The sequence below is a fragment of the Medicago sativa genome, chromosome 4, assembly GCF_051527215.1.
Source record: "Medicago sativa cultivar Bolivia chromosome 4, Bolivia_mono, whole genome shotgun sequence".
NCBI lineage: Eukaryota > Viridiplantae > Streptophyta > Magnoliopsida > Fabales > Fabaceae > Medicago > Medicago sativa.
Window position 1 is genome coordinate 51,020,045 of NC_140752.1, and position 50,572 is coordinate 51,070,616.

At 35.3% G+C, this 50,572-nt stretch overlaps 3 protein-coding genes and 2 long non-coding RNA genes across 6 annotated transcripts in view; 3 read left to right on the top strand and 2 right to left on the bottom strand.

Moving 5' to 3' along the window:
* LOC146929657 (uncharacterized) overlaps positions 1-3,868 on the top strand; it is a 4,262-nt gene extending 394 nt beyond the window's left edge. Inside the window, exons 2-7 of the mRNA XM_085707380.1 lie at positions 1-561; positions 603-1,283; positions 1,416-1,623; positions 1,768-2,306; positions 2,631-3,461; positions 3,573-3,868. The exon at positions 1-561 is cut by the window's left edge and continues 124 nt beyond it. Of these exons, the coding sequence (XP_085563506.1) occupies positions 1-561; positions 603-1,283; positions 1,416-1,623; positions 1,768-2,306; positions 2,631-3,461; positions 3,573-3,868 (3,116 nt within the window). The remainder of the gene's footprint in view (positions 562-602; positions 1,284-1,415; positions 1,624-1,767; positions 2,307-2,630; positions 3,462-3,572) is intronic.
* Positions 3,869-6,981: 3,113 nt separating this feature from the next.
* On the top strand, positions 6,982-11,736 carry LOC146929658 (uncharacterized). Its single transcript, XR_015006099.1, has 3 exons — positions 6,982-7,139; positions 7,227-7,331; positions 11,478-11,736. It is a non-coding gene; the product is annotated as an uncharacterized LOC146929658 (long non-coding RNA).
* Positions 11,737-15,246: 3,510 nt separating this feature from the next.
* LOC146929659 (Zim17-type zinc finger protein) lies at positions 15,247-21,931 on the bottom strand. Of its 2 annotated transcripts, none has more exons than XM_085701459.1 (3): positions 21,566-21,931; positions 19,283-19,411; positions 15,247-15,676 (listed from the first exon to the last, which is right to left on the bottom strand). In XM_085701459.1, exons 1-3 carry the CDS (start codon positions 21,818-21,820, stop codon positions 15,569-15,571), a joined length of 492 nt encoding a protein of 163 aa, XP_085557585.1. In that variant the 5' UTR covers positions 21,821-21,931; the 3' UTR covers positions 15,247-15,568. The 2 variants fall into 2 exon arrangements, with proteins under 2 accessions (XP_085557585.1, XP_085557586.1); XM_085701460.1 differs by having other exon boundaries at positions 15,247-15,669; positions 21,566-21,898.
* Positions 21,932-32,517: 10,586 nt separating this feature from the next.
* LOC146929660 (uncharacterized) lies at positions 32,518-34,956 on the bottom strand. The gene is made up of 2 exons (XR_015008283.1): positions 34,802-34,956; positions 32,518-32,728 (listed from the first exon to the last, which is right to left on the bottom strand). It is a non-coding gene; the product is annotated as an uncharacterized LOC146929660 (long non-coding RNA).
* A 968-nt stretch (positions 34,957-35,924) lies between these two features.
* LOC146929661 (uncharacterized) lies at positions 35,925-41,285 on the top strand. The gene has a single exon (XM_085701461.1). The coding sequence runs from the start codon at positions 39,534-39,536 to the stop codon at positions 41,022-41,024; it is 1,491 nt and encodes a 496-aa protein (XP_085557587.1). The 5' UTR covers positions 35,925-39,533; the 3' UTR covers positions 41,025-41,285.
* Positions 41,286-50,572: the final 9,287 nt, after the last annotated feature.

A 50,572-nucleotide genomic window follows, 5' to 3' on the forward strand; every position in this document is an offset into this window, starting at 1 on the left:
GTATTTCCTTGTTTTGGCGGAACACAATTAATTGTAGTATTGTTAGTTATTCTGCTAATCACATAAGTGCTAAAATTGAAGAAGCAAGTCGTGGGGTTTGGATATTCACAGGTTTTTATGGATATCCAGAAGTCAACAAAAGAAGAGACTCTTGGAATTTTATTCATGGTCTGGCTAGACAAATTACCTTACCTTGGTGTTTGATGAGGGACTTTGATATCCTTCATTCCGATGAGAAGAAAGGGAGGGCTACTAGACCCAATTGGCTCATTAGGGGCTTTCGACAAGCTGTGCAAGATGTTGGCCTCATCGATGTTCATATGGAGGGTTATCCATTCACCTGGTTTAAAAGCCTAGGTACCCCTCGTGCTGTTGAAGAAAAATTGGATAGGGCTCTAGCTACAAATTCTTGGATGCAGATGTTTCCTAATGCTAAGTTGGAAAGTCTTGTTGCTCCGTCTTCTGATCATTTTCCTATTGTGTTGGATAAAATCCGGTGGCATGTTCCCATAGTAGTAAAAGAACCTTCAAATTCGAAAATGCTTGGAGAATTGAAGATGGGTTAAATGATGTTGTTCGCAATAGTTGGTTGGGGAATGCAGGAACCAATGTTATCAATAAGTCGTCTGCATGTGCTGAATATTTGACTCATTTGAGCAAATCTCATTGCAATAAACTCCAAGTTGATATCGAAAATTGTCGAAGACAACTGAGCAGAAATCGTGGTGCCAATGGAATCCAGGAAGAAGTCCAATTTGATAACTTAAGGCAAAAACTTAATCATCTTCTTGTACAAGAAGATATGCACTGGCGACAGAGAGCCAAAACTCATTGGTACCGTGATGGAGATCTAAATACAAAATTCTTTCATTCTGCAGCTACCTCCAGAAAGAAAGTCAACAAAATTCTTTCTCTTGAAACTGATGAAGGAATCCGTATTACAGATGATTCGGGAATGCGAGCTATCGCGAAGAATTATTTTGATGAGTTGTTTGAAGGACATGAAAGTGTTCGTTCTCCAGTGATCAATATGCTAAACCAGGTGGTTGATGAAGATGATAATGTTCAACTAACAGCCCCTTTTTGCAGAAAAGAATTTAAAGAAGCAATGTTTGCCATGCAGCCTGACAAGTGCCCGGGACCTGATGGTTTTAATCCTGGTTTCTATCAACATTTCTGGTCAGTGTGTAGTGATGATATATTTCATGAGTGTTGTCAGTGGGTGAATGAAGGTCAGTTTCCCCCAACCTTGAATTCAACAAATATTGCCCTTATCCCAAAAGGTACAGAACAAAAAACTATGAAAGACTGGAGACCCATAGCTTTGTGTAATGTTCTTTACAAGTTGTTGTCCAAAGTTTTGGCAAATCGGCTGAAGTAAATTTTACACAAATGTATTGCCAATTCACAGTCAGCTTTTGTACCTGGTAGATCCATTTTGGATAATGCGTTAGTGGCTATTGAACTGGTTCATTATATGAAGAGAAAGACGAAGGGCAATGACAAAAGTGTTGCACTGAAGTTAGATATCAGCAAAGCGTATGACATAATTGATTGGTCTTATCTCAAAGATGTTAGGTTCAAGATGGGGTTTTCTGGAAAGTGGATCCAATGGATTATAACGTGTGTAGAAACAGTTGACTATTCTGTCATTATGAACAAAGTGATGGTATGACCTATCATTCCAGGACGTGAGTTACGGTAAGGAGACCTGTTGTCACCTTACTTATTTATTCTTTGTGCTGATGGTTTATCGGCATTAATCAGAGATGCAGAAGTTAGAGGGGTTCTTCAAGGTGTACGTGTTTCTCGTATGGCTCCGAGGGTATCCCGTTTACTCTTTGCTGATGATTGTTTCTTGTTCTTTCAAGCAGAGGAAAGTCAGGCAATTGTGATGAAGCAGATTCTAAACCAGTATGAGGAAGCGTCTGGTCAAGCTATTAGCCTTCCTAAGTCTGAAATTTTTTATAGTAGAAATGTTCAAGAACCGCTACAGCAATCCATTACTAACATATTAGGAGTACGTGCCGTCTTAGGAACCGGCAAGTATCTTGGGGTACCATCTATGGTAGGTCGTAGCAAAAAGGCAACTTTTGCTTTCATCAAGTATATGGTGTGGCAGAAAATAAGTAGCTGGAGCAGTAAGTGTTTGTCTAAAGCAGGAAGGGAGGTCATGATCAAATCGGTCCTTCAAGCAATTCCATCATATGTTATGAGTATATTCAGGTTACTAAACTCACTCCTGGATGAAATTGAAAAGATGATGAATGCTTTCTGGTGGGGTCATGGAGGCACAAGTAACAAAGGTTTGCACTAGTTATCATGGGAAAAACTTTCTGTTCAAAAAAATCATGGAGGAATGGGATTCAAAGACCTAGCGGCTTTTAATGTAGCAATGCTTGGTAAACAAGGATGGCAACTTCAAACGAATGCGAATAGCCTTGTTTCAAGAATCTTTAAAGCTCGTTATTACCCAAATAGCAGCTACCTGGATGCTAAATTGGGGCATAACCCAAGTTTTGTCTAGCGTAGTATCTTTAGTGCCAAAGTGGTTGTACGACAAGGTGCACGATGGAAGATTGGTTCTGGTTTAAATATTCCTATTGTTAATGAGCCTTGGATTGGGACAGGATCTAGTATCCCTCCGGTTGATTCTGATATGATGGCTCTTCAACCTTATTCTGTGGGGAATCTCATTGATCAAAATGAGAAAGTCTGGAACGAACCGTTGGTTCGTCATATCTTTGCAAGTGAAACATCCCAAAATATTCTGAACACTCCTCTTCATCAGCAGGTTCAGATGGATAAGTTGGTCTGGAAGTCGGAGAAGAATGGGTATTACTCTGTCAGAAGTGCTTATCGCATTTGCATTGAAGACGTTATAAACAATGATCACTTGCGAAAACCAGGGTATTGGAGTGGAATCTGGAGGTTAAAGGTGCCTCCTAAAGTCAAGAATATGGTGTTGAGAATCTGCAGAGACTGTTTTCCAATGCGGGTGAAGCTGCGTAGCAGGGGGGTTAACTGTCCATCAAATTGTGTCATGTGTGAAGATCCTCATGAGGATAACTACCATATTTTCTTTCACTTCCAGGCAACCATTGATGTCTGGCTTGCAGCAAATGTGTGGCATTTGATTTCTCCATCTCTGAACAAGTTTGATAACGCTCCAGACATCATTTTTAACTTATTGCAGAAATTATACTCAGCACAGATTGAAATCATCGTCACTATAATATGGAGCATATGGAAAGCTAGAAACCTCAAGTTGTGGCAACAGGTATCAAACTCGAGTATTACAATTTTGGAAAGAGCTAAACACCTGTTAGAAGGTTGGAGGAATGCGAATTGTAAGCAACATCTGACTAGTCAGAGTAACCTACCTGGTGCGCCAAGCACTTCCCACCAAAATGGGGATGTAAATCTCAATTGGAGGAAACCCAGAAGGGGAAGATACAAATGTAATATTGATGCCACTTTTTCAAATACTAACAATGAGGTAGGATTTGGAATGTGCATCCGAGACTCAGATGGGAACCATGTCCGTTCTAAAACAATGTAGTTTACTCCAGTTTGTTCTGTCGATATTGGGGAGGCACTGGGTTTATATCATGCAATTCGGTGGATACAAGAGCTTCAACTAACAAATGTTGACTTCAAGGTTGACTCAAAAAGAGTAGCCGATTATTTCAACAAAGGTCGTGGAGATGTCACCGAATTTGGTTCTATTATGGATAGTAGCATTCAATTATGTAGAAATTATTTAACAAACTCTCATGTCGAGTTTACTAGGAGGCAAGCGAATGAGGTTGCGCATGCATTAGCTGTAACATCTCGCTCATCAGCTAAAGGAAACTTTATCCGTTAAATGTATCAGAGGATTCAGGTTCATGGAAAGTGATTATGGTGAAGAATGTTAAGTACGACGGATGATATTTTTATGTAATATTAGTCAAGCACGGACTTATGTATCAGTGTCAGGCAAACACGCGATAAGGCGAAGGGCATTTAAGTAATCTCGCACAAGGGAGTATATAAGCAAGTTTGGCCCCAAATTATTCATTTTCCACTTCACTTTCTCTCTCTAGGTTTTGAGAGAAAGAATTCTCTCCTCTCTCTCTCTAAGATGTCGCCCATCTCTCCCTCTCTAGGCCATCAAAGCTTTCCAAATCATGCAAGAGGTGATCAAGCAAGGATCTTATAAACTTCATGGACAAGAAACAACAAAGAGAATGGTTTTAGCTTGGATTCCTGGCTTAGGGTTTGAACTTGGGAAAGCTTGGAACTTGAGGAATCACAAGGAATATGTTAGGTGAGTTCTTAGATAGAACCCTCCCTTGGGATTATGTGCTTATCTTGCAAGAAAACATGAATTATGTTAAGATTAGGAAAAATGAGAATTTTATACCCTTGCCTTGATCTAGTCTTGTACATGTTAATATTGTCATGAAAGATGTTTTATAGTGTTATGTAAGTTGCTGGATGTTTATAGTGCATTGCAGGATCAAACTGGATGAGTTTTGGGTCAAAATTGGAAATTTTGTACCACAGACCCGAAGAACTGCGCTATTAGTGAAAATTTCGCTAATAGCGAAATTCTTCAGCAAGTGCCACGCCCCAGGTGCGCTAATAGCGCAGGGCTCTGTGTTGGCCAACATGCTTTTTGGCTGTTGGCTCATTGTGGGGTCGGTGGTGCGTTCCGATGCTTTTCTTCCAATGTTTTACAACTTTATAACCCCAAAACAACATCTAGGCAATGCACATAACATCAAACGATTCTTGAAATGGAAATCATGGCAATCTTAATATGAATGGCAAGGGCGGTTCAAGAGAGTTTAAGCCGATTTATTCGGGTAGTAAGCACTAAGAAAGGGAAAAATTAGAGCCTTGACATAGTAGTCGAGAATTAACAAGTTTAGCAAGAATTTCTAGGATGTTAAGACGCGAAGTATGTTATCTTCGCACATGATCAAGAATGATATAACAAGTATGTTAAGTTGTGGATAGGATAGTTAATCTCTCCACCATGAATAAGTAGGTATAAGCATGAACAAGTACGAATTACCGCTAATCGGATCGATCAAGGTTCCGAGGTAAACATGTATGCATAATAGGTTTAACCTTCATAAACGACAAGACCATGGCTAATAAGTGTAGGTGGCATGTCTCTTGCTATCCACATCAGGGGGATACAAGGGGTTCTCATAATGAGAACGATTCAAGCCGTAAGGGACCCGCATGTCACTGAGTAAACAAGACGTAGGTGTTCGTGTCTCTTGTTATCCACGCCAGGGGGATACAGGAGGTTCTCGACCTAAGGGGAACGGTTCAAGCCGCAAGGGACCCGCACGACACCGAGGGAGTCCGATGTACGTACATCGGTCATGTATGGGATTGTTTTCGGGGTTACTCCACCCGGGACTATCCGTAAAATGAATCAAGATAATGTTTGTATGTTCAATGCTAACATAATGAATGAACTTAGATACGTTTATGCATGATATGCATATGATTATGTTATGACATGTAGAATGAATCCATGCACGTTTATGTTAGAGAATAAGAGCACTAGGTGCTATAAGACAAGTACAAGGCATGGAATAGAGCAAGTAAAGAACATGATACCAATGACGATCTTAGGTTTCCCCTAATCGTCCGGTTTAAAGTCGTGTCATGATAAGTTATGTTTAGGCCTCGATACGTAGAGCGTATATTTGCCAATGCGGTTTTAGGTTCCCCTCGACCGCCATGACACGTATAGGAAGTGAAGCCTATAACAGGTGAGATAAGCCTATGACGGGTCTAACATGCACTACCGTCTAGGAAACATGACCACACACGTATAGTCAACCGCCAGGTTGTATTGTAGACACGTGGTGACCGTAGGTTTCCCCTGAGGTTACCTATAGCTTAGGATTTAGGGGAACTCACTGAGACATTATGGCTCATCCCAATCCTTATTTGTTTCAGATATCAGGTTGGACGTCAATGTAGTAGCCGGATGGATTTTTCAGCAAAAGCTCGTTCGTACCCGAAGCATGAAGAATATGGGTCTCAAGGATGTATTTATTTTTTAATTAGACAAGATATGATTTATTGAAATTGTACGAACGCATTTTGTTGTAAATTTTTGATGTATCCAGTACTAAACTTAACGCACGTGCTAGACTTTCTAGATACGTCTGGTATGGGTGTTAGTAGCTCAATTGGTAGTGGGAATGCATTGAACTAGTACTTATCCCTAGGTACTAGGTTCGATTCCCACGGGAGGCAAAAACACTACTAGGGGGTAATGATTAATCTTGTGAGTAATAGTGTCGGGGGTCGTAAGGCGAGGCCGGTGCCACAGAGGTGTGCATGCGGGACCCACCCTGCAGGGCCGTTACATTAGCTAAGGCAGCCACATCTAGTGCTAGCTTCCATGTCTTTGATGATATTCCAGCATGTATTACTGATTTAATTCTTAATGAAATGATATAAGTTATTTTCTCTCAAAAAAAAATCCAATACAAATCAATTTTGCAAATCAATTTCGCAAGACTAAAACGAAACAACAAAGATTAAAATTTAAAAAATTATATATTTATAGGGACTAAAACTCGAATGTATGATATTTGGTATGATCATTAGCTTATTTAAGCATCAAAATACTTGAAAGAGGCTATGTTGATTTCTCAACAAATATTAGCCCTGAGTTAATTCAATGAAGAAATAAAACAACAAAAAATGTATGGTAAATCAAGGAAATGAAAGCATACTCACCTTATTAAATTTAAGAACTAAAAATCAATAAAATATATTAAATAACTCCTAAAATTAACTAATGACCAAAGACAACTAATATTTTATGAAAGATATATTCTATTCGCAAAAGGGACAAACATGATACGCAAGTGTGCTTTAGTGATATCTAATAGTTATTCGAATTATAATGAGGAACTTTTTTGGAACGGATAAATTGTTAAAAATTATTTAATTTATGTAAACAGTGCATGAGGTTTTTTCCTATAAAAAGTGATCAAACAATTTTATATTTGTTATATATAAATGTGAAAAAATGGTTGAAATTCTCAACTTTGTTTATTTTCTTATCCTTTTTGTTTCTCTATTTCTTGTTGTAGTCAAAGGTCATGATCAAAGTAAGTTCATTGTCAAGTTTTTGTTTATCTTATACACAATATTTCACTCTTTTTTGTAATATTTCTTATCCTTATTTTACATTACAGGGGAGTGTTATACTAACTATGATTGTTGTGTAAAATATTCTTGTCCTTATAAACATATGGTGAAGTGCGTTGGTGGTTATTGTTTGGGCTTTCGCAATGACTAGGGTAAAAAAAAAATCTCTATTAGATACGATTATTTTATTTTATTTGATCATTATAATGTTGCTACTCTTATGATTTATTCCAAACTCTCATATATTACTATAACCTTACAATTTCTTTGATAGAAATAGAACCATGTTAAATGGAATTGTTTTTGGAATGGCATATATATATATATATATATATATATATATATATATATATATATATATATATATTGATTAAATTGAAATTTGTACAAGGGGTACTTCAAGTATACAATAATCCAATAAAATTAGAATTGGGTTATAGATTTTTTTTTTGGAATGGAAAATAAATGATTGAGTTTTGCAATTTAGGGTTTTTATGGACGATGTTGTTGTATAACTACCATTTAGTCACATAATAGTATCATCTTAATGAATTTTTGAGATTCCCAACATTCAAAGTTGAAACTTAAGTAACTAACCTAACTTGTACACATATATAATCACTATATATGGAAAGTGAAGAGGAATTTAAATTTTGAATATACAATTAATAAGTAGATAGGAATATTTCAAAATATATATTTTATATCATAATCTGTCCAAAAAAAAATTATATCATAACCTTGAGGTGTATTCTGATCCATAGAATATCACGTGGTACACATGAAACCATATAAGTGAAAGTAAATGGCTTGAAAATACACCCTACAATAAACAATATAACTATCCTCATTCTGCAAAAATGACAAATTCACAGTTATTTTCGAAATGAGTGTAATGAAGTACTCCTTCTACGATCATGAACTCTTCCTCGACGAGATCTATAGATAAAGATAAACTACAAGGTAAAATATATATGATTAAGAATCTTGAAACATAAAAATAATGGGATAGAAGTAAGTAAAACACATAAATAAACCACTACACACCAGAATCCATACATCTACGACTCAATCTTATCATGAATCTTCATTAAACCATCTTTCAAATCATTTCTAGCGATTTAATTCATGTTAGACTAAATTTTAACAATGAAACTAGTCAATCATGATGCCAAAAATGCTCCTTGCTACCGACGTGCAAGGGTCGTCTTACTTTTCTTGCAGTCTAAATCTCATTAGTCGCTCAGAGTCCAATATTTGGGCTAGAATAACCCACTTCAATGTCATTTAGTCATGCTTACAATATAATTTTCTTCTAAAAGATGATACCAACCATCAACCTTGTGCACCCATACACAAGATAATAGCATAAACATAGACATAAGATGCAAGCTCAATCAGTAGCTTTCTCATTACCCCTGCTACGATCCACTTGAGTATCTGAAAAATAAATAAAAGGATTGGGACGAGACATAATGTCTCAATGAGCTCCACCTATCCCAAGGTACTAGTGGTCGAGGGGAAAAACTAGGACCACATGTTGTATTCCTAACATATTTCATATCATATTAAATCATATGATGTTATAAATAAAATTATGTTAGCATGTAACAAACATTATTATCTAAGTTCATTTTACGGAATGGATCCGAGTGGAGTTACCCCGGACGCATCCCTCTGCTAACTGGCTAAATTCCCTATCTGAGGACTATAATCGGACTCCCTGTTGTCGTCATGAAGGTACCCTAACAGACTGACCTATCCAAAATAATCTAGAGCTTATCCAAGCCACAATTTAACTATTTATACATATATTTTCTGATAAATTCTAATTCAAGCTAAACATAAGTTAATCATGTATTGTTCTTATGGTTAGTAATTCCCGTGTCTTTATTCTTTCTTAATATCAATTATATCACTCATGTTACAATGTGTTCATGGACCATGCTTAATCCTAGTATACATTAAAAAAAATCTTTTAGAACTGTAAATACGTATTTTCCAAGAAAAACGATGATTAATACAAAATTCAACTCATGGTACCTCGCCTAGTAAGTTTCATTTTGTTTAGCGAGACTGACACTCCAAAACAGGGTTGTACAGCTAGCTTAGAGAGACATCTCCTCGCTTAGCGAGGAAGACAGGTAGCAAAAGTCAAGCTCGCTTAGCCACGCTTCAGCTCGCTTAGCCACGGTGACATAATAGAAAAATGGTACAAAACATATTTTTCAGCTATGTCATTAGTACCCATGCTTCTAAATCGTACTTTTATAATTCCAAATTGGTTTTTACTAATTAATCATAAAAGTGTAATTTTCTCACAAATCAATACACTATCCAAGGTGGGTTCTAGTTCTGAAGGAACTCGCCTTGAAACTGTGATATCTTTCTAAGCTTCCTATTCAAAGCTAGAGCACCCAAGCTTATGTTCTGATCCAAACTCCAATTCCTTGCTTCTACACCATAAATGAATCACTAAAACTTCACTTAAACATGCATGCAACAACTTAAACCATTACAACTTGTAGTATTCTCTAAGTGACCAAGAGGGAGGCACGTCTGTTCATGAGAAGGGAATGATGGAGTATTAAACTGGCATTTTGGGACTTATATGTGGTGGGAATTAGTTTAGGACCATTGCATGTTGAATTAACTAAGCTTATTTGGATGATTTGTGAGAGTTGAGGGAAAAAGGGTGAGGCCGAGGGAGAGAATAGAGAGGAAGGGAGGAGAGCTTATGTTAGTGAGAGAAATGGAAGGAGGAAAAATGAGGAAAAAGTTGTGGTTTGCCTTTATATAACCTCAAGTGATAAAAATGCCCTTATGTTAAATGTGTTGTGTAAATATAATTAAACGATATAACAGTCTTAGAATTTACGCGGGATATTACAACTTAGATATGATTATCTATTTTATCCCTATTAGGGCTTATGTCAACTACACATATTAACTGAAAAAACAAATTTACCATATTCATCCTAGATGTGTATTGAATCTTTACCTCTCCCCAGAACAACGACCAAATGAATTGACTTATGTGACAATACAAACATGTACTAAAGTATTTCATAACAAGCACATCATAAAAATATCACCAAAGCTTCTTGAAAAGATTAATTAATATACAAGCCAAAAATTCAACCAAACACATCTTCACAATCCATAATTTGCCAGAAACAAAGGTAGATTGATTATAGGAAAAAGAAACATAGTCTAAATATCAATACAAATATTATTTGTATACAAACTCTTGTTTGCAATAATTGTTAATGTAGTTTCGTTAGTTAATCAAAAGAAATCCTTGCATTAAAACAACATATACTTAAACAATAGTAAAACGAATTATGGAGATCCCTAGAATATATATTCATTAAAAAAACGAGGTAACTATGGTTGAGGAAACATACAAACAAACTCAAACAATAGTTTTGAAAATCCCTAGAATAGGTTATTGTGTCAAAAAAAAATTATGACTCGGGAACATAGCCATAAAATGACATTGAAAAATATAAATAGAAAGAGTACTTGATATTTTAATAAGTTATACAATATAAGTTATAAAAATTAAATCCTCGTTATAAATTATTTACAAGGTTGCTCTTGAAGATTTATCTTTTATGTATAATTTTTTTATGCACAACATCGAGGCAAGCCAGATAGCTCAAGAGAGGCAAGGAGGATGCTTGGTTGATACTTTATTTATCTTGTGACTAGCTTGTAAAACGTGGGGGCAATATTAATATTTTGACATGAGAATTACATGAAGATTTTTTTTTATTTTGTGAAAAATTTACCGTATTGAGTGCTTGTAACTTGATTGAAATTATTAAATTAATTAGATGGTGAAGGCCACGTGGGTTTTGTCAAACCGCTTTATGATATGATTATTCTTTGGTATGGAAACCCCCAATGAATATTTATGATTCCTTGATGTTAAGGTGTAGTTATGAAGTTTGGAAACCCTATATAGTCACCTAACATTATCATACTAGTGAGAGTGTGATGTACTAAAGTTCAGCCCTAATGGGTGATATTCTTCTTTAAGTGCCCTTCTATTTGTAGTTTTTTTCTTGAGTATGAGTTATTTATACAACCTGCCTGTATATGGAGTAGAGGTGTATGAACATTACATTTTATACATACCTCGTGTACAATTATATGTATCATAGATAGTTTTGAAATTAAACCTATATTTATGAGTTTGTTTCTATGCATTTATATTGTCTTACCACTTTAAGTGACATAACATATCTCACTCGATATTTTTTATGTTTTCCTTACGTATGCATTCTATGCAGAATATCCTCACAACGAGAATGAGGAGTGGTATCAAGGTGTTTGATTACGAGAGTAAAATGGATAATCATTCTCTCATCTTATGTTGTTCTTGAAAGTTTTTTGTATTATTGTTTACTTTTAAATTGGATTCTAGGATCAGGCTCTAGTTTTATACTCCGGTCTTGACTTGTTTTATTATGTATTTTATTTAATTATAAGAATAATTGTAATACTCTCTGACGAAAACATATTTTATGTTGAATTATGACCTTTAGTTTTATTGTAATTATGGTATGATATCTTACACTAGTTTTTATTGTGGTGATGATGTGATAGCTTACATGTAACGCCCTCCTTGTTATTTATTTTATTTTATTGAGTTTAGAGTCTTTTTATAATTTAATTAATTTATTTGATGAGTGATATTTTGTTGTGTGTTTATATTTATTAGTAACCCCTATTTTATATTTAGTGGGAGAATATAAATAGAGGAGAGATTAGGTTGAAAGATTATTATGTGCAAAAGCAAGGTTTAGAGAGATGACAAAGAGAAGGAGAAGTCTGTAGAACCTTGATGCCAATCAATCTAAGAGAAGTTAGGTTAGAAAGACATAGAACGCGTACGATCAGTTTTTGGTGAAAAAGGGAGAAAAAGTCAAGAGAAGAGGAGAAGACCTAGAAGTGCTGCGATTTCTACTTTCTAAGGTAAGGGTGAGACGATCTTTCAGTAATATTAATTCTGTGATTCTGAAATTGCATCTAACATGTTGTAGGTTTAGTTTGTGAGAATTTGGGAATTAGGGTTAGAAGTTGTAAATTGTTGATTAAATGATGGAAACCTGTTGAATTGATGTAGGAAAACAATGTTCAGACCTTAGAACTTTCATAGTACAACGATTAGAACCAGTTTTGGGGTTGAGTTGATGAAAATTGAGATTTTGAGAAAAAGTGATTTTAAGTGTTTTTAGGAAATAAGTGATTCTGAAAATATGTTTTTTCAGTAAAATATGATAGGATTTGTCGAATAGAACGCGTAGGCGAAAACAGAATTGGAATCGGGGTAACGATTAGGTTTTTACGGACGAAACGGTAAAATCGGGGAAAAACTAGGATTGCACAGAGCTGCATCGCAGGTCACTGGCTACTGCCTGCCCACGCCTGGGCACAGCTTGCCAGCGCCTGAGCGCAGCAAGGCAGCCCCTCATGGGTGACTGCTTTGTTGTGCCTTCGTTTGCGTGCTGTCAGGACTTCGATTTTTGCGTTCTTGTGTCTTTTCACACATTTCTGTTTTGAATTGGTCTTCGGTGTAAACATGAAAGTTTTAGATAATTGTGTTAGCTTTCTAATGGTCTTGGTTTGGCTCAAAAATGATTTTTATATTTTGAGTTATGATGAAAATACTCCAAGTGGGTCTTAGTAAATCTTTATGAAAATTCAGCATAACTATTTCTAAGTTAAACCAAAACTTATGGATTGTCTCCAAACTTCAAAGCTTGTGTACTATGAGTTCAATTAAGGTGTTAAGAGTATTTAACCTATGTTGTGATGAATCTAACTAGTGGTAGGTTGCCTTGAATTGTTGCCTTGCGATCCTTTTCGCACGTGTAGTCTTGAGATGACCTTGGGGTATGAAATGAAAGTTATTGATGATGTTAGAAGCTGTCCAGAAGACCTGAATTAAGATGATTAATATTAATAGTAATGTGATGTTGTTAAATATGCACCTTAAGTATTACTTATGATGATTATGTTGATGCGATTCATTCTTTAATGATTATATGATGTATAAGAGATGTTATTTGCTGCATATGTTGCTGTTTTGCTGTTGTTGACCATTAATGTCATAAAATTGTAAATGTCGGTCTAAGTTGTAAATTTGTAAGATGTTGTCCAAATTGTTGGAGTCATATAAGATGTTCATGATGTTTCAAGTTGTAAGAAGTTGAGTCCATGCATACTCATTCCAGTTGGGGGCTTGATGCCCTGAAGCTTTTGCTCAAATACGTTGGGGGCTTGATGCCTTGGAGCTTTTGCTCAAATATGTTGGGGGGAGCCTTTTTACGCTCAAATATGTTGGGGGCTTGATGCCCTGATTGGTACCACATGCATTTGCATTGTCAAAATGATTTAAGATGTTAAGAGTTGCATAGTTGAGTTGAAGTTGCATAGTCGAGTCAAAGTCGTCAAGTTGTTAAAGATTTATTTACGAAGTTGATTATGAAGTTGATGTTGATATGATGTTACATGATTATTATTATGATATGCTGATGATGTTTATGTTGTTAAATGTAAGTGATGAATTATATGCTTAATATTGTTGTTTGTGAAATCTCACCCCTTCTGCTTGGAAATGTTGCTCTTCGTATGGGTAACTTGCAGGTAACCAAGACTAATTGCGGTTGTGAGTGGACTCCTCACAAGTGTGTGTCTTAGGTGCTCTGATACGTAACGGGATGGGAATTTTGTCATTGTTTTCTGTTCCTTACGTATTACCTTATGAATTTTCCAAGAGCTATTGTTGAACCAAGATATTATGAGATTTTATGTTGCGGCCCTTATGCCAAAGATTATTTTTAAGTTGTTAAAACTATTCCGCTGCGAAGTTTAAAATAATTACGTTGTTGGATTTTGAAGGATAAATATTTATTTATTCAGTTTATGATTTTAAGAAAAGAATGTGACATTCCGTTATGATTGAGAAACTTTGATTTATTTTACGAAATTTTTTATGTTAGGGAAACGGGGTGTTACATTACACTACATGAAAATATTAACTCTCAAGTTGAAATGGGGCATCACCAACAGAGTTTAAAAATTCAACATTTAAATCTTATTAAACTTAAAAAATAATCTTAGTACTAATATAAATATTTGATAAAAATATGTGTTAAAAGTATTTACATGGACAATTTAACAATTAAATAAAGCTTCCTTGTTCTGAGACTATTATTGTGGTTTTAATTCCAATGTTATCTACATTGGGACGCTAACGTGCAAAATCATATACTCTTGAGATTGTCATCGTTATCAGCTACCTCAAAAAGCATTGCTCAAACAAAGTGAGTATAAAATCCATAACTTAGAATACAATATAAACTTAGATATTCCCAACAACGTTTGGTGTGATAAGCATGGGAAAACCCTTTCAATCCAACGTACAATTCCTTCGGTCAAAATATTTACAATTTAGTGTAGTAACCATGCAAGATCCATATACATACATATATGTAAACATGTTTTTCCTTCGTACTTAATCATTTTATGTTGCATCACTGATTTAAGGAGACACTCTGATAGGGCTTCCAAGACTTAGCATTAGGGTCGTTTTCATGATTGGAAAACATATGTGCAATTCGTCTCAAGCTCTTTGATTGTCGTTCCCGTGATTCGCCGAACATCGGCCACATTGATCACGTTGATTGCTGCATTTCTTAAAATTCCATTCACATGTCATTGATAGCCATTCACGTGATTCTTCCTTCAACCTTCTACACAAGTGATTCACCTTGCAAATAAAAAATCTAAAATGAAAAACTCCTAGTTTTTCAAGCTTTCTTGTGTGGTAGATGAAAGAACAATATATTAGAATGAATGTCAAAAGCAACAACTCGTCTCCAACAATCCCAACGGCAACACCACCGGACACAACACAACCACCTACCATGGTGGTATCTCCTCCCATCACAAGACAACCACCTGCAAATGTGGTTCCCAAATCTGCTCCAATAACCCTGCGCAACACCAACTGATACTACAGTAGAAGCGGACACGACACCGGCACGAGCACCTAGTCTTAATTTTATAATATTTCTAAACATTGAAATATCAAATTACAATTATATAGATATATAAACTGAATTTACTGGCTACAACTGCTAGCAGTCTCAGTGATAAACTATTCACTCTAAGCAGTTATTTGTTTGGAATATATATAAAAAAAAAAAAAAAAAAAATCATTCCAGGTGTACAGATCTGAATAATGAGTGTCAATACTTACAATTCTTTCTAAAAAAAATTATCATGGTATTTGCTCAGAAGATGTGATCTTTTGAATTATGGAAATAATTAGGAAATATCGCATAAAAATGTCTCTCAAGCTATGATTTACACATCAAATTTGATCAATTTCTGAGTCTGCGTTCGTCTTCTCCCGAAAGTCATACTCCGTTATGAGTCCAAGATTGTCAACTAATTTGTGAAGTCGTTGACAGCCTGCACACTAGTAAGAGAAGCTTCAAATTAATTACAATAAAGAATAACGGAATGCATAAGGTACCTAAAAACCATACTTAGCAAAAAGGAAAGATAAAGGACAAAAATTGCATACTTAATCCTAAAATTCAACCATTCCATGAATTTTATTGAACTTTTGCAATCGAGCTGCTTCTTTTGTAAGAGAAGCACCAAAATAAAATCATGGGAAAAGGTAGACAACTGAGAATTTATCTTTCTTTTCATTCGGTCGAAAGTTTGCGTTATAATTCTATATCGTACATAATTGAGATATGATACACATTCAGAACAAGCCAGCATGCAAAGCAATCTAGTAACCGATTTTGTACTTGGGAATATATCTTTCTTTACACATCCAGACAAAAATTTGTTTTCTCATTTAACATATTACAGAATAGAGAGATATGCTACATACAACAAAACAGTGAATGGATGTCACAAGTTGACAATTAGTGAAAGATTAATGTACCGGCAATGATAGTCATAACTTAAACACCATCCATGACTATTTTCAGAGAAAACAAAAATGGGTTGTTTTAAAACCTGGAATTTGACGAGTTAATTTTGTTCTTAAACAGGTAGAAATCAACTAAAGCCATTCAAGTACTCATCAACAACATCGTTATAGAAAACTACATACATACTGTAATATACACACTCAATTTCTCTTTATTGCATGTGAGGGAATATAAATAAAGAGAAGGCAATGAAAATGATTGCATAAAAACTATTACTAATACATTAAGTACAAAAGCATAAGCAGAGTTATATTTACGTAGTTAATGTAAAGAGAAGTAAATGCTAGACAATATTAACTATGCATAACATAATTATATTTGTTGAATGAGAGGAAAAGGAATATTCTACATAATATTCTATGTTAAGTAACTTAGAGAGTAAGCTAGAATATATTTACAATTACAACGCAAATATAATTATTTCCTATTTAATTAAATACTAACAATATTAACTCTCTCCCTAGCTACATAGCTGAATAAGTAAAAAAAGAACTTTAGCAGGAAAAGTAAAGACCAGCAAGAACTAGCTACATTAAATAAAAAGGGCAACCCGGTGCACTAGAGCTCCCGCATATGCAGGGTTCGGGAAGGGGTCCCACCATTTGGTGTATTGTACGCAGCCTTACCCTGTTTTACACAAGAGGCTGTTTCCAGGACTTGAACCCGTGACCTTTCAGTCACATGACAACAACTTTACCAGTTGCGCCAAGGTTACCCCTCAACTAGCTACATTAAATATGACAACATAATTATATTTGCTCTCGCTACAGAATTCCTGCACTACATGTGCTTTTAAAAGGGAGATCCCTATTCTCCTATCCAATGTCTATGTTGTCAGTCTTGGATAGAGGAGCAGTGGACCCCAAAACTAGGATAGCAGGGCGAGAAAATAAAACAAATTTAGGAAATATGACACAGTTAATACTAATAAACACGTAATTGCTGAAGAATGAAACAAATTACCCAAAATTCATATTCATAATTACAAACAAAAGTCACATGTCTTGAGCGATACCAACAAAATTCAAGGAAACAAACAAGTTAAGCCTCTAAAGCTTTAAGTAATTAAACAAAAAAACTCAAATAAAAGTTCTTATCAATAACAATCAACTAAGCCACAGTGAAACAGAAACTGAAGGAAGACAAACAGAAACAGAGGGGCTGGGAACTAGGGAGAGCCTTCGAATACAACGGTGGCTGGAAAAGGCAAGGGTTGGGTCCACAATGTCTGGTTTCACTTCGCAGCAGCGGTAAAGTCAAGAAACTAGAGGAAAATTGTGTGGTCCTTCGCACTGAAGAGAAGACTTGGAAATAGAGTTCTTAATCTGGAGAGATCACTATGAGATCGTGATCCAGATCGCAAAATTCGTCCAACTTAACAATTTTATGGGCAATATTGCCTATCTTCCTTGGACATAGGATATGGGTCGGATTTGCACAACCTGACTAATTAAACATCCCCAAACAAAAAGAGCTAAAGCCCATAATGCACCCAAGTTCTCTCTGTCTCACTCTGTCTAGGGAGTCTCTTGTATTGCAGCTTTCTGTCACTCGCAGCTCTCCATGTCTCTCACGACATTCTGTGTCACTCATACCTATCTCTGTCTCTCGTGATTGTTCAATTTATTCTACTCTATTTTGGGTCTGTTTGGTGTGGTCTTTTGCGAACTATTGTTTTTGTTTTTTTGTCATTCATGGCTTGTGGTAGTAGACTAGGAGACATTGGTACAAGTAGTAAGGCTCCTGTTAAGAGATTCAAATGCAACTGTTGGGTGTCGAAGATGCAGAAATCTTCCAATAAATGCTACTGGTCAAAAACAGGATGTGGGATGGCAACATGGTATTTGTGTGGATGTTGATCCAAGAAATGTTAAGTGCAAATATCGTAAAAATTGTATCCAATAGGCGTTTATCGATTTAAGCAGCAATCAGCATGCACAAAGAAAAAAATGTTAAAAGTGTAGTTTCTAGGCAAGAGCTCAATTGACAACAATGTCCCTATTCCACTTTACCAAGTTAAAGAGGTCCTATCTTGACCACACAAAAACTCTTAGAATTAGGGTTTAGGGACCAACTTGAACCCAAAAAACCAGTTTATCAGGTAAGGGCTGTCCCACTTGTATCACTATTCAGGTCATATCACTATCTACTGTGAGGCTCAACACACACCCCTTACGCAAAGGACTAGATATCTAGGGTGTTAGCTGAGTGGACTGCCAATGGCCTGACAATGGATGAACCAACATATCTATGATAGACTTTGATAACCATCTAAAAATTTAGGTTAGACCTAACCTAACTCAATCCACAAAAAAATTGTAAGGTCAGAGTTGTCTACAGTTTATAATCGCTATTAAAGTGTGAAAAATAAGGGGGAGAAATTTTCTGAATGTGCTTGAATAAAGAACTCTGTTGTAGTAAGGAGAGTAGATCAAACGAAGGATAGTCAGATCACTAGAGATAGAGGTAGACTTAGAAAAACAAGAGAAACTATTAAGAGATTAATTAGTTGGATCGAAATATGGTTTATGATAGAACATTATGGCGTAATTTGATCAATGTAGCCGACCCCACTTAGTGGGATAAGGTTTGGTTGTTGTCGTTGTTGTTGTGCTTAACTAAAGCACTCAACAATCTGATATTTATATACAATCCATATTTAACTACATGTTATGTTTACAAGGAGAAATAAATACAACTCCAGCTCCCTGAATACATGAATCTTACTATCTCTACCATCAATGCATGACTCTACACACACCACCCTCATGCCTCGGATTGGACATATGAAACATTACCCAGGTGGCCTGATACTGGATGACTCAACGGATCTAGAATAGGCTCTTATATTTATTACGCATTAAGTCGGGCCTGATTCAACCCACCAAACCGGCTTGTGAGATGGAAATTGCTCCACTTAAAATGATTTAAAAATATATTGAAAACAATCAAGCATGAATACAACATTAAAAGACAAGGAAAAAAAAATCATGCTAATAATGTTTACGAAAATATGATTAAACATACACATTCGACATAGATATTCACTACAGGAATCAAGAAGTGATAGATACCTGTACAAAAACGGCACCCCTTTCATAAGCTAATCGGTTTACAAGCCTCTCTGTTCTTTCACCGCACAAATCACATGTAAATTGTACAAGCAAACTTCGTCTTGGAAGATTTAAGTCAATACTAGCACCCTGCATATGCAAAATATAATATCATACTGAGATCATAAATCTTTGGACAGAGCAAATACTTGAACAGAAGACGATGACTGGTTTCTAGTTCTACCAAGAAGATATGATTAATATTGGAAAATATATTCAGCCATCATAAATGTGTAAAAACATACATACATAGACATAAAAAGGAAAATGATTGGTACTTCTTATTCAATACAGATGAGCTGATAGACTTTCAACAACAGCCATAACCATTACTTACTCCTCTAGGAGGCGAAATGAGATAAAAACAACAGTAAAATTTAAAAAAAAAAAAAAAAAAAAAAAAAAAACTTCACTTGATAATGGATTAATACTCGGAGGAATACATTCTTGACCCTAAATATATATATAAAGATCAAAAGTAGGACAGGGGCTGGAAGCTCATGTCCATAAAAATTTAATCAATAAACCAATTATTTTGAGTGACCGAAGACCAATCAAACAATGTCAACATCGGTACTTTACAGATATGAAAGGACTGAATGCAGTTCGAAAAAAAAATGTACTTGAATAAACAAGACAAAAAATTGTACTAATTTGGCAATCTCAAACTAAATTCAATAACTAAGACCAATGTTGGATTACTTCTTTCTTACAGAAGCTTCTCAACTGAGGTGAGTTTTGGTTTCTAACTTGCCTAAAGTTCATTGAAGGAAAAGTTAGATGAAGGAGCTTCTGAAAAAGATGACCCGCATAAGTTAATTTAGTTATGACCATAAGTTCTGTTTGGATTGGCTTTTGCCTTATGGGTTTAGGGTTCTTAACTGACGAAAAACCCCATACAAATTTATAGGTATATTCATAGAGAAGTTAAACAAAATAGCTTCTTAAATTGTTGAGATGTAGAAGCTCTTTTCAACTAATGCAGAAAGTAATAGGTTCAAAAACTCATAACCATTATACGATTATACACGATTATACAAATTATATTACTGCAACCGTTTGATAAATAGTTTATTCAAGCCAGTTTTAAATCCTAAACGATATCAGTTTGTGTCACAATTCATACAAACACCAGTCTACAGACGGAGCAACGGATTGGGACAAAACATTGGTTTTGAAATAAACTTGATTAACACCAAATAATTAGCACATATATAACAAATCCTAATTAGCACATACAATTTTTGAGTTCCCCCAAATGCGAGAGTTTTGTATTATGAAGAAAAATTAACCCCCAAAACCCTCCGCTCTCATTGTCCTCTAATTCTTTCACTTGGTCATTCCTTTTTTTCAAGTCCCTCCCCTCCCTTCCCCTCCAGACTCGCAAATATAGAGTTTTATCTTATGTCTCCGTATTCTCTACCAACTGCTCTTACAGTTTTTCACATTCAAACAACTTAGTCTAATCATATATCTTTTCTATGTCAAACAAATCTTCTATAAAAGTTTGGTCTTCGCCCTCAACTTTTATAAAAATATACATAAATAAAAAATACAGTAGAAGATAAATAAGATCATAATCAAACAAACCAAAATTCAAAATTGCAGTATGCTACAGCAATTGTAATTGTGATATACTCCCTCCGTTACTAATTCTAAGCAAATTTGACTTTTTAGATTCATTCAATGTATGTGGTCCATACTGCAAAGTAAAATTTGCTTACAATTAGAAACGGAGGGAGTAAAGATTTTACACATATCTACGGACACGGACTCAGGCACAAGCAATGAAACACGGATACGGACACGGACTTAGACACAAGACACGACACTGACATGCCGACACTGCCAATAATTTGGGAAAATCACATAATTCAGTATAATTATATGTGTCGGTGTCGCGACAGTCTGCTACAGCAATTGTAATTGTGATATAAAGATTTTACACATATCTACGGACACAGACTCAGGCACAAGCAATGAAACACGGATACTGATATGGACACGGACTTAGACACAAGACACGACACTGACACGTCGACACTGCCAATAATTTGTGAAAATGACATAATTCAGAATAATTATGTCAGTGTCGCGACACGTGTCTGACACAAAGACACGCCTAATCCGAGGAGCATGCACAAGTTAGTTTTCACCAATAAATCATTCCACCAGAAAATACCATAAAATGACCAACAAAAGACACGCTAAGGATGTGTTCATTCAGGGACCAAAATGACTAACCGGTTGAGAAATGTTTGATTCTGGTAAAGGGGAAGTGACAGAATCATCACCAAGCAAACCACGAACTCTAAGTACTCGGCACCGATGGGGAAGCTTTTGTGGCAAAATCGCGGCAACACAAAGTCTTGAACTGGAAGAGGGTTTAATAGAAGGAGAGTTGAAACAGAGGGAGAGATTAGGTTGGGGTTTTTTGTATGCAGAGGAAGAGGAATAAGTAAAGAGCGTTGGAAAATTGTATACTGTGCCTGACGCCATTGATTCAATAATCAATTATTTCGTCTTTCAGATTTCTTCCAAATGAGTTTAAACACGAAATTACTTCTAGAACGAAAACCGAAAAACAATTACAATAAAATCAATCCAATTATTAATGAGTAAATAGGCAATTTCCCCCCGAAATTGCAAGGTTTGTCAAATACCCCTTATAGTTAACGAAACATCAATTACCTCCTGAAATTGTATAACGTTAATCAATTTACCCCCTCCGTCAATTTTTCTGTTAACTGTTTACGGTTATGATCAATTACCCCCCCTGAAATTTTACACTTATGTGCAAAATGCCCCATGAACATGAAAAATTAAAAAAAAATTGAAAAAATTCTAGAAAAATATTAAAAAAAAATTAAAAAATTCTGGAAAAATGAAAAATCAATAAAAAAAATTGAAAAAAATATTAAAAAATTCTGGAACATTGAAAAATTAATAAAAATGAAAAAAATCTGGAAAAATTAATAAAAATAAAAAAAATCTGAAAAAATTTAAAAAATCTGGAAAAATTAATAAAAATAAAATAATCTAATAAAATGAAAAATAATGAAAAAATTCGGAAAAAAATAAAAAAGATTAAAAAATTCTGGAAAAAAATAACATTTCTAAATTTCTAAAAAAATTAAAATTCTGGAATGAAATTTTCGAAATTTTAAATTTTAATGAAATTTTAAATTTTCGAAAATAAAAATGAAATTCTGGAAAAAAGAAATTTTAATGAAAATTTTTTTCAAAATTTTTGAAATTTTCATTTGTATTTCTCAAAATTTTCCGGGAATTTTTGTGTATTTATAAACCGATAATAAGGGAAAAAAATATGTGTATTTATAAACCGAGCTTAGGTTTTTTATGTATTTTTCGAAATTTTCATTAGTATTTTTTCCGGGAATTTTTGTGTATTTATAAACTGGGAACTTTTTGTGTATTTATAAACCGAGAATAAGGGAAAAAATACACTGAAAAAACCTAAGCTCGACATATATACTAATCAAAATTTCGGAATTTCGAAAAATACATTTTTTCAGAATTTCAAAATTTCGACATATATACTAATCAGAATATTTTTTATTTTCCAGAATTTTTTCATTATTTTTTATTTTATTAGATTATTTTATTTTTATTAATTTTTTCAGAATTTTTAAATTTTTTTAGATTTTTTTAAAATTTTTTCCAGAATTTTTAAATTTTTTCAGATTTTTTTATTAATTTTTCCAGATTTTTTAAATTTTTTCCGTTTTTTTTTATTTTTATTAATTTTTCAATTTTCCAGAATTTTTTAATCTTTTTTTTCAATTTGTTTTATTGATTTTTCATTTTTCAAGAATTTTTTAATTTTTTTTTAATATTTTTCCAGAATTTTTTCAATTTTTTTAATTTTTCAAGTTCAGGGGCCATTTTGCACATAAGTGTAAAATTTCAGGGGGGGTAATTGATCATAACTGTAAACAGTTAACAGAAAAATTGACGGAGGGGGTAAATTGATTAACGTTATGCAATTTCAGGGGGGTAATTGATGTTTCGTTAACTACAGGGGGATATTTGACAAACCTTGCAATTTCGGGGGGGAAATTGTTTATTTACTCAATTATTAATTGTTGTAACTTTTTTAATATTTAGTATACCCTCATATAGGGGTATTCAAATCCAAACCGATCCAAAATAAAACCGCAAACCGATCCAAAAAAACCGAAAACCGCAAAAAACCGAATATTTTTGGATGTGTTTGGATGTTGTTTTGGAAAAACCGTTATGATTGGTTCGGATTTCGGATCACCTTTTCAAAACCGAACCAAACCGAACCGAACCGCAAAAGTAGATTTTAATTCTTATTTATTATTTTATTACCATTATATATTGCATTAATTTAATCTATATTATTACTACTTCATCTATTTCAAATATAATCAATCATTTTCATTGTGTAATGTTAATTTTTTAATACATTTCTTGTCAAAAAAAACTTTGTTAATACATTTGTATTGTATTTTGTATCAAACCTATTATTTTTCTATGCATGTGTAATATTAATATTAATAAAAAAAATTAAATGTTGCACTTTGGATGTCCAAAAACCGATCCAAAATAAACCGCATATATTTGGATCGGATCGGATCGGATTTTGTTTAGAATAATCATCCAAACCGAACCGAACCGCACATGATTTTTATTTTGGATCGGTTCACTTTTCCCCTCAAAACCGATCTAAACCGAACCACGAACACCCCTACCCTCATATTTGTCAAAAAATAATATACCTTTATTTTTTTGACAAGCATTAAAAAAATATTCTTATAATACTCCCTCCGTCCCTATATCTAACCACCCATTTGACTTTATTTTTGTCCTTAAATCTAAATCCCTTTTCAAATTACTAGATGCATTTATTATTATTTTCCTAAACATACCCCTAATTAATACTAATAACTTATCATGAAATTTAAAAAGTCAAATTTAATACATATACAAACAAAGGACAATATGGTAATATTAACACACAAAACAGACATAATAATTACATTGACAGCTTTTCTTAACAAATGTGAAAAAGCAAAGGGAGGTTACATTAAGGGACGGAGGGAGTAATTGTTAAGCATTAGAAATGTGAAAAGCGATTAGCGATGGCGATAGCGATAGCGGCTAGCTACTTGCGATTTGCAAACGCATAATATTCCCTAATTTTTTCAATGGGTTAATTATGTTTCTAGTCCCTATAAAATAGCGACCTTATAAGTTTAGTCCTTACTTAATTTTAATAGCATTTTTAGTCCCTAATTTTGTTTTTCTGCACTGAGTATTAGTCCCTACTCAATTCAAATTTGTTTAATTTATGCTTAAACTCTTAAATTTTTGAACAATTTTTTGCAGACATGTTTAGAACATTACTAAAAGTTCCTCTGCAAAAAATTATCGCAAAATTTGATTTCTACATCCAGATTTTATTACTTTTTATCTTTAACTTTTGTCGTTTTAAAAAATTCATATTTAATTCATTTCATGTCAGAAAATTCTAAATTTTAGTAAACGAACCTTTCATAGTGTTCTAATCTTGTCTCAAAAAAATCGTTCAAAAATTTAAGAGTTTAAGGATAATTAATCAAACTTTGTTTTAGCAGGGACTAAAATTATAAGTAAATTTTTTTTATAGGGACTAAAAATGCTATTAAAATTAAGTAAGGACTAAACTTACAAGATCGCTATTTTATAGGGACTAGAAACATAATTAACCCTTTTTCAATTGCTTTATTCAACACCAACTAGCCTTTTGATTTCCAAGACTTGAAGCGGTACAAATATTGCCCTTACGTGCCACATCTCTTGTTTAATCATGATTGCTCGAAGATAATTGAGTTATTGCAAAAGCCAGCAGGGGTTTTTGTGTTGTTTCAATTTTGAAGTATTGGAAGCACTGCTTGGTGGTTTCATCAAAAGGGTTCTAGCTATCTTTAAAAAATTCAACATATATTGATCGTTGAGAAGACATACGCTATGCATTTTCAAATAGGGTTTTTTCGTGCTGCTATCATTGAATTTCATTCGTCCACCTCTATTAATATCAAGTAAGGATGTCCTCAACCTGTTTGATGAATTACTAATGAAGAATGTTTTTTGGTTTTCCCGTTTTAATAAAGAGTATTGATTTTCCCTTTCAATAAGGAGTATTGTTTTCCCTTTCAATAAGGAGTATTGATTTTCCCTTTCAATAAGGAGTTTTTGTGTTTATCGAAGACAATGAGTTGCATAGCTTGGAATTGTTGTGGGCTTGGTAATCTACGAACGATTAGTGCGTTCAAAAAGCTCTTGCGAGATAAAAATCTCACATGTGTATTTCTCTCAGAGACTAAGAAAAAAGATTTTGAGATGAACAAATTTCGGAACGTTCAAGGTTTATCTAGTGTTGTTGCCGTTAGTTGTTCAGGAGAATGTAATAGACGTGCCGGGGGACTTGCAATGTTTTGGAAGGAAGGAGTTGAAGTGGAGGTATTATCCCTGTCCTCTAACCATATTGATGTCTTAATTGCTATTGAGAATGGAGATGAGAAATAGAGGCTTACTGGGGTATATGGTTTTCCGGAGTCTCAGATGAAGCATAAAACTTGCGAGTTAATTAACCAGTTATCATTGGTGGAAAGTACTGATAAGTGGCTTCTCATGGGGATTTTAATCTAATTCTTTCACATGATGAGAAGGAAGGTGGGAATTTCGGAAGCTCTCATATGATTTCGATGTTTCGGGACACTCTTCAAAATCACAATCTCTCTGACTTAGGTTTTGAGGGGGATAAATTTACTTGGCATAATAGACAAGATGGTGTGGCTAATATCAAGGCGCGGCTTGATAGGATGGTAGCGACGCCAGCCTGGTCCTCATTCTATCCTTCGGCGTTAGTGGTGCATTTAACAAGATATGCTTCAGATCATTTACCTTTGTGGTTGCGGCTTGCCTCTAGGAAGCCAAAGAAAAAACAAAATGTTCTTAAATTACAACGTTTTGAAGAATGTTGGATGCGTGATAGTGGAATTTTGAAAGCAGTGAAAGGTTCTTGGGAGGTGGCAGGGGATTCTATGTTTGACAAAATTAATCGATGTGTGAATGATCTTTCTAATTAGAGTAAAGATCATTTTGGTGATGTCCCCAATCAGATAAAAATGTTTCAAAATAAATTGGATGATCTTGATAAGCAAACTCAGCATGAGGGGGTGATGTCAGAAATTAGACCAGTTGAGACTAGATTGAATGACTTGGTAGAGAGTGAAGAAATTTGGTGGGCTCAGAGGTCTCGTGCTTTGTGGTTAAAGCATGGAGATAAAAATACAAAATTTTTCCATCAGAAAGCTTCTCAGAGAAAATCTAGAAATTGGGTGGAATCTATATGTGACGACCATGGGGAAAAATTTGATAATGAGGAAGACATTGCCAGAGTTTTTAATAATTTCTTTCAAGATCTTTTCTCTACAAGTCACCCAGAAAGAATTATTGAAGCTGTGCAAGTGGTCAAAGATAGATTGTCGGATGCTATGCGTAACATATTGGAAGCCGAGTTTACAGAAAATGAGGTTTTCTTAGCCGCTAAAAATTTAAAGTCGCATGCCGCCCCGGGACCGGACGGAATGCCTGCTTTATTTTATCAACAATTTTGGAGTATAGTTGGCAAAGATGTGACTTCTTTTGCTTTGAAGATTCTCAATGGTGGTGGAAATCCGAGCAACATTAATTATACATATATTTGTCTCATTCCAAAAAAGAAGAAGCTGAAGGTGCCAGGTGATTTTCGACCTATTTCTCTTTGCAATGTCATTTTTAAAATAATAACAAAAACAATTGTGAATAGGTTGAAATTGATTCTTCCGGATATCATTGGAAAATTCCAAAGTGCTTTTGTGTCGGGACGTTTAATTACTGATAATGCCTTACTAGCTTTTGAGTCTTTTCATTATGTGAGAAAAAAAAAAGAAAAGGAAAGAAGGGGTGTGTGGCATTAAAGCTAAGCATATGATCGTATCGAGTGGAATTTTTTGATTGAGGTGCTTCAGTCTATGGGTTTTTCTCAGAAATGGCAGAACTTGATTTTCAATTGTATTTCCACTATTTCTTTCTCTGTTTTATTGAATGGTAGTCCTTGTCAGAAGTTTTATCCTCAACGAGGCCTCTGTCAAGGGGACCCTTTATCTCCTTACCTATTTATCTTATGTGCTGAGGTTTTTTCTGGGCTTCTAAATAAGGCACAAACAGAAAAGGGTCTTCATGGAATTCAAATTGCTAGAGGAGCTCCAAAAATTAATCATTTATTTTTTGCAGATGATAGCCTCATTTTCTATAGGGATTCTTTTCAAGATTCTCAAACCATTCTAGAAATTCTTAATACTTACCAATCTGCTTCTGGTCAACTTATTAATTTGGACAAATCTGAAATCTCTTTTAGCCGAAATGTACCTGATGATCGTAAAATCTTGTTCCAAGATTGGATGCAAATTAAGGCTGTTGAGTGTCATTCAAAGTATCTGGGACTGCCTGCTTTTGTTGGTAGGTCTAAGAAACAGGTTTTCAATTTTGTCCAAGATAGGGTGTGGAAGAAGTTGAAAGGTTGGAAAGAAAAATTTCTATCAACTACTGGGAGAGAAGTTTTGATCAAATCAGTGGTTCAAGCTATCCCTACGTATGTAATGAGCTGTTTTCTACTTCCGATGGGTTTATGTGAGCATATTGAAAGTATGATTATTAAGTTCTGGTGGGGTAGCAAACAAGGTGAGCGTAAAATTCGTTGGATCAAATGGGAGACATTATGTAAGGAAAAAAAGAAAGGTGGAATAGGTTTTCGAACATTTCATGAGTTTAACCTTGCAATGTTGTCTAAATAAGGTTGGCGTATTATGCACAATGATGACTTATTGATCTCACAATGTCTCAAAGCAAAGTATTTTTCTAGAAGCAATTTCTTGAAAGTTTCAACTGGTTACTGCCCGAGTTATACATGGAGAAGTATATTGCAAGCACGAGTGGATGTTATTGAAAAAGTTGGTCTTTGGAGAGTAGGAGACGGTCATCTAATTAATGTATGAGAGGATAATTGGCTTCCTTATCAAAATGGGCACAAGATTTGGTCCCCTAAACCTCCTAATTGTGATATTATGTTTGTCTCAGATCTCATTCACCATGATATTCGATGTTGGAATGCTCCTTTAATTAATGAAATTTTTCTCCATTTTGAGGCTCAACAAATTCTTCAATTGCCAATTTCTTTCTCTCAACAGCAAGATGAATTTGTGTGGGGTGCTTCACGGTCAGTTATTTTTTCTGTGAAGAGTTCATACCATTTATTAAAGGCAAGGCGTGAAGCATATGACTCACATAGCTCAATGCAGGACAATAATCACCAAGTATGGAAAAAATTATGGAAAATAAAAAGTATTCCAAGACACATCCACTTTTCTTGGAGGATTCTACATGAAAAACTACCAGTAAAAAATGATCTTTTTAAAAAAGGAATAAGTAGTGATCCATTGTGTGTTCTTTGTGGGGAACATAATGAGACAATTTCACACCTATTTATGGAATGTCATTGGTCAAAGCAAATATGGGTTGCTTCCTCTTTAGGTGTGGTATTTAATTCGCATGATTCCAGGTATGTTCCTTTTCATAAGTGGTTGGAGAAAAATATTATTGATGTAAATGAGGATATTATAGTCCATGTTTTGGCCTTGTGTTATGAGATATGGTGTGCCAGAAACAAGAAATGTTTTGAGGAGACTAATGTTGATGTTGCTGCCACTGTTCAAAAGGCACAAAGATCTATTGTGAATTTTAAGAGTGCTAGTACGGTGTTGGTGGAGACACTAAGTGGAGGTCTAATTTTGCCAATATCCGATGTTCATTGGACACCTCCTTCTAGTGGCTTCTATAAGCTTAATGTTGATGCAACATGTCCGATAGGGGGTGATAAGTGGGGTATTGGTGCTGTGGTGAGAGATAATGAAGGTGTTGTCGTTGGTGCTAGTTGCTGGCAAGTCTTTTCATCACCAGATTCAAAGGTTGCAGAAGCTTTAGCTATGCGGAAGGGTTTGGAATTTGCAAAAGACATGTCCTTTCTGAATCTTATAGCAGAATCTGATGCTTCTAATGTGGTTTTAGCGTTGAATGCTCACCAACAATCTCCAAACTATGTTGGATCAATTATTCGAGATTGTATTAGTTTTAAGGGTAGTTTTCGTAGTTTAAATTTTTCGCATGTTAGGCGTGAAGCCAACCAATGTGCTCATTATTTAGCAAAATATGCTTTTAAGAATTTAGATTGCATATGGATTGAAGAAACTCCGCCTTGTATTTCTGCAGTCTCGGCATTTGATTTATTGTAAAAAAAAAAGCATTTAAAAAATTCATTTATATTTAAAAGAAAAATGATAAATGAGGTAAAGAGTGAAAAAAATAATTAAATAATAACTACTCGTTAAAAGTTATGTTATTTTTTAATAAATAGGACAAAAAAATAATTTTAATTTTTTTTATAATTTTAAAAAGAATCGGAATAAGTATATTTTTATTTTATTTGCATTTGGGTTTTTGTTAACGATTGTAGCTTGGATTTTAATGCATATTTGGTGTTATTCCCGTCTTTTTGCGGTGATAGGATGGTGGTGCTGAGGAGGATTTGTTGTTCTGTGTTTTTGAGGAGGTTATTTATTTTGTTAGTTACGTTGTTTCGTTTTTGTGTTGTTCGTGTTGCTTTTGTTCGTGTTGTTCTGTCGTTCTGTTAGCCTATATTTTCGACATACTGCAAATGCAGTCAATGAAGTTTGGCTTAGGTTTTGAAGAGAATTTAAAGAGTTCGATTCACCAGGCTGATCGAATTTATAGACTTAAAGAGATTTGTTGTACTATGGTGAGGGTTTGACAGGCAAGTAGGAGTCGAAGAGAAGTTGGTGCCAGATAAAGGAGCCAAGCAGCAGTTACTGTCGAAGAATGTCATTTGAAATTTAATTCAAATGTGTTTATAGTAGTTATTAGTAGTTACGTTCGACCGTTTCTGTTTAGGTAGTTACTTAGTATAAATATTAGTTTTTTATAGGAAAAACGGGTCACAATTCAATCATACATAAAACTTACACTCAAACTATCTGCATTCAGAGAGAAACAAGTAACAAGTCACAATGTATGAATCTGTGTACCAATTTACATTCAATTAATGCAATTTACGTTTGTTTGTTTATTTAAATTTCATTGCAATTTACTTGTTTTGTTCAAGAAATCTACTCCATTCCTTTGAAGATAATCTCGACTGATTCAACCTTTGTTGGATTTCGACAGTTATATTCATAATTCTGTATAACAACATCAAGAACATTCATCACTTCCTAGAAAATAACAAACACAATATGTCCTAAGATTTATTGATTGATCATTCAAGTAACTATTTTTAAACCAGCGGTTGTTTACAAAAAAAAAAAAAACCAAGGTAAACACGTTCGTGTTGTGTTGGTGTTGTTCATGCTTATTCTTCCTTCTTTTTTTTGTTTTTTTTTTTGTTTTTTTAACTGGTTGTTTGTGCGTCTGTGTGGTCATGACTCGCCAGTTGTTGCTCAAAAGGGTTTGGTACGTTTAAGTTTTATTAGGAATTATTTATTTCAAAGGATCATAACCCTAGATTAGGTACTTAGGTTGTGCCAGGACTTAATATTGATATTACTATCTTTTTTTTTTTAGGAAAGAATTGATATTACTATCTTGCTGCTTATATCTTGATATTTATATCTCGTATATTAATATTTATCTATCTAGGAAGTAATTAGTTAGTAACTAGCGAAAGACGCCGAAAACGAGTTGACACTAGTAGTAAGTATTTACGAGATGACATTACTAATACTGAGCAAAATATGTTGAACCTAGGAGGTAACTAGTTCGTGATTAAGGAAACAAGCAACTCCATGGAGTAAACCTAATAAAACCATTCTCTTTGAACCTTAGTAAGGTAGACGCTGATAGGGTTGCTCGTTTGTAGAACTACCGAGATAGAGAGAGAGAGAGAGAGAGAGAGAGAGAGAGAGTGTGTGTGTGTGTGATGTAACACCCTATTTCTATTAAAGCGATAAAACACGCGAATAATATAAATATTTAAGAAATAGACGCTACGTCTTCAACAAAAACCAAATCAACGTGCATATATAAAAATTCTCAACAGTCGCAGCGGATATAAATCATACATCTCCAAATATACATGTCATAACTCCAAATATATCAATACATGAAATCTCCAAAACCCGACATATGGGCAAAATCTCAATAACAAATAAATCCAACAAAAACATAAAGACCGACGTCCTAATCAGAGCCTAATCTATGACTCCAAGTCTATGACTCCAAGAAACGATAGCGGAGATTAGCTCCCGCTATCCAAGCACTCACCAAAAAGCAAACTTCTCCTGGACTCCGTCTACCCATTCATACAAACAGGTAGGCGGTCAAAACCACTGGGGGTTAGCTTCACATTAATCATAATCAACATAAACAAACATAAGCATTCAAGGATTTCATGCATAACACATATACATACCCATCCCTCCTAGAATACTAACACCACATGATTATTATCCCACATTCCATACATCTCAAGCTATCACATTACTAACATAGCATAGCAAGCATATTCAATCTCTAAACAAGTCATCGACCTAAGCTCATCTTTCATCAACAACAATCAAAGAAAGAATTACCCACCATATTCTTCATTTTAAAGTCACAAGCAAGCAATCATCATCATCAAAGGAATCACTAAATCATATATACATACATATGCAATTCTCACCTCATCATCATTATTAAAATAATTATCATCAAATTGATTCACCAAGTGTATAAGCACAAACAAGTAAGGCATGCAATTAGAGATAACTCAATCATTTACAACCATCAACAAAGTCCACCAATGTTCATATACACCATTCCACATAGATCACAACATTCAATAAATTTCACCAATGCACAAATTCATCAAGTCACAATTACATAGGTCATCTATCACATCAAACACCAAGCACAAACACAACTAGGACTTGTAACACCCTATTTCTAATAAGCGGTAAAACGCGCGAATATACAAACATATTCTAGAAATAGATGCTACGTCTTCGAATAAACCACGATACATACATGCATAAAGATCATGTCACATCACATAGCAGCGGAACATATACATATAATCCATAAACAACTCCCAATCTCAATATAATAAAAATATATCCTCCATATCTCAAATACAACAATATCTCAACTCCAAAATACATAGTCAATAAAGCAACATGCAAGAACTATCCTAGATCAGAGCCCTAATCTAGACACTTGCAAATAAAGAGGAACTCCACTCCTCGGCATCATCAAGCAAAACAGACTAAGCATCCTGCACTCCATCTACCCGTCCATACGGAAAAGTAGGTGGTAAACCACTGAGGGTTAGCATTACATCATAATCCATATAAGATTAATAAGAACTTTGAAAATGAAAGATATAATCAAGGATAAAGAATGACAATTCATACATAGTTCCTCAATATTCACAACATATAAGCAATCCAAGATCATTCAATATCATTATATCAAGTTCATATCCACAAGTGTTTCATACACATATCACAACCTCACCTTGTCAATCAACAATTAACAATTCAATCCGCAAGTACAATTAGCAATAATCAACCATCAAAACACATCTTAATGCAATTCAATCCACCAACAGTTTATGCAATGTCTCTAGACTCATCTAGATGCATGTGGTACCAAACACCTCAAGGTCGTCACCTTCGATGCAACAAAAACATCGTAATCACCTCAATTGGATATAAAATCCACCACCATCAGTCATGTATGCATGAACATATGACCCAACTACAAATGCATATGTTCACACAAACAATAATCACCTCACCATCACCAAAACTTGTATATATGCAATTAACAAAAATTCACCACCACATAACATATATACAATTGCCAACAACATCCACAACACAAGCAACATATAGTTGTCACACATATATACACCACCAATCATCTCCATATAAGTTATATCAAATATCCATAAAGGATTCACAAGTCAATTGATTCTCAAAAGTCATCTTTAGTTAAGTTCGTCTCTCAAAATCACAACATTAAGTTAATTGAACATTTTGAGTCAAAACTAAGTAAACAAGCTCAATTGCCTATGTATTCTCACAAGTCACATATGTGTGTAATAGAGATTACATAAGCATTTCATCGGCCAAATACGACAAATTCAATAAAAACTCAAAGTTCGTCTCACTTTATCATTTTTCACAAAAACTCTCATTTTCAAGCAAAACAAGTTAAGACTTGGTGGAACCAATCACAACTACTTTTTTAAAAATCATATGAACAAGAGCCTAGGCCAATTACAAGCAATCAAGCCTTAGTTCAAAAATTAGCCTATGTTCGTTTGAGAAAATCCCAAGTTTACGTATTCCACAATTCCACCCAAAAGTCAAGTTAAACATGATTAAGACATAGCACCGACTTTACCAGTCTTGCCTAAGCCTATATGACTTGTAGACTAAGCTTGCAATCCCTTATGCTCACAAACGGTCACTTTTCAACATTTTTCCAAAAACCGAAACGTCACAAATCCAAGTTTCAAACCATTTGAAAATTCGAACATTCAATAAAGCCAAGTATGTTCCAGTTGAAAAGTAAGTGAAAACAGTACAAGAACACCTTCAAACGGTCGCTACGGACCCCTACACGACTGCCCCCGACCCCCCGAACACGGAACAACGGGTACGTTGCCCTGTGCAGGGTGCGTGGCGCCAGGAGTGCAGCGCTGGGCGCTAGCTCTTTGAGTGTGGGCGCCTAGCGCCCTAGCTCAGGCGCAGCGCTCCGCAACGTGCGTTTTCGCGCGTTTCGGCCGCGGGTTTATGCCGTTTTCGCCCCAAAATCGGATGTTTAAAACCCTTCAATGTCAAAAGTGATCCGAGGCATAACCCGAGGCTCCAACACATCAAACTCACACGTTTCGTAGCATTTGAATAAGTTATACAAACCTTTGAAAATTCATTTTCTCAAAACAGCAAGTTTTCTTCTCTAATCAAAACCAATTTTCACAACAACCATTTTCAACAACAACATAACATTTCTCATCACCAATTCACAATTAATGATACCCAATGTATCAAATCAACAACAACATGATTCAAATCATCAACAACAACAATTGAGCATGAATCCATTCATAATTCACAACCACCACTTCACAATTCATCAATTTCATCCAAAAACATACTATGCTCATTTCTACTCATTTTGACATACAAATTCAACAACAACAACACAATTATCATACTAATCATGTTCTCAAACATAACAACAGCAATTATGCATGAATTTACATCAATTAAAACCAATTCATCAATTTCATGAAAATGGGTAAAAGAGAAAAGTTATGAAATTATGAGTGAAGCTTAACCCTCTTACCTTAATTCTCCACAATCACTAGCTAGTGCCTCACTTTAGCTCCAACCCTTGATTCTCTAGCCTCTCCTAGCTCTCTCTAGTTCCTTCTCTTCAAAACCCTTTTTCTCCTCTTGAGCTTTTCTCTCTAACTCTCTCTAATTGTGAAATGAAATGAAATGAAATGTTTGTAAGACCCCAATTTCACTATCAACTAGTGTTTATATAATCTCTACTCAATTGGGCTCAACTCACAATGTTTTAATGGGCCTAACCCATTTCTATTCTAACCCAAAATGTTACTACTCACTTAACGGTAAAATACAACACTAACGGTCACTTAACGGTAAACTAAATAATTTCCCCACTCTCCAACACTTAGTAAAATAACACCCTCACTAAGCACTAAAAATAACCTTCATCAAAATTACAAAATTACCCCTGCCTTCAAAATGACCAAAATACCCCTGAGTCCAAAATGACTAAAATACCCTTCTAACACCGAATTCTACGAATCCCAACCAAAATACACACAGAGGCAATTAATCACATAAGAGCACATAGAACACACATAAATAAATAATAAAATAAATCAAGCGAAAAATCGGGCTTGTCATACCCCAAATTTTGACCACTTTGCTCTGTTTCTACCTATTTTTGTCCGTATTTTAAAACGGCTCAATTTCTCTTCTTTTCGCCTTAACCGGTAAAAATTTCTTCAGTCATTGTTTAATAATTTAAAGTCTTTTCTCTTGCAAGTAAAATTTTGTTCACACTTTATCTAGTTGAAATCGCTTTATTTGTTTTTTTTGACATTTTAAATTTTTACGCGTGCTTTTAAAGTCTTTTATTCATTTCTTCGATAAATAAACCTTTTTAGGTAAATTCCTTTTGTTCGTATGACTAAACTGTTTAAAAAGTTCTATTCGTGTTTTAAAAACACCGCGAGTCTTAGTCGTCTCAGTCGAAGTTTCGACAGCTTTAAATTTTATTACTCTTTTATCACTTTTATTTTATTTTACAATTCTATTCTATCTTATTTTCATTTTTACTATTTATCCTTTTTGCTTTTAATGTCATTTTTATTTTGTTTTTATCAACAATTTGTTTTGTCTTAAGTCCACTTGTTACATTGGTAGTGGTCCAAAGAGCATCCCAAGCATTTTCTTTCTCTCCAAGTTTCATTAAGGGTAGTTTAGTATTTAGTCCATTCATCCTTTTTAACCTAGTTAGTCACTATATATAGTATCATTCCAATCATTGGCAGGGGAGCTGCATAGTATTCCACGCTAACACAGAGCAAGCGGCAGCCCAAGTTTTTTTGGATCAAAACACCATTTCTTCCCAATTCATTGAAGAATACTCATGAACAAAATTTTCCAGAAACCATAAATCACCATCACACAAATATACATCCAGATCGATAAACAACATCACAACATCACTATACAATCTCCATTTTCATTTTCTCTCACACAATATCACGTTCTCCTCATAACCAACAACAACAAGCTCTCGAATCTTCGTACACGCCTACACATCCAAATCCAAATCGCAAATAACTTCTTCAACACCAACACTTAACTGAATCAACAATCATCTGTCACAACAACTCAAAATCCAAAACAACACCATGAACTAACATTATTTTCGAGTCCAATTAAGTCTGCCATGCTCATTTTTGAACTCACAGATAACAGCACTTTGAATTCAAACCAAAACCGAACCAAATACAAAGGAGGAAGAACAAATCGGAGCAAGAAGTGAAGGAATGATTGCAAACAAGCTCAAACCAGATCGAATAAGTGAAGGAAGGGTTGCAAGCAAGCTCAAACCGGATCCGGACGTAGAGGAAGGAGGATCCGAAACCGGCTCCGAGAAGCACACAAACTCAAGTCCAGAATCACGTGAGGAAGAAAGGAGGGAACAAAAAAGGAATCGATCCACTACAAGTGTTGTCGGATCTGAAAGAGAGAGGTAAAATCTTTGGCTTCCATTGCTTTATATTCATGCTTGTGTGTTTGAATATAGGTCATGTGATTTTCTTTAATTTTAAGAAGAAGAAGCTTTTGTTTTAAAAATGGAGGAAAGATAGTAAGCAGAGAACGCATATCTCCCTTCAATTTGTTTTAACCCATGTTGCTTGACCCATAACCCATGGATCTAACCGATCCATCTCTCTCAACCCTAGCCCAATACGTGTTGGGCTGCAAGCCCTTTTGCTGGCTTTCTTGTTTGTTTTTCTGCTCTACTATTTGCATATCCCCATATACTGTCTGTACCCCTGCAGTGTCTTGCTTCTTTATTCATGCTTTCGTTTTTATCTCTTTGTTTCCATTCATTTTCACTCAACATTTTAATTAGCGTACTCATTTTATAAGAATCATCACATGCATTTTAAATCAAATAATTTTCAATCATGCATTATTATATGGTTTGTTCAATTTTAATTATGCTTACATTGTGTTTCAATTAATTTATCATGTATCAACCCAATTTTTTATCATATGCATTGTAGCCTATGTAGGCCTTTAAACAAAAACCATTTCATGCATTATAAATGTTTTTACTCCACAACATCTTTTGTTAATTTTGCTTTAACATTTCAATTTCCACTTCATGCCTTTTTCTTCAAATAATATTATCCCATCCATCTTAAAGCTTTATTTTCTATGCCTTATTTTATTCTTCGTTCTTTGCTTTAAAATTTCTATCTCATGCATTTTAATATCTTGTTCATTTTCTCACATGTGCATCTTACTTTAATTCATGCTTTGCTAGAATTTTCTCAACATTATTGCATTTCATTTTCGTACATGATGCCTTTAATTTTCTCTATATCTCATTTAATCATGTTTGCTTTAATTTTTGGTATCTATTCATTTATTTCCTATTGCAAAGCCCCATGATCTTTAGTGTGTATAATTAGGGGAATGATGTAATTTATTTTGGGCTTTGCAATTAGGAAGGGTATGTAATAGCGTAGTAATTGCACACACCGACACTTGCACCGACACCATGTCACTTGATTTATCGCTTTTATCTCGCTTTATTTTTCGTATCGTTACGCTAGCTTACCGATTAGTTTAGAAAATCTTTTTATCCTAAAAAATCAAATAAGTCAAAAGTCAAATCATTTTCATAATAAACCTTGGATCCAAATCCAAGAGATTCTTCCTTTATTTTCTTTTCTTAATCAAATTCCTAATTGAGCTTTAATTAAACTTAGACTAAATTTCTCAAATAAAATGAAACAACCTCACTTCTATTTTTATTTCTAGTGCCTTGAGGCCCCTCAATCTCCTTCTTGAAAACCCTTTTTTTCAAAAAAAAATTAAAATCAACCTAACCCACAAAAATATTTTTTATAAGAACGAACTACGGCGGTTTTGATCCCTTTTAAGGGTACGTAGGCAGAGGCTTTATTCCTTCCAAATCGATCAAATAAAAATAACCAAAACTCCTACTTCTTCTCCCTCCATTCTTTCACTTCAACTTTTAACAACAAATTTTCAAATAAAATAAAGTTAGAAAGAGGTTCTCACGGAGTACCGTGAACGACGCGGGTGCCTAACACCTTCCCGAATCGTAACCGACCCCCGGATCCAAAAAAGGGTTTTTCAATCTCATTTTTCCCTTCCCAAGAATAAAATCGAGCAAGTCCGGTAGATTGAAGGTTCAAGTCCAATCAATGGCTTGACACCCGAAAATCTTGGTCTACAAAAATGGCGACTTCACTGGGGAGCCTTCGCGGGTTAAGCCCACCTTTCTTTCTTTATTTCTTATGTTTTATCATTTGTATATACTTTGTAAATATTTATACGAGAGTGGTGAGATAAGCTCTGTACCCGGGCTTGAGTGAACTTAAGATAGGATCGGGTATAATCATAGTATCCATGCCAAGAGTACTCTTCGGCATTGGTACATGTGATAACCCACTCAATGGAGGGACCTTGGAGGTATACCGTTGTTGTCGCGAGTACTCGCGTATGGCATGATACTTTCAAGGGACCGTCGAAGTTGAGAACCTTTAGTCACCTTTAACCCATCTTGGCCTTTTAGGACGTAGTGCGGTGGCTAGTCGAGAGTACTCTCGTATTGGTCGTCACGCGATACTACACCCAAACGAGACTAACCGATGAATATTGTTGGAACGAGAGTACTCTCGCCGCCTAACAAATATTCGGACGTGGTTGAAAACTTTGGGAACCTTGGTAGAACCCTTGTTACAAGTGCAAATGGAAACCATAGTTCTTACCAAATGGCGTTATTGTCCTTAAGCTCCAACATTGTATATCTTAAACCTCATCATGTATTCCTTGCATAATCATGCATACATGCATTCATCCATAAACTTTTTTCATCCATTAAAAAAATATTGAAGGATTTAGCCAAGCTTTTTGTAAACATTAAAGGTATGGACCTTGTAAGAATGAGCACCAAGCAATACAATTTCAAAGATCTTAACTAAGCTTTTGCTTTTGTTAAAAACTTCGTCCTTGGGTTCGTTCTTACCTTTTGAAAAGGGAACCGATTGCAATATCTTTACAATATTCAAATGAAGCCATGTTCCTTTGCAATGTTTACACTCGCCTTGACAAATCCTTCGATAACAAAAAGATTGTATATTTTTGCATAAGCACATCATGCATCATTTCACATTCATAGTTTCTAGTCTGTGTCTCATACTTTGGTTCTTTCTACAAAAGGTCTACCCATCCATCTTCTTGCATCTACAACACTCGAGCAAATCAGAATGGATCATCTTGAACAAGAGAATCACAAGCTTCGTGAAGAGGTGACAACCCTTCGGGCCGAAAATGAGATTTTGAGGAACTTAGTATCTTTAATGACGGTTGCACAGAGTCAACCATTATCCTTTCCTGTTGTCAGATCTCAAGCTCAGACGGCTGCTTCCAATACCCCGATTTCAACAGTGTTTGCTAGTACTCCTCAACATGCAATGCTTGAAGGTTATCTCTGGAGCACACCATTTAGTTCTGGTGAAGTATTCCGTCATGGTGTCTCTAAGGTTCAAGCTCCTTTTGTGCAACAGACAATGCCTATCCCTCAACTGGGTCCTTTGATCCCGCAAGCCGCTATGACCTACTCAACTCCTTTGATTCATACTACTCAGCAGGGCCCTGGACCAATCTATCACTCAGGAAATGTGGTTGCATACGACCGGATAGCTGAACTGGAAGAAAAGTTTGACAAAATACAGTTGGAATTGAAAGCTCTTCGTGGGAAAGAACTGTTTGGGAAAAATGCTTATGACCTTTGCTTGGTTCCCACTGTCGTTATACCACCCAAATTCAAGGTCCCTGATTTTGAGAAATACAAGGGGAACATTTGCCCTGAGCTTCATTTGGTAATGTACGTGAGAAAGATGTCTGCTCAAGTAGGCAATGATGAGCTCCTTATCCACTGTTTCCAAGATAGTTTGACTGGTGCCGCACTGATATGGTATATGAGTCTGAGCAAGGATGATATCAAAACTTTCAGTGATTTGTGTGAGGCTTTCGTTCAGCGGTATAATTACAACTTGCACTTGGCCCCAGACAGAAAGGAATTACAGGCCATGACTCAGAATGATAATGAATCCTTCAAAGCTTATGCCCAACGTTGGAGAGATTTCGCTGAACAAGTCCGTCCACGTCTAGAAGAGAAAGAGTTGACTGAGATTTTTCTGGAAACTCTGGATCCGTTCTATTTTGAGCATATGCTTGCAAGTGCATCTGGCAATTTCACGGATATGATGGCCGCAGGCATGCGTATTGAAGATTGGGTCCGAAAAGGACATTTGATCAAAGAAGTTGTTCCCACTAATGGTTCAGAAGAGGAAGACCAGGAAATGAGTGTGGCAGAAAGTCAACCTCAACAACAGTATTTGGCTTATCACCCTGTTGCCGCTGTTATGTCTGTCACAAATGCTCTGCAAAGTTCGGGTTATCAACCCCAGTTTCAGCAATATCAACAACAGCCTCGACAACGGATTTCAAGGAAACGGATTGACCCTATTCCCATGACGTATGCAGAGTTGTTTCCAAAGTTGCTTGAAAGGAATTTGGTCTATCCCAAGGCACCTCTGCCAATGCCAGCAAAGTTGTCAGCCCAGCATAGGCCCGACCTCTTTTGTGCTTTCCATCAAGGGGCACCAGGTCATGATATTGAGCACTGTTGTGCATTGCAGAAGATAGTTCAGAAGTTGATCCAGAAAAATCTCATACCTTTTGAAGAGTTTTGAATTTGAATATGCAAGTTAATCCGCTATCGGATCTTGGTATCTAAGGTTGATACGTAAAATGTTTAGCTGCAATTGGGTCTTTGCTGATGTTTATTTCTACTACTCATCTGTTTAATTAATATGTTTGTTTGTTGCTTTATGTCTTTCAAAAGAAAAATCCTTTCGTCCCACCCGAGACGGAAGTGAACTTGTTTAGGGCTTTTTGCTTTAGGTATTTTCATCATTAATTAAAAGGTCGCTTTGATCCCGGCTTTGTTTTTATTTTGTGTTTTTTCTGGAAAAAATGGTAATACAAAAAACCAAAAAAATCTTTTTCTTTAATCATTTCCACATATCTGCATAATCATAATGTTTATATCAATAATCAAATCATGCATTAATAAACCCGTTGAACACTTAAACCCTGTACTCTCTCTCGACTTTGAGTTCCCTATGTTCGAGGCGGAAAAGGAGGATGATGAAGAAGTTTCCCAATGAGATTATTGCTTACTGGGGCATCTTGTCCATCGAAGCTGCAAATATCAATAAAGTTTATCCAGAAGAGGACTTTCATGTACGAGATGCTACCATCTGCCTTGCAGGGATATTGTACTTCAAGTGCACACTTCAACAGGGGCAACCCCCCCACCATCCCTCAGTATACAGTATAAAGGCAGTGCCCCACATGAAGGTCAAAGTCCTGTCAACGGAAGTTTCAATGAAAGCTAAGCTTGATTGAATTTAAAAGTCTTATTGTTGTGTGTCAATGGACAGTTATATCAAGTTTTCGACAAAGAAGGCTCGTCCCCGTGAATGTCAAGAAAGTGGCTTTGTGCTCAAAAATAGGTTACCTGATTCTAGGGGCAAATAAATGACGAATTACAAAGAATGGTGGTAAAATTGTATGTCCTGTGAATACCGATGCAGTCAAGAAATACTTTGTTAAAATGAAAAGCTCGATAAGTCGCAAACCTGAAAAGGCGGCTTAGGCAAAAAAGAGCGTCTCGATGGGCTTAAAACCCGAAAGGGCGGTCCATGCAAAAATTAGAGACATGTGGAAAAAAAATGAAAAGCTCGATAAGTCGCAAACATTAAAAAAGCGGCTTAGGCAAAAAAGAGCGTCTCGATGGACTGAAAACCCGAAAGGGCGGTCCATGCAAAAGTTAGAGACATGGAAAAAAAGTGATAAAAAAAATGTGTTTATCCTGATAGGTTGACACCCGCAAGGGCGACCTATGCAAAAGTTAAGGATTGTGACAAAGTAACTGCATCTGGTCGGACATGACTCACTTGGGGCAATTCAGCCGTCAAAAGATCTCCGACTTATGGCAAGGTAACTGCATCAAATCAGATATGATTCATCTGGGGCATTTTCAACTGTCAAAAGACCTTCGACATGAAGCATCTGCAAATCAAAGACTCGGAACGGTGGAATTCAAAGTTGTTAGAGAGCGTAGCGGTTATCGTGTTCAATGTACCTTTTCCAATATAATTACCATTTTCCAAACCTTTTAAAATCTTTGGAACCGCGCCTTTGGCAGGTCACCACTCCTTTACATCTAATTTGAGCCTGTGCCCATTTATTTGGAACTCTTATTTATTCTGTTTGCATAATTTTCTTCTATTTTTGATGTGAATACTTAAAGCAAAAAAATTTTAAAACTTTTTTTTAATATCTTTTGAAAAGCATAAACAACAGGTACATCTTCTTCGAACTTATGAGTAAGAGAAGCATACATCAACATTCGTCCCAAGGACAGTTAAACTCTGCAAGATAGTTATGAACAAGTGCTGTGCGATGACCTCTATCAAAAAAAAAAGAATAACAAAAAAAAAGCTCGCTAAGTCGAATACCCGAAAGGGCGACTTAAGCAAAAAATGAGCGTCCCAGTGGACTGAAAACCCGAAAGGGCAGTCCAGGCAAAAATCAGGGGCATACAAAAAAAGAATATATTCCCGGTGGATTGAAAACCTGAAAGGGCGATCCAGGCAAAAATTAGGGACTTTCAAAAAAAAAAAAATACAAAAAATGAATAAAAGACAGAGGTATCACAGTTCAAGTGGGCCAAATGGAAAGAATGCACTTTGTGCTGGCTTACGAGCGACGACTTTTGCTAGAATGGTTGATTGATGGGTTTTATCGCGAGAAATGGCGACTTTTGCCGGTGATTTGATGAATGGCGACTCCTGCCTATGGTTTAATTGACGGTGTCTCCCATCTGTGGCTTGATTGATGTATTTTATCCCTTAGAGATGGCGACTTCTGCCAAATTGTTGATTGATGAGCTGTTTCCTCAAGAGGATTGATTATTGGGCTTTCTCCCCTCAAGTGGTTTGATTATGAGGCATTCTGTCTCCAAGCGGTTTGATTATGGGGCATTCTCCCTTCAGTGGTGTGGTTATGGGTTGTTCCCCCACCAGTGGTCTGAGTATGAGCTTTACCCTGACAGTGTTTAACTCATCTCCAGTAATGTTATCCCCAATGAAGATTGCCGAGTGTTTGTACTGCGGTGTCAGTCCATCTCTCATCTTACCTATCCTCTTTTGTTTCATCAAGTTCACCTGTCATATACAGTCATACATTCATACATTCATTCATACATATATTCATGCATATAAACATTCATGCACATATTGCATGCATACAAAATATCATTGCATTTACCACCTCGTGTCTTATTTCAACTGTGTCTCATAAAAGCGTCTACCCCAGTGTGTCTGGTCCAGAGATGTCATTCACTGTAAGCCCGGTGGATTCCGGCGAACTCTTACCAAGCCCGGTGGATTCCAGCAAACTTATCAAAAGCCGAGTGGATTCTCGCAAAACTCTTATGAAGCCCAGTGGATTCTGGCCAACTTTTATCAAAAGCCGAGTGTATTCTCGCAAACCTTTCATCAAAAGCCGAGTGTATTCTCGCAAACCTTTCATCAAAAGCCGAGTGTATTCTCGCAAACCTTTCATCAAAAGCCGAGTGTATTCTCGCAAACCTTTCATCAAAAGCCGAGTGTATTCTCGCAAACCTTTCATCAAAAGCCGAGTGTATGCTCGCAAACCTTTCATCAAAAGCCGAGTGTATCCTCGCAAACCTTTCATCGAAAGCCGAGTGGATTCTCGCAAACCTTTCATCAAAAGCCGAGTGGATTCTCGCAAAACTCTTATGAAGCCCAGTGGATTCTGGCCAACTTTCATCAAAAGCCGAGTAGATTCTCGCAAATGTCTACAAAAGCTGAGTAGATTCTCGCAAATGTCTACAAAAGCCGAGTGGATTCTCGCAAACGTTTATTTTGCTTCAAATGGTCAGTCCCAAACCACGGACAGCTTGTGTTTACCTGTCATTCCCTCAATATGTCGTCCCCAGCTTGTGTTCAAGAGGCGTCATCTTCAAGGTGTTTAGTTCATAAATGTCACTAATCAATTTGTGTTCAAGTGGTAGATCCCATCCAATAATCACTTTGTCAATACTAATCAATATAGACAAGCTTTATCTTCTGTATTTTCGTCCTTACCATGGGCTGTCGGTAATGGACAAGCTTTACTTTCCGTCTTAAGCTTTATTTTCCATCTCAAGCTTTATTTGCCGTCTCAAGCTTTATTTTCCGTCTCAAGCTTTATCTTCCGTCTGAGCTTTATCTTCCGTTTGAGCTTTATGTTCCGTTCAAGCTTTATCTTCTGTATGTTCGTCTTTACCACGGAAGTCGGTAATAGTCAAGCTTTATCTCCCCAGTGCTACTTATCAGTTTGTTCCCCAGTCAGTTTATTTTTGTCGTCTTTGCATTCACACTTGCATCGTTTGCATTCATATTATTGTATTCATCATATTCTCAGATTTTCAATTGGTCAAAATTCGGTGTACTTAGTATTTAAGTCTCTTCGACCCATCGATTTAAAAGTTTTCTTTCAAATCTTCGTGACGAAGAAACTTAAATAGGGGCATCTGTCATACCCCAAATTTTGACCACTTTGCTCTGTTTCTACCTATTTTTGTTCGTATTTTAAAACGGCTCAATTTCTCTTCTTTTCGCCTTAACCGGTAAAAATTTCTTCAGTCATTGTTTAATAATTTAAAGTCTTTTCTCTTGCAAGTAAAATTTTGTTCACACTTTATCTAGTTGAAATCGCTTTATTTGTTTTTTTTGACATTTTAAATTTTTACGCGTGCTTTTAAAGTCTTTTATTCATTTCTTCGATAAATAAACCTTTTTAGGTAAATTCCTTTTGTTCGTATGACTAAACTGTTTAAAAAGTTCTATTCGTGTTTTAAAAACACCGCGAGTCTTAGTCGTCTCAGTCGAAGTTTCGACAGCTTTAAATTTTATTACTCTTTTATCACTTTTATTTTATTTTACAATTCTATTCTATCTTATTTTCATTTTTACTATTTATCCTTTTTGCTTTTAATGTCATTTTTATTTTGTTTTTATCAACAATTTGTTTTGTCTTAAGTCCACTTGTTACATTGGTAGTGGTCCAAAGAGCATCCCAAGCATTTTCTTTCTCTCCAAGTTTCATTAAGGGTAGTTTAGTATTTAGTCCATTCATCCTTTTTAACCTAGTTAGTCACTATATATAGTATCATTCCAATCATTGGCAGGGGAGCTGCATAGTATTCCACGCTAACACAGAGCAAGCGGCAGCCCAAGTTTTTTTGGATCAAAACACCATTTCTTCCCAATTCATTGAAGAATACTCATGAACAAAATTTTCCAGAAACCATAAATCACCATCACACAAATATACATCCAGATCGATAAACAACATCACAACATCACTATACAATCTCCATTTTCATTTTCTCTCACACAATATCACGTTCTCCTCATAACCAACAACAACAAGCTCTCGAATCTTCGTACACGCCTACACATCCAAATCCAAATCGCAAATAACTTCTTCAACACCAACACTTAACTGAATCAACAATCATCTGTCACAACAACTCAAAATCCAAAACAACACCATGAACTAACATTATTTTCGAGTCCAATTAAGTCTGCCATGCTCATTTTTGAACTCACAGATAACAGCACTTTGAATTCAAACCAAAACCGAACCAAATACAAAGGAGGAAGAACAAATCGGAGCAAGAAGTGAAGGAATGATTGCAAACAAGCTCAAACCAGATCGAATAAGTGAAGGAAGGGTTGCAAGCAAGCTCAAACCGGATCCGGACGTAGAGGAAGGAGGATCCGAAACCGGCTCCGAGAAGCACACAAACTCAAGTCCAGAATCACGTGAGGAAGAAAGGAGGGAACAAAAAAGGAATCGATCCACTACAAGTGTTGTCGGATCTGAAAGAGAGAGGTAAAATCTTTGGCTTCCATTGCTTTATATTCATGCTTGTGTGTTTGAATATAGGTCATGTGATTTTCTTTAATTTTAAGAAGAAGAAGCTTTTGTTTTAAAAATGGAGGAAAGATAGTAAGCAGAGAACGCATATCTCCCTTCAATTTGTTTTAACCCATGTTGCTTGACCCATAACCCATGGATCTAACCGATCCATCTCTCTCAACCCTAGCCCAATACGTGTTGGGCTGCAAGCCCTTTTGCTGGCTTTCTTGTTTGTTTTTCTGCTCTACTATTTGCATATCCCCATATACTGTCTGTACCCCTGCAGTGTCTTGCTTCTTTATTCATGCTTTCGTTTTTATCTCTTTGTTTCCATTCATTTTCACTCAACATTTTAATTAGCGTACTCATTTTATAAGAATCATCACATGCATTTTAAATCAAATAATTTTCAATCATGCATTATTATATGGTTTGTTCAATTTTAATTATGCTTACATTGTGTTTCAATTAATTTATCATGTATCAACCCAATTTTTTATCATATGCATTGTAGCCTATGTAGGCCTTTAAACAAAAACCATTTCATGCATTATAAATGTTTTTACTCCACAACATCTTTTGTTAATTTTGCTTTAACATTTCAATTTCCACTTCATGCCTTTTTCTTCAAATAATATTATCCCATCCATCTTAAAGCTTTATTTTCTATGCCTTATTTTATTCTTCGTTCTTTGCTTTAAAATTTCTATCTCATGCATTTTAATATCTTGTTCATTTTCTCACATGTGCATCTTACTTTAATTCATGCTTTGCTAGAATTTTCTCAACATTATTGCATTTCATTTTCGTACATGATGCCTTTAATTTTCTCTATATCTCATTTAATCATGTTTGCTTTAATTTTTGGTATCTATTCATTTATTTCCTATTGCAAAGCCCCATGATCTTTAGTGTGTATAATTAGGGGAATGATGTAATTTATTTTGGGCTTTGCAATTAGGAAGGGTATGTAATAGCGTAGTAATTGCACACACCGACACTTGCACCGACACCATGTCACTTGATTTATCGCTTTTATCTCGCTTTATTTTTCGTATCGTTACGCTAGCTTACCGATTAGTTTAGAAAATCTTTTTATCCTAAAAAATCAAATAAGTCAAAAGTCAAATCATTTTCATAATAAACCTTGGATCCAAATCCAAGAGATTCTTCCTTTATTTTCTTTTCTTAATCAAATTCCTAATTGAGCTTTAATTAAACTTAGACTAAATTTCTCAAATAAAATGAAACAACCTCACTTCTATTTTTATTTCTAGTGCCTTGAGGCCCCTCAATCTCCTTCTTGAAAACCCTTTTTTTCAAAAAAAAATTAAAATCAACCTAACCCACAAAAATATTTTTTATAAGAACGAACTACGGCGGTTTTGATCCCTTTTAAGGGTACGTAGGCAGAGGCTTTATTCCTTCCAAATCGATCAAATAAAAATAACCAAAACTCCTACTTCTTCTCCCTCCATTCTTTCACTTCAACTTTTAACAACAAATTTTCAAATAAAATAAAGTTAGAAAGAGGTTCTCACGGAGTACCGTGAACGACGCGGGTGCCTAACACCTTCCCGAATCGTAACCGACCCCCGGATCCAAAAAAGGGTTTTTCAATCTCATTTTTCCCTTCCCAAGAATAAAATCGAGCAAGTCCGGTAGATTGAAGGTTCAAGTCCAATCAATGGCTTGACACCCGAAAATCTTGGTCTACAGGGCTGTTACAGGACTCATGCCAAGATATGTTATGCACCTAAACGCGACTTCTACATGTACACGGTACCATCAAAGGTCGTCAACTCATGATGCAACAAAAACATCATCAACACGGATATAAAATCCATCAACTACTACAAATTCGTCAACTCATGATGCAACAAAAACATCAACAATCATGTATGCATGAATATATGACTCAACACCAATAAATATACTCAACAACACATTCACCAACACCATTGGATATAATATCCTATATCATCTTCAGTTTGCATACATGCATTCATCAACAACATCATCATCGAAATTAGCATGTGTGGATTCACCACCAACAATCAATATTTAACATGTTCAACCAACAACAAAACATAAACATGTTTGTCACGATTCATTCATCAATAATCATCACCAAACATTTAGCATATATACAATCATCAACAAATCGCCATTACTTAACATATATGCATTCACCAATGTCAACTTCATCATATAATTCAACAACATCATATGATTTCTCACAATCCAAATAGAGGAGAAAATAACACATTATGATAAACATCATATTCAACACCTATAAATCACTCACATATCTTCATATAATCATATCAAACTATCCACAAAATATTTGCCAAGTATTTGGTCTTAAAGATTATTTTAGACAAAGTTCGTCTCTCATTTTACAACTTTTAAATAATTGAGACAAATGAACCAAAACCAAGTAAATAAACTCTAGGGCCTCGACTATGTATACAATTAGATCACATATGAGTGTAGTTGAATACACATGTGCGTTTCACCGACCAACTACGACAAATCATCAAAATCACCAAGTTACGACAAGTTCGTATCATATTTGCAAAAACGGCCAACATTGACACTTTTCAAAGCCAAGTAACTTATCCAAGTTTGAAAACCTACAATTCAATCTTAATCAATCATATAAACATGAACATAGACCACTTACGAACTATCAAGCGTTAGTTCAAAGATTAGCCTAAGTTCGTATGAGAAAACCCCAAGTTCACATATTCCACATTCCCACCCGAAAATCAAATTTGACATGATTAAGACATTGTACCAACTTTACAAGCCTTGCCTAAGTCCATATGTGTTTTATCTTGGTTTTCGGGTGTCAAACATTGATTACGTTTGAACCTTTTTAACCTTTGATATCTCATTTTTTCTTGGGAAGGGAAAAAATAAGCAAAACCCTTGAGAATCGAGGTCCGGGAGTTGTTTTCGCTACGGGAAGGTGTTAGGCACCCATAACGACTATAGTATCCTATAGGAACCGTCTTTATTTTCTACGCGCGCGCTTTATTTTTAAATGCTATTTGAAAAGTGATATTTACACCTAAGAGTTCACTAAGTCAAGAATTGGAGGGAGAAGAAGATGTTTGAATTTTGTTTTATTTGAATTGAAGGAATGTTGTTTCCTTGCCTACGTACCCTTTTAAGGGATCAAATCCACCGTAGTTCTCTTCCAAAAGATGTTTTTGTTTTTGTTGGTTGATTTTAAGTTTGAAAATTGGAATTTTGAAGAATGAGGGAGAGAGGCCTCAAGGGCATAAGATTGTGAAATTGTGAGGTTGAGTTAGTTATTTTGCAAAAGAAAGTCTAAGTATGATTAAGAATTTGTTAAGATTTTTGTTTAAGAAAATAAAAGGAAAATCAATGGGATTTTGATCCCAAAGTTTATTCAGAAAATTATTTGAGTGATGTTGTTCATATTTTTTTGGAAAAAGGATTTTTGCCTAAGTTTCAAAGTTCCTAGACATACATCTAAGCATACAATCACCTAAACATACATCTAGGCATGCATACCCTAAACATACATCTAAAGTGAGGTGTGTGCATGTGTCGGTGCTTGTGTCGGTGTACATCATTAGAGTCCATTGTCCTTTACATCATGCCCTAGATACATGTTATGGTCTTGCAAGAATTTAAAAATTGCATGAAGTAAAATACACCACCCTAAGTTTTTACATGCTAAGCCTTGGTGAAAATTAAATTGCAAGAGACTGAAGATGAATGTGAGATGAGATAGGGATGTCTATGAAATGCTTATGGAACAAGAAATAAAAGGTTAGTAGTAATAGGCATTGAATAGTGGGAAAAAAATTGGCAAGAAAAATAAAGCACATCAACATGGTAAAAAGCAACAAAAAAAGTGGCAAAAATTCACCTAGTAAAGCACCAAAATTCCAAGGCAAATGCAAGGCCTATAATTCTCACATTTTGACACTTTTCAATGATTTTGTGTTCAGCCCTAATGTGAGTGTTACAAGGAAATTATGAGCCAAGGAATTATGGTAAATTATTAAGCCAATTTTGCACTAAATCACACATTAAAAATAACAAGTAACTTGCTACATAAGCAATCAATTATCATACATCTAAAACAGCACCAAAACACCAAATCAAGAATCAAACAAAACTCCAAGATGATTCAACACACCACAATTATTATGAGCCAAAAGATTGGAACCGAAATATGCAAAAAAAACTTCATAAATTG

Coding starts and splice junctions, on each gene's coding strand:
- LOC146929659 (XM_085701459.1), bottom strand. CDS start 21,820: ATGGCGTCAGGCACAGTATACAATTTTCCAACGCTCTTTACTTATTCC. Junction 19,412..21,565: donor AATCAAACATTTCTCAACCG/GTTAGTCATTTT, acceptor TTGCATATGCAG/GGTGCTAGTATTGACTTAAA. Junction 15,677..19,282: donor GGGGTGCCGTTTTTGTACAG/GTATCTATCACT, acceptor TTCTCTTACTAG/TGTGCAGGCTGTCAACGACT.
- LOC146929661 (XM_085701461.1), top strand. CDS start 39,534: ATGGATCATCTTGAACAAGAGAATCACAAGCTTCGTGAAGAGGTGACA.